At 37.7% G+C, this 72,089-nt stretch overlaps 4 protein-coding genes and 1 long non-coding RNA gene across 21 annotated transcripts; 3 read left to right on the forward strand and 2 right to left on the reverse strand.

The window, feature by feature from the left end:
• Nucleotides 1–1,818: 1,818 nt before the first annotated feature.
• On the forward strand, nucleotides 1,819–3,052 carry LOC144700815 (uncharacterized). Its single transcript, XM_078572363.1, has one exon. The coding sequence runs from the start codon at nucleotides 1,948–1,950 to the stop codon at nucleotides 2,758–2,760; it is 813 nt and encodes a 270-aa protein (XP_078428489.1). The 5' UTR covers nucleotides 1,819–1,947; the 3' UTR covers nucleotides 2,761–3,052.
• Nucleotides 3,053–3,593: 541 nt separating this feature from the next.
• TAF13 (TBP-associated factor 13) lies at nucleotides 3,594–6,214 on the forward strand. Its single transcript, XM_078572362.1, has 5 exons — nucleotides 3,594–3,870; nucleotides 3,972–4,009; nucleotides 5,172–5,231; nucleotides 5,734–5,808; nucleotides 5,936–6,214. Exons 1-5 carry the CDS (start codon nucleotides 3,768–3,770, stop codon nucleotides 6,047–6,049), a joined length of 390 nt encoding a protein of 129 aa, XP_078428488.1. The 5' UTR covers nucleotides 3,594–3,767; the 3' UTR covers nucleotides 6,050–6,214.
• Nucleotides 6,215–11,538: 5,324 nt separating this feature from the next.
• On the reverse strand, nucleotides 11,539–17,215 carry LOC144700816 (uncharacterized). 13 transcript variants are annotated; one of them, XR_013580865.1, is made up of 9 exons: nucleotides 17,007–17,215; nucleotides 16,819–16,923; nucleotides 16,377–16,514; nucleotides 15,847–16,024; nucleotides 15,650–15,740; nucleotides 14,890–15,031; nucleotides 12,896–14,623; nucleotides 12,541–12,789; nucleotides 11,539–11,818 (listed from the first exon to the last, which is right to left on the reverse strand). It is a non-coding gene; the product is annotated as an uncharacterized LOC144700816 (long non-coding RNA). The 13 variants fall into 13 exon arrangements; XR_013580861.1 differs by lacking the exon at nucleotides 12,896–14,623 and having other exon boundaries at nucleotides 12,541–12,762; XR_013580867.1 differs by lacking the exon at nucleotides 12,896–14,623 and having other exon boundaries at nucleotides 12,541–12,765.
• A 2,596-nt stretch (nucleotides 17,216–19,811) lies between these two features.
• On the forward strand, nucleotides 19,812–29,749 carry ATJ1 (DNAJ heat shock family protein). 5 transcript variants are annotated; one of them, XR_013580873.1, is made up of 19 exons: nucleotides 19,812–20,100; nucleotides 20,171–20,270; nucleotides 20,421–20,498; nucleotides 20,605–20,693; nucleotides 20,832–20,915; nucleotides 21,011–21,049; nucleotides 21,128–21,238; nucleotides 21,328–21,369; nucleotides 21,457–21,544; nucleotides 24,152–24,228; nucleotides 24,334–24,396; nucleotides 24,485–24,557; nucleotides 24,955–25,046; nucleotides 25,664–25,735; nucleotides 26,209–26,265; nucleotides 28,032–28,080; nucleotides 28,185–28,254; nucleotides 28,427–28,508; nucleotides 29,402–29,749. XR_013580873.1 is itself a non-coding variant. In XM_078572367.1 (19 exons), exons 1-19 carry the CDS (start codon nucleotides 20,023–20,025, stop codon nucleotides 29,427–29,429), a joined length of 1,377 nt encoding a protein of 458 aa, XP_078428493.1. In that variant the 5' UTR covers nucleotides 19,812–20,022; the 3' UTR covers nucleotides 29,430–29,749. The 5 variants fall into 5 exon arrangements, 3 of the variants coding, with proteins under 3 accessions (XP_078428493.1, XP_078428490.1, XP_078428491.1); XR_013580874.1 differs by having other exon boundaries at nucleotides 29,441–29,507; XM_078572367.1 differs by having other exon boundaries at nucleotides 28,422–28,508.
• Nucleotides 29,750–32,579: 2,830 nt separating this feature from the next.
• On the reverse strand, nucleotides 32,580–42,053 carry LOC144700819 (GTP-binding protein Era-like protein). Its single transcript, XM_078572368.1, has 10 exons — nucleotides 41,688–42,053; nucleotides 37,328–37,473; nucleotides 37,085–37,225; nucleotides 36,119–36,229; nucleotides 35,915–36,040; nucleotides 35,013–35,111; nucleotides 34,716–34,817; nucleotides 33,367–33,447; nucleotides 33,155–33,271; nucleotides 32,580–32,779 (listed from the first exon to the last, which is right to left on the reverse strand). The coding sequence occupies exons 1-9, from the start codon at nucleotides 42,031–42,033 to the stop codon at nucleotides 33,185–33,187; spliced, it is 1,239 nt and encodes a 412-aa protein (XP_078428494.1). The 5' UTR covers nucleotides 42,034–42,053; the 3' UTR covers nucleotides 32,580–32,779; nucleotides 33,155–33,184.
• Nucleotides 42,054–72,089: the final 30,036 nt, after the last annotated feature.

Raw genomic sequence — 72,089 nt, forward strand, 5'->3', positions numbered from 1 at the left:
TTACATGGTTCTCAATTTTTTTCCATGTCTAAGCTAGGGTTCAAGGTTTTATGCAAAGACCCAATGTTCACTAGAGACTATCACTCACTGAACCAAGGGAATACCAAAGTATTGCCATAAATTGAAGGAAATCCAGAACAAAGAACACCATAGTGAAGTTTGTGCAGGGATCAATCTGATGAAAAAATAGAATGAAACATAGCCAATGATAGGTCAATGCTTCTTCACTATCCTTAAAATTTATTTAAATACAAGTGTTCTCTCTTTAATTATGTCCCTCTTCAAGCCATCACTTAATAATTGGAAAGATGGCATCCTGCCTCCACGTTCACTATCATCCGTGACAACACATTGCAAGTTGTGGGCAAAAACAGGCACTAGCCTCCTCAATGTGACATTAAATTGGCATTAAAAGCACATTAATGTTTTGTTGAGACAAATACCAGTTCATATTTCTACTAGAAATGCCCATCTTACACTCAAGCAGCTTTTAATATGCAAGATCAAGCAACTTTTAATAGAGTATCTCGTGGGTTTGAAATGAGAAAATGGATTTATTAATTCCAAGTTTTTGGTTATTGGATGGAAAATGAGAAGATGGGTTTATGAGTTTAGGTGAATACCATATGAGAATACCCTTTGAAGGACAAAGTCAAGTGTTTTTTTTAGAATAACGTGTAAGGCACATAATATATTTAATGATAAAAAGAACATACTTATTCAAAGATGTTGGTAGTTGGATGGAAGATATGAAGAAGGACGCGCCCACAGGAATGATGTCTTCTATAACATAGTATCTTCCTTGTGTGGACAAAATCGGTCTAAGAATTTCATGTAATAAAAGGTACAAGAACTAAGTTTCTGCATGATTAAAATCCTCAATGAATTTCTGCAAATCTTTTTTTTTTAATATCAGTGGGTATTAATGGCTGTCTGCCCACTCCCCGTATCTTACCTTTCTTATTCCTCTTTTTGACCGCCACAGCTCTACTTGGAATAGATAATAAATAGAATAATAGACAATGAACTTTCCGATGTAATGGTTAGATAGGATACTCCCTTTTTTTCTCTCTTCGTTTGTGTCTTCATTGGAAAGAGGTGAGAGAGATAGACATGTATCTGGCATATGAGAACATAGATAGATGGATGGATAGATAGATATAGAGAGAGATAGAGCTAGGGATATAGATAGGGAGAGAGACAGATAGATATATGGTTATACAAAGAGATAGATAGAGAGATATATAGGGAGAGAGACAGATAGCGAGCAAGAGAGATAGATAAATAGTTATACGTAGGGATAGATAGGGAGAGAGACAGATAGCGAGCAAGAGAGATAGATAGGGAGAGAGAGATCTTGAGAGAAGACAGATATACAGATATAAAGAGAGAGAGATAGAAAGAGAGACAGATAGATTTACAAAAATATAGATAGAGAGATAGATTGGGATATATAGATAGAGAGATAACGGAGAGACAGATATAGATATAGATAGAGATAGAGATAGATGTAGATAGAGGGATAGAAAAAGATTTATATAGATATATAGATTGACAATAGAGAGAGAAGGATATATAGATAGATATAGATATGTAGATAGATAAATAGAGACAGATAGATGGATAGATAAAGATATATATATATATATATATATATATAGATAGAGAGGGGGATAGAGAGAGGGAAATATATAGAGAGATAGATAGATAGATAGATGGATGGACAGAATTACAGCCATTAATTCGTCATCTCTCGCTCTAGCTAACCATCTGACACCAGCAATGGGTTTTTGAGGGGTTTATATTCCAAGTCCCGTCCTCCCCATCCTTCCCCTCTGCAGTCCTCCCCCCCTTCCCAACCTAGAGAGAGAAACAGCATCCACCAAGAGAGAGAAAGGCACAGAGAAGAGAGAGAAAGCGCAGCGGCGCCGGCGAGGGCAAGGATTTATGTCGGCTGGTTCTTCCCCTCTCACTACACCCGAATTCCCCCTCCCTTTCTCTCTCTATCTCCTCCTTTCTCTCTCTATCTCCTCGGCGGCGATGCCGGCGAGGAAGATCCGAGTTCTCTGCTACGACCCCGACGCCACCGACGACTCCGGCGACGACGGCGGCGCCGCCAAGCGACTTATCAGCGAGATCCACGTGTCGGCCTCTCGTTGCCGCCGCCGCGCCGCCGCCCCGCCGCCAAACGCCGGGGCGTACGGCGGCGCCGCCAAAATCCGCGGCGTACGGCGGCGGCGCTGGGGCAAATGGGCGGCTGAGATTCGCGATCCAGTCCGCCGCGCCCGCCTCTGGCTCGGCACTTTCGACACCGCCGAGGAAGCCGCCGCCGCCTACCAGCGCGCCGCCGCCCGCATCACCGCCGCCAAACTCAGCGCCGCCGCTGACGTGGCCCCCCTCGCGCCGCCTTTCTCTCTCTCCTCCTCATCCTCCTCCCTCGCCGCCGCCGCTGACGTGGACTCCGACGCGCCGCCTTTTTCTCTCGCCTCTTCTTCTTCCTCCCTCGCCGCCGCCGCTGACGTGGACTCCGACGCGCCGCCTTTTTCTCTCGCCTCTTCTTCTTCCTCCCTCGCCGCCGCCGCTGACGTGGACTCCGACGTGCCGCCCTCGCCGGCGGTCGACGAGTTGGGGATCGGAATCGGCCTGGTCGACTCGTTCTTGGTGGGCGCAGAGTACGACTTCGTTGTCGGGCTTGGGCCCGTTAAGGACCTCAGTTTCGACGCCTTTGACCCGGCCTCCCTCGACTGGATCGACGTCTGATCCCAATCCGACGGCTCTCCTTCGCCCACCAGTTTTGCCCGATATTCTATTCGAATAATACCCAGCAAGATCAACTATTTCTCCCCCCACGGGAAACACACCTGCCGGGTTTTTGGCGAAAAAGTCTTTTCCCAAGAATTTTGCTCCTCGAGGACTTTTCTACATTTTGTAATATTTTTATGTTTTTTTGGCGCCATTTTTCCGACAGCTGGCGGAACATTCCTTCAAAGTCAGGGGTACGGACGGGGACAGATTCATAATTAAAATAGTTAAATGTTGAAGATCTTAAATCGTTGACTGGAGTCAACTTTATGTTATACTTTAAGAATTGGCCCGAAAAGATAGATATTTGTTTGTTTGGTTTTTTGAGGCATGACGTGGACGGCGGCGGCAGCATGTAATCCTCCACATCAGCGAGGGCGATCAAGTTGGGATTTGATCTTATCGCTGTCGTGTCAAATGACGTCATCTCGAGGATGGTTGGCCAATGGAGCTGAAATAAGTGACGTCATTGTGTCTGACCTGGTCTACTCTGTCGTCACGTGAGGACCGAGAGTAAGGTTCGTCATCCGTCGTTACTTGGCTTTCGTACCATCCCGTCATCGGAACCTGCTTAATTATAGTGTGTTTAATTGTCCCGCCGTCTGTTCTCTCATCGACCCTCCTTAATGAGATGTGTTTAATCGGTCCGTTTTACCCGTCTTCGGAACCGTTCCGTCATCCGTCCTCGTACTCTATTGGGCATGTATTCTTTTAATGGGCCGAATAAATTTGGGCCTCCAATGCCCAATTGATGGTTTCTTTCTCTCTTATATGTTCTTCATTTTATTCTAAATTTTCATCTTCTTCCAACTGTTTTGTAAATTGGGGCGATCGCGATTCGAGAGGGTTTGCTCGAAGAAGTAGGAATCGGTGACGATCGGACGCGAATCCAAGCGTATAATTGCGAATTGGTGCCTGAATTTCTAGTTTGGATGATGATCTAAGCGGATTGTCGCAAAGTAGGGATGCAGAATTCGTCGTCGTCGGCCGCGGCGAAGGCCAAGGCTGGATCCTCTCAGCCTTCTGAGACTACTTTCAAGCGCAAACGCGGGGTCTTCCAGAAAGATTGTGCGTAAGAAGATGTCATTGCGAGCATGCTTCGTGTTGTTTTTATTCCATTACTGCGAATGATGTCTCTTGTAATTTGACTGGAACATTTTTTATTTCAGTGCAGCATATGATGTATGGCTTTGGGGATGATCCCAATGTAAGTACTTTCTTCCACTGAGTTTATGAATGTGTAATTTCCCCTTTGTCTCCGCATATGTCTCTTGCGTAAATTCTTTTCTGTTGCATTTAATCGGCCTTTAAACTCAAAAGCGTGCTAGAAGAAACCCCACATTTGAAGGTTGGTTGTATGCTGATAAAGTACAATTGAAACAAATAATGATGATGATTATGCTGTCGATTGTCGTTTACAGTAATTTCGGCGGCTAGTTTTTAAGGATAGAAACAACTTCTAAGTCCCATTGAGATATGTAATTCTGCTATTATGTTATCTTCAATGTCACATAGTTTCATGGTTCCAACTAAACAAGTATTGATTGATTTAGGACTATGCTCTTGTCCCATGGCGTCTTGGAAAATAAATTTAGGATCTAAGCGGAAGAATAAAATGATGACTTACTTTATCACGATTCATAAGAATTTGAATGTGTGATCGTAGATCGTCGCCGTCCTCTTTCCCTTTTCGGAGTTTCTGATAATAATTTACATGATCTTCTCTTTGAAATTGGTAAACGAACTTCTAAAGGCATCAATGCATCGTGTACAAATCCTTGGGCATTAAATATTAATGTCATTAAAAAGAAACAAGAGCATTTTTTTGCACCATTTTTTGCCTGAACTCTTACTTCAGACTTTGAAGGATAATAAAGGTTCGATGAGGTGGTTATGTGTCCTTCTACTTTGTCTTCATTTTTTAGCCAAAATTTTTCTGTTCAAAGCAAGGAATTCTCGTTAATATTTCTTTTTTGCTACTTTTTTGCCAAAATATCTCCAATATTACTCGTATTTTATTTCTTCTTAAAAACATAGTCGTATTTTAAACCTACTTCTAGTAAGCCCGTCATGAGATTTCTTTTGTCTTTCAAGCACTTTTTCTGACTCTCAGGAATCAGATTTTAATGAACTCCATAAGAAGAATTTCGAAACAAGAAATTATCTTGGGTTGTCAAACTGAAGTTTGGATATAACTCTGGTTGGTAATGTTTGATTTGCTGATTGCCAAAAGCTTGATTTTCAACGGATAATGTTTTTTTGGCGTAGTGGAATGATGGGCCTTCTTTAAAAAGCTTTCTTTGATTGCTTTATTGTATTAATATTTTTTGTTTTTAAGAGAACCAGGTATAATTTTTTTTATTCTGTAGCCTCTTCCAGAGACTGTTGCCCTCGTTGAAGACATTGTTGTCGAATACGTTACTGACTTGGTAAGTGGTCGTGGTTTAAATTTTTTTATGCTTTAACACTCATGTTAGAAACTTCCAATGGGTCAACAAAATACAGTTGGATAAGAATTTCTGATCAGATTTCCAAGCTGATTAAAATTTAATCTTCGTTATCAATTTTCTTGCTTTTTCATCTTCATTTCATTGATACATGATGGCAAAAGTCCTAGTGACTAAATCAATCCCAACGTACATTGTGTCTCTAAGAACTTCTAGTTTTCAGTGTATTCCAGCTTTTAATTTGAGAAAAAGATTGAGATTAGTCATTAAAATGCAAATCAAATAACTTAAAAAGTCTCTTAAACAATTAATCATCGAACTCTGTTTACGTTTATTAAATACTACTTTCTATATCATTAAGGCTCCCTGTTCACGATCGTCCTGGTTATTTACTGATTTTAAAGTGAATCGGACAAGATTTTTAAAAAAATCGGGCCTATATTTTTCTCCTCGATCTAAATCATTTTAATAATTTCTTTCCCAGGCGCACAAAGCACAGGATATTGCATCCAAAAGAGGGAAACTTTTGACTGAAGATTTCTTATTTTTGATTCGTAAGGTAGGTGACAGCCCCGTGCTATCAAGTAGCAATAATTCCTCTGAAAACCATATCCTTGGCTAAAGTCCCTCTAGTTTAACTTAGGAAAATGAGTACTAATTTTCTTCCTTATCTCTAATCTGTGAAGGACTTGCCAAAGTTCCACCGGTGCACCGAACTGTTGTCCATGAATGAAGAGCTTAAGCAGGCCAGGAAAGCTTTTGAGATTGATGAGGATAAGCTCCTTCAGAATGAAGGCTGAACCATGGTCTTCTCCATTAGGTTTGAACAAGTTTATTCATTTTATGATATAGTAAATTTCTATTAAAAATATAGTTTCCAATTTTCAACTTAGGTGATATATTTATGAAAATGTTATGTTCTTTTACACGAAGAATGAAAGAACACCAGCTCTTTCAGACTGACCTTCCCCTACTTGTGACTAATTATTGGCCTCTTCCATGTGATGTTTTAATCATACTGTTGATTACAGAAGTACATTAAATTTAACCTTTTGCAAATTTAGTGTCTGTTGTTTGAACTATGGAATGAAGGATGGAATGTGAAGAGTACAACTTCATTTTTCCAGTTAGGTTTGTTTGATTTTTCACCTAGGTTCGTCTCATGATACAACAGTATCATGAAGTTAGTATGAGAAAAAGAACCAATTTATCACAGAATTATTGAGTTGATGGCAGAGATTCCCATGAATGCATCAATGCATGAGACTAGTCTAATCTTTATAACATATATTCGAAACTCGTGAATTTCGGGTCGGGTGCTTCTGTCCAGTTATGAAGTAAATGAAGGTAGTTGGGTAAAGAAAATTCCCTCCTTGGACGAGCACGGTGCTTAGTCAAGTAGAGCGGGGTTGATAGTCCAATAAAAAACAAATCAAGTACAACAAAATATGAGTTAGAAAGGTCAATCCCTTCCCACCCTTTTCTAGTAAAAATAAAACCTGGCCCGTCTGCTTCATAATAATCATATGAAGGTTAAGTCATGTTACCTAATTGTATCATAGATAATGCTTGTGCTAAATATTATAAGAAAATATTTGTGTGGTTATGTATTTGAAGTGCATGGTCTCTCAAGCAATACATCCATTGATTATGTTGCTGTTACTGCAAAATAATGAAAATTCTCTCATCAGCAAACATGTTTAAGAAATTTAATGTGTTACTATATATAATTTAATGTGTCATAAGATTCTCTCTAGGACACCTAGCATTTAGATCATTGCTCCAAACACATACTCAAAGATGTATTAAAAAATATATAATTTGCAGAAGTCATTCACTAAACATAGAAAAATGACACGTGGTAGTCTGGCAAGAGAGATTATATCTAGGTACATCATCACTCATCATATGAAGGTGATCTAATCAAAAACATAATCCCTGAAAATGAAACTTGAAAAGGAATTCCTCCAGAATTATTATTGGATTTTAATATTAATCAAGTTAAAGTATTTTTTGATGATATTTGTATTTATTTCAATAAGTATGGACTTATCAGATTTGTGTATTGGGACACAAAGCTGACTCGGCGCGCTAGCATATGGTGTTGTGAATTGTGGGAGTGAGGATGCATTATTAGAGGGTTGGTAATTAAATAAAAAAAACAACATTTATTAGTGCATAGTATGTTATTCCTCTGTAACAGAATCAATAAAAGCACCATTAAAAATGAATTCTATCATCGACAAATATAGAAATTAGGTATATCATGGAATTCATGATCACATGAGTCTACATGCTATATCTATAATAGCATCATTAAAAATGAATTCTATCATCAACAAATATAGAAATTAGGTATATCATCATAATTACATGAGTCTACATGCTATATCTATAAGAGTATCATTAAAAATGAATTCTAACATCAACAAATATAGAACTTAGATATAGCATGGAATTCATGATTACATGACTCTACATGCTATATCTACAATTTAATAATCTAAGGGAAAAAATCATACCAACATATTATTTCAAAAATGTGAACTTTTATGCAACTTTATTATAGATATGATATTAGTATTCATTATTGGCCTTCAGAATTAATTAACTATTTCACCATATAGATTAATTAATGTCGAATTGATTTAACCCAATCTATAGGTCGAGTCTCCAACACATGGGTTGCCAAACTACACGTCGTGTTCTAGAAGATACAAAGGAGTGTGTATCGACTCACTCATGGAACATGTTCATCATCGGTTATCGTGTATGTATAATCCCTCGTCCACTTGACACTCCTTGGATGACTTGGGTAATTTTCAAACCCTAATCGGTCATCCGAGTTAGTACTGATGCATCAGGAATCATCGGAGAACTCTTCTCAGATACTTCACAGCCTTGGCCAAGGACTTCATCGCATCGTCTTCTTTGAGCTTTCACTTCTTATACTGAGGGTGGATGATCCCATATTGACCACTCAATCATCTTCGTGAACTTCTTAATGCACCCGAACTAAGACCATTTGGAATCCCATGATTAGAGACTCGTTGGCCATAGTCAAAGTACAACCGTCCGTCCACAAGATGTCTTTGGTGTCTTAGGTCTAAGGACCACTTACACAGTCATGATGTGAATCAACCTGATTGATAGTTCAGTATAATACCATCGAGAGATTTGTACGGATCAAGTCAGTGAATTCTTATTACTAAAGAGTATCCGCTGTCTATCATTAGTGTCTCCACATTAATGGCTACGGGACCAACCATATTCATCATAAGAGTGAGGCTAGATAGTGTTATTCTATCTGAATACTTTGACATCCTTCTCGCGTATCCTTCGAATAGGAATGTTTAAAACACATGCTTAAAGACTAGTGATCTCCGTATTATGATCTCATCATAATTCACTAAGTATGATCATGTATTCATGGACTTCATTATGAGCATCACACGTGCACTATAATGAATATGTTTTATTAATGAAAATGGAACGAGATGTGGAATGTGTGATTGGCTTGCTGACCACATATATTTCCATCATGGCCTTTCATTTTTAAGTAAATAACTATATGAAGTTTTTTAGGAACAAAATAAAATATTTAACCAAAATATCAAAAAAATGAGAGTTTATTTGGAACTATCATACTTGGATGAACATACACTTGATTAAATGTGAGAGTTAAAGATGATAATCATGAATGTTTAGGTTGGGTTTCACATGGAGAATTTTGATTGTCTGATGGTCAATCACTTATCATTCTTAACATTAACATATGTTTCCTCAAAATTCCTCACAAGTAAAATTAATCAAGATAAAGATCTCATCAAATTTTAAAAAAAATAATAATTGAATGAGGACAATACAAAATTAATCAAAACAGAGTCATGTTAAAGGGTGCCATCGCAATCAATCCATTTCTTGGGTTTCTTAAAAAACCATGGGTGGCTATTACTGATTATGTATCCTTATTGGTCCTTTATCGATATTTAACCATTGATGTTGCATTATTCATTGAGGTTTATTCACACAAAAATCAAATAAAATCTCATCATACCAAATGAGAAGAAATAGTAGATTTTTTCAAGATTGAAGCATAAATCATTGGCTCATCTACTTTTCCAAACTAATTTAAAATATGAGTTAATATATGATGATGAGATGAATAAGAAAACCAGAGAAACGATGGATCAAACGATTAGCCTCATACGAAAAAAAAATTAAACCCCAAAAACTTGGTTGAAAAAGGCTAAAAAACTGTTTTTGAAGAAATTGAAGAAGAATTCACATAAAAAGAGATGAAAATAGCATTCACTGGGCATAAGCACATAGGAACATTCATTTTTTGCATTATTTTGCCTATATGTGAGTCAGAATTTATGAACTGAATTGAGAAGAAATGTAATAAAGAATGATAAATTGAAGGACGGATATAGGGCATTCAAATCACAAATAAAAGAGGGAGACTAATAAACTGAAATTTTGGGAGATTAAGATGCCTTAATCACTGTCATTGTACAATTCAGATTATGCAATTCCATTTATAAATTTACCCCAATACTTATATGTATAGTGTGAATATCAGGGATCGTCCAAGAGAGGCTAAGTAAATGAGATTTTCAATCTGATTAGTGGATTTTAAGCTGAATTTGGGAGAGGAATATAGAGGAGATAATAGGATGAGTGACTCCTATCTGGATTTCTTGATCTTGTCAAGAAGATCAAAAGCCTTAGATAGGAGAAAAGAAATGAGGATTGTATTTGTGATATATCTATTTAGGCTTCTTGATCTTGAAATCAAGATCGAGAAATCAGAAATAGAGTAGGGAATAAGATAATGTACGTGGGAATGAGAATCTATATACGAGTTGATTCAATTTTCTCAAGAGTTTTTAGGAGCTGTCTAATTTTTAAACTAGAAGGAAATGAATTCTATCTAATTTTTAGTTAATTTTTATTTTCAGGGCTCAATAGTCATCTCAAGCAAAATAAGATTTGATTCCTAGAAAGGGCCAGAATATTCTGCCCAAACAAAGGTGATTTAGAAGAATACAATCTAGAAATCAAGACCAGAAAATGCAATGAAAATAAACTCTGAATCTTTTTTGATCCAAGAACTTCCTCCTATGTCTGCTCATCTGTGGATGGAAGACTCTAGAATGGTAGCAAAGAAAATAAAAAAGGGTTTAAGTACCTTGGGTGAAAGGCTAAAGTCACTTCCCCTTTTGCCCTTGGTCGTCCCTTCATTACAAGAGTTCTAGAGATTTTCTGGTAATTTCCACCGTTGGATTGAAATTAGATGAAGTGAACAACCCATAATCAAAATTTGAGCGTGATCCAACGGTGGAGTTGCGAGAATATGCATTTAGATCACTTTAATACCCCAAGATAACAGATATTTATATCATTTTGCCACTGAATTTGTGTGTTATTAGAGACTAAAAAGTATTATGGAAGATTCTTAGAAAGATTTTAAAAACTAAACATAGGGTAGTTTATTATGGAAGAATTTTTAAATAAAATAATGCATCACACTTTTTGGGGGTTTTCTTCATTAGAGAGACCAACGTAATGACAAAGCAAAAAAATTCAGTAATGGCACCTTTCTGACTTCCAATTAGACATGGTCGTTCTGTTCTGTTCTCTTTATTCGCACAAAAAATTCGCACAAAAGAACCGCACAAGGGTCTGTTCTTTGTTCTGTTCGTTTAATGAGCGAAAATAAGAACGCACAATTCGCACATTCGCACAAAATTCTCACATCCGCACAAAATTCGCACATCCGCACAAAATTCGCACATTCGCACAAAATTCGCACGAACCGCACAAAATTCGCACAAATCTTTGGAAAATTTGAATAATTTGGTTGCAAATAGCATTAAACAGTGTCGGTTAATATTCTGACTTAATAATATCCTAGTTGATATGTTATCATCCAGATGAACAGTTTTAATATAAAATTAATTAAAATTTTTATTGGAAGAGGTCTCATTTTAGTGGTAGAAGACTACTTGATAATGTAGTGTATAATTTTTGTTTAGATACGTTGAGGGTTATCAGTTATGGAACAAAAATTAAGAAAAGTGAGGGGCAACTAACCCCACTAAAATTAAAGTATGAGGCAGTCGTTTAATTGTTAGAATTAATTGTGGGCTTCTTATGGTTTAATTTTTTAGAGTTATTGAGTTCTACAAGTTGGTTTAATAAAGGGGTAGCTTTTTCCGAATTAAGTTCTACAAGTTGGAATGCTACGTATGGGAAAATTAGAAGCAACCGGAAGGATTGAGAATAAAACTCTTGCCGCAAAATGTCTAATATGGGAAAATGACAAGGATCCACTTTCAACAAAAGACAGTAGGAGTTCAAAGCAAAAAGAGAAATGGAACGCCATCTACAAAAACTGTTCTAGCTCCCCACCGAATTCATCCTCAGGTACTGTAGCAGCTTGGTCAAGCTCGTCCAACTTTCCGCCCACCTCTCTTGCTGCATCCCATTCACCCTTGCGCACACCTCGTCTCCTCTCAAAGCTATTACCCGTGCTTCCCCAAACGTCATTGTCTTCGACTCCTCTGTAGATATAGAGTAAAAACTAGAAGATCGCATATACAAAAAGATGCAAATGATAAAACATATGCATTTTAGGAGAGAGGGGGAGTGTGAGTTGAAGAGTGAGGAAGGAGGGGAGGGTGAGTGAGAGAGAGAGAGAGAGCAATGGATAGATAATTTAAGGTGGGAGCGATATGGAGAGGGGAGAGTGAGTGAACGAGAGAAGGAGTGGGAGAGTGGAAGCATAAGGAAGAGTGTGAAAACAAAAAAAATGGAGAAGTAGAGAGAGTGGGAGATGACGAGAGAGAGTTCCAATGAGATGGAGAGATGGAGAGTAAGAGAGAAGGAGATTGAAAGGGAGAGGGAGGGGGTGAGCGGAAGAGTGAAGTGGTGGTAGAGGATGAGTGAGCGAGACGAAGTCAAAATTAGAGGGGGAGAACTGAGAGCAATAGCTAGATAATTTAAAGAGAGAGAGATATGGAGAGGGGAGAGTGGGTGGGCGAGAGAGAGAGTGACAATGAGATGGAGAGACGGAGAGTAAGAGAGAAGGAGATTGAAATATCAGATGTAGGGTGTGAGTGAAAGAGTGAAGAGGTGGGAGACGGTGAGTGAGAGAGACGAAGTCCAAAGTAGAGGGGGAGAACTGAGAGCGATTGATAAATAATTTAAGGAGATAGATATGGAAAGGGGAGGGAGAGTGTGAGTGGAAGATAAAAGGAGAGGGAGAGAGTGGACAAGTTCGTACCTCGCTATTGCAAAGTTGTCGGTGCATTCAGACGAATGTTAAGTGGCCCATCATCTTCGTCGTCGTCTTCGTCCTCATCTGTTCGCAGGTCGCCGTTGCTGTACCAGCTCTTCAACATCATTAAGACTTCGACGCTCTCTGCCGTTAGCCTTGATCGCCTGTAGTTGATTACTCAATGGCCCTCTGAGAATAGGCGCTCGCACGCGGCACTCGTTGCTTGAACTGCTAGGAATTCTCTCGCCACCATCGCTAACGCGGGGTAAGAAAGTTGACATGTTCCGTGGATAAAATTATTTATAAATTCAATAAGTGCAGCATGAGAGGTTTAATAAAAGGAATGCAAATTGTATGAGACCTGTTGTCTTCCACCAATGCAATACCGCCGTACCGAATGCTGGGGGGGCCGTTGCGTATACGTCAAGCTCCGCGATTGGGTCGACTCTTTGTGGTAGCTCAGACATATCGAGTATTTCTTCAAGTTCCATTTGTATGAAATTACTCGTCGCTGTTAGAGCACTTGGTTTGGTGCGTTGTCTGTCGAGGTTCTGCGATACTGAATGTGTCTCCATGATACTACGGACGGTGGAGAGAACCTCATTCTTAGCTTGTGGATCCACCAATCGAAGCTTCATAGATGGATCGATACGCCCACCCTGATTCGCTCGAGATGTCTCATCAATCCCTTAATTATGACTATAGCCTCATTAGACGTTGGTGCCTTGCTTCGGATAGCAACGGAAGTACCAAGCTGGAGTGGTTTGAGTAAATCGACAAATTTTTGCACTAGATCCCATTCTGCGTCAAATAAGGCTTGTTTTTGAAGAGCGGTGGACATCATCATATTGATCACAGTTTTCTTCTCAATGCACCCCCAAAGCATTTTATAAGTGGAACACCACATTGTAGGACAGTCTATCAGGATCCTCCTCGCGTTAGACAAATTTAATTGTCTACAGTACGCAAAGTACTTCGCCTCCTGCCTCGTCGATCCTCGTATAGCAATCACCACCTCCCTTAGCCGTCGAACAACACCCCCCAAGGAAATAAAAGGAGGCTCATGTTCCTCTATATCCATCACATCTTCAAGGCTTGTGAGATCTTCTTCGTCAATGAAACTTGACTCGGGGGCATCATCGATGACATTGAGGGCCTTCAATCCAGCCTGCATAACTAGATTGATGACGTGTGCAATACATAGGACATGCCTCTTTGCGGTGAAACGGGCATTCACTGGCCGCAACTCCCGTTCCAATATCGCCATCATTGTCGTGTTGTTCGAAGCGTTGTCCGTCGTAATAGCACAGAGCTTCTCACTCAGCTTAAATTCTGCCAAAACCTCCAGGACAATCTCGCTCAAGCACTCCCCAGTGTGGGATCCCTCCAACTGGCGTATAGCGAGGACACATTCACACATTTTCCAATCTGTGTCTATCCAGTGAATGGTGAGTCCAATAAATGATATTGGATTCGCAGAAGTCCAACAGTCCAACGTGATGGACACTCCATCAACAGTCTACAGTTGGTCACGAATACCGCTCTTCAACTCTTCATAAATCTTAAACGCTTTTTCTTTCACAGCTCTGGTCGATGGAATGGAAATCTCCTCTTGTGCGATGAATCGAAGCAATCGGATAAAATATTTCTTACATACTATGTTCCACGGTGAGGCGGATTGACAGATGAAGCATACAAGCTCTTCTTTTGTCGCCTCAATCGAGCGGCCACTGAAGTACATTTTTTCACTACCTTGACGATCGAAGATGTTGGCCACCGATGGTTGATTAGATGAGCTGCATTCTTGAGCCTTTAGCTCGTTATATTCCTTACGGTGCACATTTTTCAAATGACGCCATAGGACGTACTGTAGCTATATTTGTTTTGCTCTATAGACACTGCACGACCCCGATTTCGGGTCGCACAAATATTGCATGTGAACACCTTCGGCGCGACCGATGTGAAGTGCACGCGCGCAACGCATTCGTTCTTTCTCTTTCTCTTCTGCCTGCCCTGGTGAACACTCCCTTCGGATGAAGAAGAGTTTTCCTGTGAACCAGAAGCATGCGCTAGGGGTTCCCTAGTCATCCTAGAGTACAAATGGAAATGTACATTACTCAAAAAATTAATCCAATACCAAACTAAATTCTGACCTTTTTATGTGCACTAATAAATCACATATATTCAATCAGTTTCATAAATAGGAGAGTGAGAAAATTATGACTACTACAAAGCAAGAAAGTAGATTCGTACAGCATACGGGTACATAATAGAGAAATAACATGTAATGTATGCCAATTAACTGAAAATTGAAAATTCTACATATCGTGTCCCATTCATCATACAAGTACGCACCTTTTTAGATGCGTCGAAGAGAAACTCAGGAATTATTCAATAAGCCGATAAGTTCTCCGAACGTTATGGAGAGTACGAAGAGGCGCGCTTATAGCTGTGTACGTGAAGCCTTAGAAGTGCGCAGAATACCAGTGATGACTGCCTGCTGAAATAAAATTGAATTAAGATTACTGGGGACATAGGGACAGAAAAATTGAGCTCCAGAGATTGACAGAATTAGGTAGGCGAGTAGAGAGTGAATTAGAGATAGAGAAGGAGACACGCATAGAGAATGCGAGAATCAGAAAAATAAGTAGTACCGATTAGGGGCTAACAACCCAAATCAACTCAGCAGATCACCAAAAAACCAAATCTGGACATACAACAGGAGCCATAGAAAGCAAGGAAGCACAATCGATGGAGAAAAGGCAGCGATTTCATCAAACCAAAATGAAACAATAAGCCACACCTCAGTTTAAATTAAAAAACAAACCCCCCAAAATGAAATTTTAATTTGGTAGAAAATGCGCTACAGGAGTTAAAAACGAGCATGTAAGAGACCAATTTCTTTACAACAATGAGATAGTCTCTTGCTAAATTTTATTTCTGACTTGTTTCAGACTTGTACAAACATCACAAAGTTTTATTTCTGTATTTAATAGTGATGTCATTAACTAAACCAAGTTTTCCTCGATTTAGACCTATTAGTTTGACAGGTTAATATCTATTGCCATCTATTATCTTCCAATCTTCGTGAGGAAGGACAATGCGCGCGGCTTACCTGTAAAATGGTGTATAAGGATGTCAAGATATCCCTTCTCTCTGTGTACCAAAGGCCAGCAGCAAGACGGTAGATCTCCAAGGGTTCCCGCCTGTATAAGACCCACTGAATGTTAGGGAAAACATATAACGCAATGTATGTTGTGCGGACTCGCCATCGAATTGACCTAAATGCATAGAAAAATAAGCACGAATCACCTCTTGGTTAGCAGCGCACAGCAGTCTGACGCATTCAATTTCGTTCAAGTTGAGATCATCACTCAGTTTTATGGCCTGAGAACCCCATTATTGCGGCATTGACACAGTTATTCGAGTATAAACCCGTTGAGCCAAAGTTCACTTGCGTCCTGTCCGACTTCACTTAAATACGAATCCCCTTTCAATAATAAATTCAGATTCAAACAAAGAATCAGAAAACGCAAAAAAGCAGTAAGTAACGGGACAGATGTACTTACTAATACTAAAACTCAGAATCAAATGACGTTGCAAGAACACAAATTAAAAACCAGTAAATACTAAAACTCACAAAACGCTTCTACTTTGCAGCGCTTGAAAAAGCACCATTTTAAAGAACTAAAACAATATAACTTTTATTGAAAATGAGCGTCATTTAATAAAAAAGTAGGGATCATTTATTCACATAGACCACACGTCAAGCGGGAAAAAACAAGCAAACGTATATTTTAAAGGAGTTTCTATTTTTTTCTAAAGCTCATTGCGATGGTTACCTTCAAGAGAAAACAGAATGGAAATTCTTTGGGCAGCTCTTGAATGGCGTTTTTTGAAAGGTCGAGTTTCAGAATCTCGCCCTTTTCCCAGACATAAGCTGGAACATCACTCGGGCCCAGTCCACTGAGCGAAAGCTCCTGATAAAAAAATTTGAAAAATAAGCATTGGCAAAACGAAGGCAGCAACTTCTTTTCTCAAGGCCACGGCTTTAATTTTTCAAATGCTCAAATCATTCGACAAATAACTCGATTCAATACTTGGATTAAATTCTTAACCAACTCGATTGGACAAATAACTCGATTCCACAATACTTGGATTCAATATAGCTGTTGGATTTGACAATACTTGGATTCAAGACATCTCTCAATACTTGGATTCAACAATACTTGGATTCAAGACATCTCTCAATACTTGGATTCGACAAATAACTCGATTCAATACTTGGACTCAATATAGCCGTTGTATGAGAGATCCTTGATGTTAGTGACGCCCTTGCAACCAATGATGTTATACTTTCGGCCGCAGACGTTGACCCAGAGGCGGAGTCTGTAGAAGCGTTCCAAAACTTCAACATCAGAAGAGAGAAAACATACAAACCAAATTACTCAGGCTGGGAGGAGAAAAAATACCTCGACACGCCGCAGGATGAGAAGAGATCCGTCCTGGCCGTCGTCCACACTCGAGAGAGATGGACAGAGCGATACACCGAGACTGAGAAGCTGAGGATGAGAAGGAAAAGAATCGGCAAACCGGGTCTTCGACTGATCGACTCTGACTAAGAATGAGAGTTTCTGAGAACTGAGAGAGAGAGAGAGCGAGGGCGGGAGAAAAGTGAGAACTGAGAAGTGAAAAGTTTTGAAGCGCTTTTTTTTTTCTAAAAACCTTTAAAAAAATTCGCACAAATCGCACAAAGAGAACCGCACAGCCGTCTGTGCGATGTTCTGTTCTTTTTTACAATTGTTCTGTTCGGAAATCCGAACAGAACGCGCGATTCGCACCAATTCGCACGAAGCGAACAGAACGACCATGTCTACTTCCAAGTCATAGTCAACAAATATTGAAAGCAATTGGAGATAAGACTTGATAAGCTACATCAATCATATTCCTAATTTATTTCTAGTAATGCCACTTTTCTGAATCCCAAATCAATAGTTTAAGACTCGATAAATGCATAGTCAACAATTAATGGAAGTAATTGGAGATAAAACTTGATATTCTACGTCAATCATATCTTGAATTCATTTCTAGTAATGCCACTTTTCTGACTCATAACCCAATAACTGATGACTCAAAGCATATTCAACAAATAATGCAAGTAATTGGAGATAAAAGTAGATATTCTACATCAATCATATCCTGAATTTATTTCTAGGACTCAAACCATAGTTAACCATCGATGCAAGTAACTGGAAATAAGACTTGATATTCTACATCAATCATATCCATATTTTATTTTCAGTAATGCCACTTTTCTGACCTCCAAACCAATATTTGATGGCTCGATCAATGCTGATGGGGGACCATCAGGCCTTAAGGAGTTATCTTTCTGTTTTTGTTTATGTTTGTTTGTTTTCTGTTTTTTTTTTGTTGTTCGTTTCATCTTCCATAACTGATTTGGCTCCCTCCTTCCCTATAAAAGGAAGGTTACCCCATGTATGAAAGGGACCGGAATTGAAATCGAAATTGAAAGCTTTGCAAAATGTAGCCCCTTTGTTCCTATAAGTTTTTAGGCATTTTGAGAGATTTTAGTGTATTTTTGGAAGTTTGGCGAAATTACAGGATTGCCCTCAAGAAGAGATCGTTAGGGCATCTTTCCCATTCTCGTCGCCGGAACTCCGCCGCCAACTTCGTGCGTCGCCTTCCCATCCATACCGTGCACGTTTTAGATTTCTTTACCCGCGCCTACCTGCGCCACCATAGCTACCAGTGCTGTACGCGCCTTAGAGTCCACTAGAGTCCGTCGTCGCCGATACTCACGTCCGTAGCCAGTTACAGCCCTCTTAGTTACAGCCTTCGTAGTTAGTTAGAGCCTTCGTAGTTCGACGATAGAATGTAGAGGCAGCCGCCTTATGCCGCTGCACCGTCCGTAGTCACTTACCCGTCACTCCGATCTCCTAGAGAAGCTTCAGGGGGAGACGATCGTTGGATGACACGACGCCGCTAGTTTACCGCTGCAAGTACATGAACGCAGTAGGGTATACAGCCGCCGCTCCACACCGGCGACGCCTAACTTTGCCGCTCGATAGCAGAACGAACACGGGCCCACTCCGCAACCACTATCGAAGCGTCCGCCCCGTGTTGTCGCTCCGCCGCTCCGCCCTCCATTCCTTGTGGTGTTAACACGAGCCGCTCGATCCCGGCAGGCCGTGTTACATCAAATGCATAGTCTACAATTAATGGAAGTAATTGGAGATAAAACTTGATATTCTACATCAATCATATCTTGAATTTATATCTAGTAATGCCACATCTCTGACTCCTAACCCAATATTTGATGATTCAAAGCATAGTCAACAAATAGTGCAAGTAATTGGAAATAAAACTTGATATTCTACATCAATCATATCCCGAACTTATTTCTAGTAACACCACTTTTCTGACCTCCAAACCAATAGTTGATGACGCAAACCATACGTAACCATCAATGCAAGTAATTGGAGATAAGACATGATAAGCTACATCAATCCTATTCATAATTTATTTTTAGTAATGCCACTTTTCTGACTCCAAAACCAATATTTGATGATTCAAAGCATTGTCAACAATTAATGGAAGTAATTGGAGATTAAACTTGATATTCTACGTCAATCACATCCGGAATTTATTTCTCGTAATGCCATTTTTTCTGACTCTCAAACCAATATTTGATGACTGGAAGCAAAGTCAACAATTTATGGAAGTAATTGGAGATAAAACTTGATATTCTACATCAATCATATCCATAATTTATTTCTAGTAATGCCACTTTTCTGACCTTCAAACAATATTTGATGACTCGATCAATGCATAGTCAACAATTAATGGAAGTAATTGGAGATAAGATTTGATAATCTACCTCCATCATATCCAGAATTTATTTCCAGTAACACTCCCAAACCAATGTTTGATTACTGGAAGCATTGTCAACTATTAATGCAAGTAATTGGCGATAAAACTTGATATTCTACAATAATCTTATGCATACTTTATTTCCAGTAATGCCAATTTTCTGACCTCCAAACAATATTTGATGACTAGATCAATGCATAGTCAACAATTAATTGAAGTAATTGGAGATAAGATTTGATAATCTACATCAATCATTTCTATAATTTCTTCCTGGGAAAATATACAAGCGGTCACTAATATTTATTCAAATATTTATTCCTGGGAAAATACACTCTTTTGTTATACAAATATGGGAAAGAGCATGCGCTACATAAAGAGGAAACCCACCAAAATTTTTATTCTTCCCTTTTTCTTCCTAACAAAAAATGTGTTGCGATCTGTTCAACACCCTTCACTGTAAGATCGCCTCCAAGTTCATGATTTCTTCCAACAATCAAGAACATGGGTCTCTTATGAGATCACGTTAGCGCTTTGCACCCTTCATCTCTTCTTCGAATTTGATTATTGGGGCTTGCCGGGCGATTTTTCTTGTTCTTTATGGGGAGATTGCGCAGTTTGCGTGATGGGTTTTTTTCCCTTGGCTGTTGCTCTCGCATTCTCTCCCGAGCTTCGGTGGTGAGTGTTTGATTTTGCCCTTTAACAAAAAATCTTTCTTTCTCCGACGGTTTTTTTTTCTTTTCTCTAGTTTCCGGCATTTACGAGCGACGGATTGCCTGCTGTTGATTCAAAGCTCCAGGAAGGGATTCAGATTCTAGTCAGAGCTTTTTCTCACCGACGAATTCATCGTAATTACTCCTCTATCTTTCTCCACCTTTCGATTATTAAGAGAGTTTGAAGTTCATTTCTTTGTTTAATCTCATTCTCTTAATTAGGAATATAGTGCTATTTTCTCTTTTTGAAGCTCATTTTAATTCATGTGAATTATCTTGTTCTAGCTATAAATTGTGTAAGACATCAGGATTTCTCTCGGCCTGGAGCAACATTTCTGACCAAGAGGCATTTTCGCGCGACTGGTATGCGTTTTTTCTGTAAATTATGTATATAATGTTTCTGTTTGAGATTAATTGCTGATCATCGTGGACCTGAGGATTGAATTGTGTAATGTTGTGTTTCATACAGGGGTGCTTCTCGCTGGATCTGACTACTATGAAATTCTGGGAGTTCCGAGAGATGCCAGTCAAGATGATATCAAGAAAGCTTTCCATGCGGTGAATTATTTGCTTTAATTACAAAATTTTCATTGATCAAGCTGATTTATAGGAAGGATTTTCCTACGCAGTTTTCTTTTTGAGGAAAATTATTTTCCTACTTATCTTAGTGTTGCGCCTGAGAGGTGTTCTTGACAGCTAGCAAAGAAATTTCATCCTGATGCAAATAAGCACAATCCCTCAGCAAAGAGAAAATTTCAGGAGTTGAGAGAAGCCTATGAGGTAAAAGATATGAATACTTAGATGGATCCAGTATTTTTTCTTATTCAAAATCTGTTATTCTGTTAACTTTGTGCACTCTGAAACATGCATTCTAGACTCTGCGAGATAAGGATAAAAGAGCCAAATATGATACGGTAAATATTCTTTCTTGGTTCGTTTTTTTGAGTAGTAAATAAAGTATGGCTCTTATTTAAATGACGTTTTAAGTGTAGGAATTTTCCAGCGGGACACGGCAGGAGAGATACAACTTTTATAGTTCCAGTGAATTCAACAGCCAAAGCCGTGGCCCTTTCTCGGACACATTTTACAACATTTTTTCAGAGGTATTTATGTTTTATTCAGCTGGAGTTATTTCACATAGGTGAGTTGTAGCTATTTAGGGAAAAAATCTGAGCTTTCATGTATTTGGCAGATATTTGAAGACGATAGAAAAGCATCTGCTGCTGATGTTCAGGTTTCGTTAGATTATTTTATCTTGATTTTGATTGAATCATAATGAAGTTATCGACTTCTGAACCATCCTTCCTAAATTAAATTCAAGGTGGAGTTGTTACTGTCTTTTTCTGAAGCTGCCAAAGGCTGCACAAAAAGTATCTCTTTTACTGCTGGTGTACCGTGTGATTCCTGCAGTAAGTAACATCGAATTTAACTCAATTTTTTGTTTATGTGACTTCAATGCACCAGGTTAAATTGAAGTAGCGAATCAGATAAAATAATAAGAGATGTTGCTTGGATATATCTCTTGTTTGAACAAACCATTGAGATTAATCAAGTTCTCAGTTTGCCGCAGTGTGTTAGTCCAACATTCCAATATATTTATATATTTTTTGAAAAATGGATTAAAAGGCGATCACCGGAAGAAGCAGAATTCCAATATTTTTTAGTTGTAGGGTTTTTTTTTTAATTTCATTTCTTAGGATTCCTATCCCTATATTAGTGCAAGGAAACCTCCAGTCTGTTGAGTTTAGTTCTATTCTCTTTGGCCCACTCCCTGGACGGCAGGGTTCCTCATGTTTCCCTGCTCTCTCTCTCTCTCGCACTTATTATCTCCTCCAAATGGAATTCTACACAAGACAGGATAATAGTTTATTGCAATAATTTTGAATAAGGACCCAGTGAAGAAATGAATGCGATACAGCACTCAAGGGTAGTATGGACATTGAGGTAATCTAGGTTTTATGGGGGCGTACGACCCACATTAAGCTTTTCAAGAAAGGAGAGAAGACAACGAAGTTGGTATTCTCTTATCGTCTTCGTTAATTGTAGTGTTTGTTTCCTCTTCCACTCTTCATCTCTCTCTTCTCTTTCTCCTTGTCTTTCATTCTAGATACAATGCAGGAGCTTGTCAGAAAACTGTCAAAATGTTCATGGAGAACCAACTAATCAGGGTCCCCTATTGATGATGGAGCATCTAAATGTTATTAAAATGAAACTTTCGTAGCTTACGTTCTCTGTTTAATCTTTTAGTGCTATTTGTTCGTCTAAATTCTGCACACTCTCAATTGAAAAGTTAGTACAGATGGAACCAATAATGTCTGGCATCCATGAGAAACTATCATTTTATCAGCTTAGGGTAACTTTGTCCTCACAGTCATCGAGAAAAAAAGGTTTTGTTAGCCAGGGACTAGCGTCTCTCTTTAATCGTTCTAACTCTCTGTAGGTCGCCCACGTGTTAAATGTGGGCCAGCCCTTTCTTTTATTTCTTTTAAACTTTCTTTATGTGAGTGTGTGGCACATGACTTATAATTTGCCCACCATGATGTCTTTTTGTCACTCTTTACATTGGAGAATAGGTGACCTAAGATTAGTGGGCCACTTGTAATACGATATGTTGCTATGATATATCTCTTGTTTGAACAAACCATTCAGATTCATTATGTTCTGAGTTTGTCAGAAGGTGGTAGTCCAGAGTTCCAATATGTTTTTTGGAAGAAAAGAGGGAAGATCCCCTGAGAATGGTGATCAACCCAAATTCACTCCCTTCAAAACCAGTATGAAATATCGGTGTAGCAGAATATCGGATAGCCCATTCCGAGATCCGGTTCAGCATCCATCCCGATATCGTCAGCCGATATTGGGCTTGGGACGGGCAAACACTTGTGGGAGCAACTTCCTCACCTATGTACAGACAGAACACACTGCAGATGTGTCTGGGAGCATGTGCTTCTGGAGGCGAGTTATGACACGAATCTCCCCATTTCATTTTTTGCCTCCCATGGTTTATCATTCGGATCGTATCAAACGGTTTCTGAAAGACATGAAGGTTTTTGCACAAAATGGAATGAAAATGCTCTGTGATCACTAGTCCACAATTGTCATGGCCACAGTCCGATTCAGCATAACCAAACCAAACCTGTGGAGATTGATGGGGACTTTACTGAGGAAAATATTAATGCAGGCATTATTCATTCATCATTTGTGGGGTCTTTGGAGCAGACAGTAGATATCTTAACCGACGTCTGTATGTGTTATATGTTGCCCAACCCCTTATTTTATATCTTTTATCTTTTCTTTTTATGAGTGAGCCAGGTGATTTATAACTTATAAGTGTCCCACTTTACTTCTCTTTTAGTCACTTATTCTGAGGTAGAATAATGACTTAAAATTAGTGAGCCTGGCTTACTAACTTGTAATGCTGGTATTCAAACCAGCTCCAACTCAAAAATAACACGTGTGATGGTCTGTTCTTTTTGAAACCCTTAACGTCCTCATAGGTCTGGTGGTGCTGGGTAATTTTTGACTGGTTTCTGTGAGGTGATAATGGTGGTGACAATTCAGTCACTGTCATCGTCCTATGTCCGCAAGTTGTGGACAGTTACGATCACGACTTGGCATGGTTCTCTTCTTTATCTTTTTTGATGACTAGGGGTGATGATGGGTTGTTATCATCCTCATCATTCGTCTGTGGCTAGATGATGATATCAATGATGATTTTGTTGTGACATAGGAAAAGGATGATGAGTTGTCCTAATCGTCCCTCATAGATGACAGACTAGTTGTTGGCAAACCCTATTTGTCCATGTGGAGATTTAGTTCATTTAGTGTTCAAATGTCAGATTTTTATTTTAAATGTTTCTTCTGTGGCACATCCTTTTCGCTGTTTGAAGCCTCTCTTTCTCTCTGCGTTTCTTCCCTTGTCATCATCTCCATCTTTTGAGTACGATATTTATTCCTTGACTCATTTTTTTTCTGAAATGCCTTTTTTTTACCATCCATTGTTTTTGGGCCTTTATGAGAACTTTTTCCAGGTGGTAGGGGACATCCAAAAAATGCTCAGCTCAGAGTTTGTACAGTTTGCGGGGGCACTGGGAGGGTGAGATTGACACTTGTAACATCATTCATTTGTAGAAGAAGTTTTACTGCTTTTTTTCTGCGAAGGAGATTTTCTTTGGTTATTGAATGCTCACATTCTCATCAGGTAACGGTGATTCCATTTACTTCGAGATGTAGTTCATGCAAAGGACTTGGACGTATTATCAAGGTCTGGATGTATGGAAATTTTGATAATGCTAATGAGACGCATTGATTATTTTGATGATGATGATAATGTAAATATTTGCAATTTTCAGGACCACTGTAACATGTGTTATGGATCAGGAGTAGTAAAGCAGACAAAAAGTGTTGATGTTTCTATCCCAGCAGGTAGGGAGACAACAATTGATGTATAATTTGATGTTATGAAAGAATTGAACTTCTATAATAGGGAAGATCTCCTGTTAGCTCAGTCGTACTTGAAAGAGCAAACCTTAAGAGTATTTTTTTTTTTTTGAAAAATGAGAGGGAGATCTCCTGAGATCAATGATCCTCCTGATATGATTGATGTATCAGATACGGAAGCCTCATCTTAGTTATTTACATAAATAGATGTAAATAAAGTAAATAACTGTCAAAGTAGTCAAGGAATAATCTTAGATAAGATTCTTCTTCGGAGTTGTTTCCTTCAGGCAGCCCCAGTACCAAGATGTTGCCTGACTCAATTTCTTAGGATATATTATCATCAGTATCATTGCTGGTATCATTGATTTATTCCTTTCTATAGGTGTGGATTCAGGGGATACCATCCGAGTTCTGAAGGCAGGGAACAGTGGTGGACCTGGTGTGCAGCCAGGAAACTTGTTCATTAGGCTTAAAGTATGAATACAACCATTTTTTTGTTATTATTCTGTGTGAATCAAGTCTAGAATTCGTGAGCTTTGAAGATTCCTTAGAAGCCTATTATGTAAGAAAATTTTGCTGAAACGCTGATCCAATGGGGAAACTAAATCATCCAACCTTATGTTACATCCTTAATCTAATGTTCTAGATCCTTTCTGCTGTCTGTTGAAACTAATTCGTCCTAATGTTAAGGTAATTGAATGACTATTTTCTCCATTTCAAGCTGCAGGTACAATTTCTATTTTGTATTGTTTTTGTTTTGAGTGAATTTAAGTCTAGAGCTCTTGAGCTCTCGATATTTTTCAGAAGCCTACGATCTATTTCTAGTTTGCTGACATCTTTTTCCAATGATGAAACTAAATCATTCAGCTTTACATGAGGCTACTAATGTTCTAGATTCTTAATACTATCTCCTAAGAACTGTTTCATTCAAATCTTGGGAGTAATTGAGTAACTTTTTCTTGATTTCAAAATGCCGTTACAATCACTCTTCTGACTGGTTGTCAAAAAACATCTTCTCCCAGTGGCAAATTCTGTAATTTGTCTTCCCATATAATGTCTTTGCTTACATATATCCTTTTGCTTTTGTCTAGGTTGATAAAGATCCAATCTTTTCAAGGGATGGTGCTGATATTTTTGTAGACTCAAAAATCAGCTTTACGCAGGCAAGAATATTCATCCTGTTTGTTGTATAATTGTATGATAACAATGATATGAAAATTAATCAGGATTAAATTATCATGCACCGGCTTACTTACCTCTTCCCAAAAATTCGCCTTATCAGAAGGCAATGATTATTCCTTGGCGAGTTGATCGGAAAATAGACATAACTTTGCCCTTAAGGATTTACGTTGCATTTGCTCACCTCAAATACTATTGTAAGAGGATTGTAAGCGTACATTTTATTCCTTCACTAATTGGCACTTGCTTCTATTTATTAAAAACATATCCCAAAAGTTATTTCAAGACTGTGGGATAAAATATCCCTTATGACCATTTTTTTAGCTTCCTGCGTGTTGGGTCCACTGCTTCGATTTTCATTTATTAAAATCCATACGGGACACCTTTTAGACTTGTGCATTTTTCTTGCTTTATCTTCAAAATCCTGGTTCATTTGTCAACGGAAAAAATTCTTCAGGCCATACTTGGAGGGACTGTTGAAGTTCCCACTCTAATGGGGAAGACGGAATTGAAGGTATGTCACCTACCACTGCTTGTCTTACCTTGTGTTGTGCGTTTCTATTGAGTACTCAATTATATTCATCGAAAAAAATCCCGGTAAGAAACATGACATATTCTTATTTTAAATAATATGATCATTCATGGAAACAATAGTAACTGTGATAATGGTAATCCGAGGAGAGATAAAGTAGAGAGAGAGAGAGAGTGCATAAGATTGGGGCAAGAAAAGATGTCTATTACTGCATCATAGTTCCCCTTATATACAGAATTAATCCAGGGCAAAAAGCCCTTTCAGACAGAGTTACTTGTTTTACAAGTAATTCCTTGTTAAACAAGTAACCCTCCAACGGTTACTTTTGAAAAGTGACCATTGGAGGGTCCAACGGCTAGTTAAAAAACTAGCCGTTGGAGGCTGGGCCTGTCCAGAACAGGCCCAGAATATATCAGGCCCTGATTGGGCCTGATATTCAGTGGGCCCTTAGTGGGCCCATAGTGGGCGTGTAATGAGCCCTTAGTGGGCCATTACTGGGCTGCTAATGGGCCTTGCAGAGGTCCATTAGCAGCATCCTAAGGTCATTAGTTCTTTTATTAAATATCCTAACAGTTCTATTACAATTACATGGCCTTAGGCCCATGGTTAGTGCATTAATCCTTAACAGTAACAAACCCTAGGTTTATGAGTCAGATATTCCTGGCTGACCATGAGGCAGTAATATCTGATTGTTTATTGAGCAAGGCAGGGAGACAAGAAGTTCACGTTGTCAATAACAATAGAATCGGGGAGTCAATCTAAGGAAGTATTGGGATCCAAGAAATCAATGGATTGGGTCAATTATCGTTCCATCCCTCAGAAAATCGTTACAAAGAGCTAAACAATCTTGTTATGAATTGAAAATAATTAGATTTATGCTGCGGGAACTAGTTCGAATCCATCGTGATAGTTGCAAGATGGTAGAGACATCAGAACTAGTTGTAGCACATATGCATGATTTTGATTTTTTGAAGTTAGGCTGATAGGTTTGTTGGCTAATCTACATAATTCATTTTTATCGCGAATTTTTTATTTCTCATGTTTTAATTATCTCTAAATATATTTGTGAATTCTGCTCCTCTTCAGTGCCTCCAGCCTTTCCCTAGTCCAATAAGGGTTTAGAAACGGAAACCTCAATCAGATTCGTGGCAGGAGCTGGTTTGAATACCAGTTTACATTTAAGTGGGCCAAGGCCCGATAAACTCAAGTAACTCATTCCTCACGTAGAAATTAGTAATTAAAAATACATAACGTGGGCCAGTTACATTACATGACGCATTTACAATATAAACATAAATAAAAATGCATATGCCTCTCAGAATGTGCGGTCCGCTAACATAACTGGTAATTTACTTGTCGTGACTGGTGCCAATATTTGTCAGATTTAACAGATCGTTGTGGAATTTGATAATCATTGTGGGATTGAATAATCTTTGAACCTACATTCAAGAACCAAATAAGATGTCGATCCACAACCACTGTCTGACAAGCCTCACATATCTTTTGTTGGCCATTCCATAGTCGATCCCTTCTTCTAGATTGATTTCTCCTCTACCTCCTTTCCATTATACGAACCTACATTAGAGCCTCTACTGGAAAGGGAAGAGTCTTAATTGTTGATTTCTGAAACTTCATTTTGTATCAAAATCTCTTATTTTATGAGTTTGCTCTCTCTGATCCTATATTTTCAAATTTTTTTTTTATTAATTTGATGACAAACGGGGCCTATAATCGTGTTTTGTCCACAGATACCGAAAGGAGTCCAGCCGGGGCAGCTATTAGTCCTCAGAGGGAGAGGTTTGTGCACCATATGGGCGATTATTTTACTTTACTTGGTAAAGTTTTATCTCCATTAACAAGGCCCATTGTTTATGGCCTGCTCGTCCTTAACTTTTCTCCAGGTTTGCCACAAAGTCTTGGCCTTGCAGACCGTGGTGACCAGTATGTGCGCTTCTGTATACATTTTCCCCTGTAAGATATCTTCTGTCCATGGCATTATATTCTTAAAATTTTATTGACATTGCCACCGTCTTTTTTCCGATTGAAATCATATGAGAACTGTAAATTCAAATGCTCAGATACAGTAGGGTACGACCGTCCAGACAGCGTTGATTTGTTGCTTTTTGTGCGGTTTTTAGATCAGTGAGTGATCGCCAGAAAGAGCTGCTGGAAGAGTTTGCCAAGGAGGAAGAGATTCTTGAGCGACAAGAATTTGAAACAAAATGGTTAGTACACGTATAATTCTGCTTCTAGTTAAAAAGATGACAAAATCATTAATCTCATCCAATGATATACACCATATTCTTTTTTTCGAAATATATATATACCATATTCTTGACGACAGAGTAATTTTTGGAACTATTATAAACGCAAAATAAAGGATTTTTTATTTTTTCAAAATAAAAGATTTGACATTATTAAATCGAAAATCGTGGCTGGTATTTAACAAAAAAAAAATTACATCGAAAATCTCTGGGGGGGTATGTTGATTTGATGCTGTTACGATGGTGAAATATATGGCATCGGAAAAAGCACGAAAAACTGCCATTCATTTAGAAGATAGAGATAAAGAGAAGGAAAATCATGTACAACTAAGGTAATCAAAGCAGGGTGTAATGACTAGATAATAATTCGATGTTGTCTATGGAATAATTTTTAAGCTGCTTCGATTCTTTGGTCGTTGCATGACAATTTTTTTCTGAAACCGACCTCAAACGAATGAAGCTCCCAGATAATAACTTCTGCACGTCATTACTAAGGGACAACCATTGATTCAAGTAGGGGACATGATGGCATGCATTTATTTTTTATGAAAGTTATCATGGATTTCATTTATTTGCATTCACCATCCATATTTTCCCCCAGTTCAAATTCCTTAATTTCATTTAGATTAACTAGATTTTATTTTGACTAAACTTCTCATTTACATGTTGAAAGTATAAATTTATCATCAGAGAGGTCCCCACTATGTATTTTCGTTGGTCTTCAAAATCTTTCACTTTGAGTTTTTCTAACATAGACTAGACTTTATTGATGATCATTTATTGATCATGCTACCTACTAGTTCTATTATGTTGTTGGGCAAGAACGTGATGATGATTTTCGGAATGACCAACAGGCTTGATGAGCGGCTGTCTACTGGTTGAACTTATTACAGGTGGCACCCATTGTTCTACCACCGCTGGGATAGGCACCTACTCTTCTTTATGGCCATCACAATCCTGATCCTAGTGATTCAGAACCTGCCCTGATCAGAGATAATGGGCATTGGAAAGAAGATTTATGAGCCTCAGAAGATCAAGTGGATCTATTCTAATGTGAATGTTGTTATATCATCCATCAACTCCATGGTGATATCAGCCTGTTGATTGTAAATATCTTGGCATGGCATCAATTGTATATACAAATCAATGGGTTCATTCTTTTTGGTTTGGGCCAATTATAAAAACCTCTGATGTTTTGGGCATGTTGAAGAAATGGAATGCTAGACGCATTATCCTTAGTTGATATGCTTCAGGGAAGGAGTGTGGTCATACTCTCATAAATCACTGTACAACTTAAAGCTTTACTGTTGTTTCTGAGACTGGAGACTTGGATAAAACTTCAGAGTTACTCTGTGGTTTCTTGCTGTCCTTGAGTTTGGAGATGCCAGGGAGAATAATATGATATATACTTTTGTGGAAATTTTTGACACCTGAAAAACAGTTAAAATGATGTTAACTGTCGACAAAATGGTAACTGCATGGATGATGACATCCCTGAATATTTAACTATCAACAAAATATTTTTTATGTTGAATAGTTATCTCTCATTTAGGGTTGTTCTCACAGTAGTGACTCAGATTGTCTTTTATAATTTCTGTATGATCTATAGAATGTAAACAAAGAAACAGAAGTTCAATATAAATTCCTTGGCTAGTAGTACATAGGAAATAAATAGTATAAATTATTGCCAAAAAGGTATTATTTCACCAAAGATTTCAAGTTACCAATTGTGCAATCAGATATTCTAAACACATTTCAATAAAAAATAAGATTTTTAGAGCTTTTCATCCAAATATCAGAGTGAATATCAATGTCTTTGTCTAACATTAAGAATAAATTTTATTTTATTTTATAGCTAGTGTAAACTATATGTTCAATTTAAATATGTTTGGTTTAACCAGAGGATTTAAAGTGGCCCTAACATAAAATAATAAACACTGATAAATAAATTTAACATATTTAATACTGATATTTATGTGATGATATTCAACTTATAAATATGTTCAAATAGAGTTATTAAGAATCGTTGAATTCTTATACAATATGGATTTATCCATGTTACGGATGAACAAGAAATATTTAATATTTAGTTGAAAATAAACCTATAAGAGATAAAAAATGAAAACAAGAAGATAAAAAAAGTTATTGCTACCTCCCAAACCTCCCCCTCCCCAATAGTATTAATCCCAACTTAAAGTATTTTTTTAAAAAAATAATCCCAATTTGAAGTCCTGCAATACGCTGTGAAAGGAAGTTTTTCATATCATCTCGTTTGGATACTTTATCTAACGATGTACATTCATTTCCAACTTATTGCACTTGTATGAAATTTTTGTGTATTCGAATTTTTCACGGACGTCATTTCCTCAGTTACAAATAAATAAGTGACGCACCAGAATAGGTAAATTTACTAGGGACTATATTGGAGAGAATTTAACCATTATTTCAAATGACTGAATTATCTGGGATAATATATTAAATATCTTACAGCACACATTAAGAAAAATCTTAATTGAAACTATTCACGACTAAGATAGTGAATGTTATTAGATCTGAAACTCAACATTTTTACTTTCGAGTCTTTCGTTGATTTTTGTTTAAAGAGTAGGGATGAAGTACCAGATTGATATATTATAGGAATATCTTCATTAATATTTTTTCTAACTAAGCGTTAAATTCCCTTTCCTCATAGACTATTTCAGTTTCATCTCATTATTTCGAATTTATCGACCCATATTTTTACTTGTATTTCATATTCTTACAATTGTTAATGCATGAAAAAAATCTACATTCCAAAGTCTAGAATATCATCGTTGATGCATGAATTAGCAAATGAATATTTTATGAAGTCAGCGTATGAAGTAGGTGATGACTAACAGTAATAATATGCTCATAGAATTTTAATTTAAAATTTAATAATTCTTAATTTATCTATGATTATATCCATCCCCCTTTTCAAGATATTCTCAGGTCCTGAGTGTGATTTTAACGGTTCTAGCTGGTTATATTTATTGCTAAATTGTTTTGAATATCTATGGGAGTTTGCTCAAGGCATTAATTTGAGCAGTATGAATTGATGAAAAAAGTGATTGATTAAATCTAACGTATTGCATTTTTATTCTTAATGGTTACTAAGATAATTCTATAAAATTTTAATCATTGAACTCTCGGTAAGAATTTTAAGTGCTAAGAACAGAAACTGTAATTCTTCTACCCAGTGTAAGAACAGTCTTATCATTTAAATAAATTTAGAAAATACCATTGATTGGGAATCATTTATCACATAACTTCACTCTTAAAATGGGCAAAGAGTATAACCCTTGTTATGAAGAAATTTACTGATCCTCCAAGATCAGTAAGTCAAGAACAATAATGGCCCTAAATCTCTCATCAATATCCAGTATGCTTAGAAAAGATTTAAGTATCTTTCAACAAAATTTACCTTTTATCTTTCTTAATTGGAAACTTTAATTTAATAAGGAAATAAGTTCCAGTTCCTTATACCAAATAAAGCCCAATTTAACATAAAAATAAGCTTATTTCACACTCTAAACAGCATGAAATGTCCTCCATTTGTTTTTCATGTCTGAGGCATAACATAATACATTTATTACCTACATGACTGTAATCATAATCTAAGATACAAGATAAGACCATGTCTCATTGATAGATATCGCAGTTTTCTATGTGTAACAAAGTTCTCTTCATCAAATCAATTTCAAAGAGTCAAAAATCAAAAATCCTTGCTTCCACAATTACTTCTACTAGTTTCGAAGAGATATTCGAACTTCAACTTAATGAAATTTATATGAGCTAATTTAATGATTAATCACTCATGTGTATTAGCATGGTTTTTTCTTGAGAGTGTGGATAATTGGGGCTTTCTTCAGGCTTCCAATCCAAGGAAATGAAGGCATAAACTAATTTTAAATAGTTACGCTTGAAATAGAAAACAACATGCCTCAATAAATACCCAGCTATTACTTAACCATTATTTCAAATTATAGGCAATGATCAGAAAGGAATAAGTCATCAAACAAAATCATAGGCAATGACATAATTGAATTCAATGCCAAAGATTCTTTACCTTCCGCCGAAAATAAACCCATACAGCTACAGTGATGCTGGATAAACCCCAACATTGATTTGAGAATTGAGAAGATGAATACCCAGTCTATTCACTGCTAGGCAGTGAAAATTTCCAGCGGTAATTAATTCTTCTAAGCACTAACCTGTGGACAAAGGTTCAATGTTCTAAGCTCAAAAACAAATAATCTTTTTTTTCTAAGAAAAAGAGGGAAGATTACCCAAAATTTATAATATATAATCAACGGCATTAACACAAAATCAAGGGAATGAGAAGTAACGAGAGGGGACAAAAACTATTTTCCATCTATGTTAGGCACTGGCTTCTATTCTTCATTATCCTATCTAAGTTTTAGAATGTAATTCTATTCTTTCATCATTTCTTTTTTGGAAAGCAGAAAAGATGATGAGATCTGGATTAAAAATTATTTTCCATCCAAGTTAAGGACTGGTATATATTTTTATTGTGACATCTGCTCATTATTTCTTTTATGGATAGAAAAGATGGTGGTGAAACTCACCAAGCACGAATATTATGAGTAGAAAACTCATCACCGAGCTTGGATTTGTCCACCATATCCATAGTGTTTCAAGAGTCCCTCGTCCTGGCGCCAGTTCTCCTTCACCTTGACGTCAACCTGCCGCACAAGTAGGCAGTTCATAAAGTCAATAAGCGTTTTTATGTAATTTTATGAAGAGTTGAATATTTGACGATAAATAATAATGCTTGAACCTCGAGGTAGACTTTCTTCTGCAAGAAATCCTCAATATCTAGCCTTGCGGCTGTAGCCAAAAGCTTGAGTGCCTTTCCTTCCTGATCAAGAAAACAAAAGTCAGATCATCAACAATTGAATTAAGAAAATTTTTGGAGTTAGGGTCTACTTTTTGCAGTTCAGGGTATTGGGTAAGTAGTTTAGGTTTCAGGGTTGGTTCTTGGGGTACAATTTTGGGTATCGAGATAAATTTTTGGAGTTCAGGATATTGGAATAAGGGTTTTGGGTCCCTGTTATATGGATTGGGCTTAAGATATCCTCAATTAGAGCATATCGATGAATTGGCAAAGGAAGATGCCTCCAAGATCTTTGAGCTTCTCAAAAGAACTCAAGAATTTGCAGAAATAGCAGAGTGTTCTTCCAAAATTGCAGAAGGTATGTGATCCGATGATGTCAAGAGGCGTAATGGAGAGCAAGATGAAGAATGGGAGAAGAACAGGTGGAAATGAAAAGAGTTTTAGATGGAACGACAAGTCCAATCGGTCTTCCAGCCTTCTGGAATGGAGAATCTCCGAGCTCCAGCCCGAGGTCGTCCTCCCCTTCAACTAACTTCAAGAAGAGCTCTATTCATCTGTTGTCTATTTCAGATCCTGCCCATCCCTCTCTCACACGTGGGTTGGAGAGCCAGGCGTGAAATGTTGCTTTTTCTTCCTCCTTTGCAAATATGTCAGACCGAGTTCCCTATCAACTTAGGGCTTGGGTTTTACTTATGCAATGCAGGCAAAGGGTTTAGGTTTAGCGCTTGGGTACTTAATGAAATTCAAGGCATAGGGTTTAGGGCTTCACGTGAGTATTTGATTTGGGCTTGAGGCTTGAGAACATTTTAGAAATTGGTAGCATGTGGTTTTGGGTTGAGGGTCAGGGGCATTGGATGGACAGAATATCAAAGTATCAAAAATAAGTGTGTTTTAGCACCTCTCTACCGGTTTTTGTTAAAACTTTCAAAACAGGGGTAAAAATGTGGATAAATTATTCAAAAGCGAGGTAATAGATATTTTGGAGTGATGAATGTTTCGCAAATTATTTCCAACCAGAGTTAATGAGTGTTCAAGAATATCAATATTTTGTAAAATCTTTCAACAGTGAGGCAATGAAGGTTTAAGAACGATGGATATTTCTAAAAGCTTTAAAGAGCGATGTAAAAAGGTTTAAGAAAGGCCCACGAAAAAAAAATATATATATATAAAAAAAGCGATGGATGTTTGCATAAAAATATTTCAAGGTAGAGTTAATAAAGGCCCAGAAAGATGAATATTTCGTAATATCTTTAAAATAATATGTAATGCAAGTTTATGAGAGATGAATTTACTTTTCCGATGAGGATGATCTTCTGGGAGTTCTTCTCCACCACAATCTCCACCACCACATAATCCTTAGAGGTGGGTCTGCTGATATAGTTGACCACGTTGACCTACCAAAATAATCTCGAGGTGGTAAATATATTCGGAATGATAACCATTAATCAGGATAGGAAAATATATTTCTGAAGTAGATGATAAAGATTGGCCTATATCCTAATTTGTTATTACATTATCATCTGATAAGGCACAAGGAATTGTACCTAGCATTTCTATAAACAAAAAAAGAATTCATAGAACAGAGGTACCTGGCACGCATAAGGCACTTCGTTTCTGTACTGCATAAATATCTTCTCTCTGACGATCTCGGCTACAAAAAATCTCTCAGGGTGCTCGCTTGTGATGTCCTGAAAATCAAACTCAGGACAGCTGAATTCTCTTAATAAGAAAACCTAGTTATTACCTTGAAATTGTAAATCAAAATTGTAATCTACCTGCATCATTGAAGAGCGAAGGACATCACCATGTTCATTTTTGTTGAGAATATCGATAGAAATAGGCGGATCAATACAGGTGAGAGGAAGAAGAGTACAAATCGATACAGGATGATTTTGGAAGATGGAGAAAATACGATGAAAAAGGGTAGAGAGATGCAGGGCCATAGAAGTGGAAAGAGATTAAAAATTCAAGAAGCACTTGGTTTGTCTACTCTTCTATGGGTAAGCAAACCTTCACACATGTCCCACAAAAATCCAAATAGAGAAAAAAAGAACAAAACTCTCTTAGTTTTAACAGTTTCACTCGTGGATAAACAATAGATGACCCATGAAGTTAAAGAAAGCATGATGGTATAACATAAGTCTTTACACGCCCAAATAAACCATGCAACATAATCCAGCATCATATCTTGATTTATCAAAAGCTAGTAATTCAAAAAATAAAAGTCCTTTGATAAGAATTTAGGATACTTTATTTTAAAAAAGTTATGGAGGTCCATTGATGAAATTAGCGCCTTTCTCTATCGACGGCATAAAGTCAACTCTCCGTGAAACTGGTGGGAAAAATTAATATGATCTGCTGATTAATAGAGTGCCATGGATAAAGGATAAGATGGAATTAAATACGTGTAATCTAGAACAAATTAAGGTATATATGTTCCGTTGAAATATTAATTAGAAACAAATTTCTCATACATAATTGTCACACAAACCTTAGGATAATAGGCAGGTCCTAGAGGCAGTTTAGAGAGAATCCAATCTTTGATATCGTCGATTCCATGGCCGAACTTGGCGCTGACAGGTATAATATCATCGACATCTGTGAATTTCTCGTACCACTGCAAGAAATACGATCTTTAAAGGAAAAAAATTGCCTCTAAATGGGAAAATAAATTGATGGAAGATAGTAAGGCAACCTGGATTTTTTTTGCTATCTCCCCAGGTTTTATTAGGTCTTTCTTATTCAAAACCAATAAAACTGGAAGATCATTCCTGAGATTTGCAACACCTTCAAACACCTCATCAATCTGGCCACAATGAGAGGAAAAAGAAAGCAGAGTAACCAAACGTTGTCCACTAATGCTAAGCAACAAACCAGGACTTACCAAACAAAGCGAAGGAGGGAAAATAGCACCACACGTGCGAACTGACCGTCACGTGGGAATAACAGAATAAGAGCGGGAAGGCGAGAAGAATCAATATAACAGAAAAGGGCGAGCTAAGGAAGAGGCATCGAGAAGTTATTTTGGAAAGCTCAGAGCGACTGGAGATTCTCCCGCGCAGGCTGTTGGCCAATTCTGACGACAGTGTCAACTTCCTTCTTCCTTCCAGGGAGTTCTTTCATTCTATTGTTCCCCATTTGATTTCCAGAGAAACACTGTATCTTGTTTCTGGTTGTTGGTCGCTTGCGGATCTTGGGTTATTGTTCCATTTCTTGTCGAAAGGATTTAGCGGAACGATCAGTCAATCTAATTCTCATCGTGAATCGATAGCATTATCTCTATTGCAATAAGTTCAGCAGTAATAGTGATCTCGCTACTTGGATCTCTATATATCTGATATTTGGTGAGAAGGTAGTATCAGTATCTTAACAACTAAAGACACTCATGAAAGAAGACTAATTTGTCCACTCATCAGCCTATCTTGAGGGATTTGATTCAGCTTCCAAACGAAAGGCCAAACTCAAAACATATCTGAAAACTTGAATTACTAATGCAAAAAAAAACGAATATTTGGTTGTCTCATCATTGTCATCCTGGCTGAGCCGAAAGACAATGAAGATGATGACTATTTCATTTAATTTTTTTCCCAAAAATTGGTAAATATAATTTTTTCAACAATATGTAATAATTAAGATGAAAAAAATATTTCAAGAGGCACACCTTTTGGGGTTCCTTACAAGCATCAACGACCACGAGAGCACAATCTGCGTTTATAGCAGCATTGTGCACATTCTTCATCATCATTGAGTCCAACTTATGCATCTTCCTCTCTATGACCCCCGGGGTATCATAAAGTATCATCTATAATAAGATACAAAAAATAGGCGTATAAAAGATAATTGTGGTTTGAAGAAGCACCTGTGAGGCCTTCAAATAGCTCAATCAGACGGAGAAAAAAGTTACCTGATATTCAGGAGCAGAACATATGCCAAGAATCCGATGGCGTGTAGTCTGAGGCTTGTCTGTAACAATTGATAGCTTCTGGCCGATCATTTGATTAGACAGTGTGCTTTTTCCTACATTCGGCTTGCCTAATACAGCGACATAACCTATTGACACCACAACCAAAAAAAAATTAGTCGATAATATTTCAACGAGCTTTACAGGAACTAACCCTAGCATTAAGGAAACTTGGTCTTCACCGTATCAATTTGCAAATGAATGGTGGACCTGTCATCAGAATTCACTCTGGAAAGGGACTGACATGTCCACATGAACCAGAAAATTTCTATGTCCACATGAAAATTTATTCAACAATAAGTCAGGTTATTGTTTTTGAATTCCCTAGATTTGTTGGTTTAAAAAACGGATTTATACAAATACTCTATTATCCAATTATTTGATACAAATTAGATATAGGCATTGCAATAAAAGAGTAAAGTATAGATGATTCCCTGCGAAAGATGAGTATATGATGATCTTGATTATAGTTTCTTGTCCGTTTATTTTAATTAATTCGCAAGAAAACGGACCATATTTTCCCAGTGCGCAGAAAATTAGATAAAAACATATCAAAGCCTGTGATGTTTCTGATAGAGACAAGTCAACATCGCACCAGTGGAAAAACTGAACAGTGTTAGAATTCAACTTGCTTTAAAAGCTAGCATTAAATATAAGATCCAACAGCTTCAGGTCAGAAGTACAAATCAACCTGGAGATCTAGAAGAAGAAAATATATATGACCCTTCTTCCTGCCTATTATTCAGTCCATCAAGGGAAGGTGCGTAAGCCAAAAAAGACACCTTAGTACATGTCGATGACACACATGTCACAGCATTCTTCAGCTGGTATCTAATTAACAAATTTGACATTAAGTCCTCGGATGATTGATGTACTTCTTGGGAATTGAAGTGGCCCATTCTACAAAGGTATCTGGTTTGCAGCACAAGCACATCGATGACCAGTTCAAGGAAACATGAAAATTGGGATGTAAACCAGCAGTCAGCCCAACAGATGCAAATGTTAAACTGGGGTCATGTGAGGACAATTATCCCATTGATGAAAATTCTCATAATATTTTGATTGGAAAATTATTTTACTCGAACCACACAAGACCAGATATAATCTTTGCAGAGCGTGCTCCGAGTCAATAGATGTGTGTTCCAAAGGAAACTGTTGACTGAAGAAGTATATGTCTTTCATATTGCTATTTTATATCTTTAATGCTGCAAATAGGCTTCATGCTATAATTGGCCCATATGTTCTTTCCCTAAGCTGTTGTAAGTACGTCAAATTTATAAGTGCCCCATGTAACAGTCGATTTGTTTCTGACCTGAAGTAATAAAAGACAGTGAAGTCCACAATCCTCTTTTCATATTGGCAGGTATTCAAACCGCCTTGGGCAGAATAGAAGGCCTTTCTGGTTCATTCAAAACCATAGCCTCCACAGGAGCTTCACTGTCAGAAAAGGAGAGGAGTGTTAGGGATGAGGGAAACAAACATTCTTCTTACATGGTAGGGGAGCAGATTTCATTAAGTGTTGGACTCTGCTCTCCCTGCATTCTCCGCGGTCAAGGTTAGTTTTGGTCCTTCAGTTCTTGTTGGATTTCTCTGGATCTTCCATATAGTATATTCACATCATGGAAAAGAATAAGGAGGGAGTTCAATCAGCAGAACAGTAGCCACAAATGAAGGCATTTCCTGAAAATTGAACCTCAGTTTGATGGGTTTAATATTTACAAATGGAGCAAGCTTGTGGAGCTGTCAATTGAAGGAAGGTTCCTGGAAGATCATTTCAGCGAGAATCCACTCAAAAAAGGACGATCCACACATAAGACGTGGCGTGCAGAGGAGGCACCCATTCACAGTGGATTCTTGGCAGTACGGTCCCAGAGATGAGGTTGAATTCCTTATGTATGGATAGAAGATTCATATGAATCATAAGAAAGTTACGCTATTTTGAACAGAAGAAGTCAAGTTACAGCGAATGAAGAAAAAAGAAACCCGGAAACGATCGTTCCCGTTAAGTTCTTTGCTTCTTATATTCAAGGTTTTTTTTTTTTTTTTTTTTTTGAAGAAAATAGGGCAGACCACCCGAAACCGGTGGCCCACCTGACACTGTTAAAAAAACAAAGTCATGTACACATCATTTACAGTTATGACCGCACATCTTGCTTTTATCCCCCTAGCCCCCAAAAAGATATTAGCGCCTCAACGTCAAATATGGCACTCTCGACTGAAGCCTTTCCTCCCTTGAACACCACATCGTTTCAGTGAAACCATACCGCCCACAGTATTGCGAGAATTCTCCCCCACTCCATTCTGCTCTGGTATCCACCCGTCATGACTGATGCCCAAAAATCGTCGTCCGAGGAGATATTCACCCCTGAAATCTGTTGCGAGGCCCACACTCCTTGAGCGAGGTGACATGTGAAGAAAAGGTGTGAGCAGTCTTCCTCGCCCCTAGCGCACAAGGGGCAGTCGACGGGCTCCGCTGGTGCCCACCTCCGCCGATAGACCCGTGTGACGAGTTTCCGACTCCTCAACAACCAGCCGAAAATTCTCACTTTAAGAGGAATCTTTAGTTTCAGCATTATGTGACATGCCTGCCTGACTTCTGGGTCATCTCTCACCACCCCTCGAATCTTCAAGTATGCATCCTTCACCGAGAAAGGTGGCCCCCGCCATACCCATCCGTCTCGATAATCTGCTAATGGGCTGAGAGGTAGGTGGATCTCCTGCATTCCCAACAACTCCTCAAACCGAAGGTCTGATAATATCTCAGAGAGGGTTGGGACCCAAGCCCTGTCCCAACATTCGCTGACTGGGGCAGTTGGGTTCCTTGTTAGAGAAAATAGTCTGGGAAACTTCAACTTCAAGGGACCTATAGTCAAGGTTGTTTTCAAGTGTTTGAATTGAAGCAGCGGTTTTTTAATATGGTTGGGATTGTTTTCTTGCACTTTTTCTGTTACTTTGGATATCCAAAGGCGTGAGTTTATGAGCAGGGGGGGCCTCAGGAGCGAAGCGATGACGCTTAGGTGCAACGGAGCAAGAAAATAGGAAGAAGGAAAAGGGAGGCCATCCGGTCTAGTTCGAATAGGAGGGGGGCTTTGTTCTTGATCCCGCCTGCTTGCAGAAATGAATGGATCAGAGGGTTTTCTTTACACTTTTCCCCTTGCAGAAATGAATGGATCAGAGGGTTTTCTTTACACTTAGCCCCTTTTGCTCGTCGCTCCTTTGCTCCGCTCCCACTCGCAAACTCGCACCTTTGTTCTTTCTTGCAGAACCAAATCCTTCTGCTCCTTGTGAAGGACTTGTGGGAGGAGATTCAAAAAGACAATGCAAAACATAATAATGATTGGAAAATATATCTCCTTAATGCGAAGTTGGCTGAAGCCAATCAGGGAGAAAATTCAGTAATAGTGTATGCTTGTTGATCGAAGGAAATATGGAAGGAAAAGGATTATTTTTGGTCAATTGAGGATTCTCACTCTGCAGAGAGAGTGTATACTTTGAAGCAGATGCTTTCTCTTTTCTCATGGACCTCAATCCTGACTATGAGAGTGCAAGGAGTCAGATACTCAATGGGGAGGTGATACCAGACCTGGAGTGAGCTAATGGCATAGTGGTTGACGAGGAGACTTGCCTTAGGGTTAGTTCTCAACCACAGAAGTCAATTCAGGCGGCATTAACGGCAAAAACGGTTGAACCAACAATGCAACAAGGCGCCCACATGAAGATTGTCCCTTGGAAACTATGAGGTGGTGATCTGAGGAATGAACTATGCAGCAATTATTTCAAGAAAAAAGAGACAAACCAAAGAAACTTGTTGGAAGATGACGTACGAGAATCAGCAGTCAAAGAATGTGTATGTGGCCATCTCATTCGGGGCCATATGGGGGACATGACCATTGGATGTAAAATACAATTGGATAGGTTCATTTTTATTGGCATTAGAAACACATTATACTATGGCGATGATTAGCAGGTACCATCCAACTGAGTCAAATCCAACCGTAAACTAAACAATGAATGAATTGTCAAATTCAACCACTATCTCTTTTCAACAAAAGTAGATGAAGACGAGTTTGAAGCATGGATTTTCGAACAGCCCAATAATCAATTGGATCGTAAGTTTCACTCGGAAAAACCAGAAACTAATTCAGACAAGGATAAGCCATTCATTCAGCATGCGGCCTTCAATACTCAGCGACATCATCAATAAGGGAAGAGGCCAATCCCAAAATCAGAACAAAGATCTCGCAAGAAACCCATCCAAAAAATTGTAAATTAAATCATGGAAATGAGAAAAAGGCATGAGTACCACTCCGGTGAGTCCCATCGGGGGCATCGAGCTCCTCCATCTCGTACTCGTCGAGCAGCGCGATGCTCCGGTCAGGCTTCTCGCTCAGAGAAAGGAAACCGGCGGTGAACGAAGATGAAGAAGAGGAAGACGTGGCTTCTTCGCCACTACTCGTCGAACTCGCATCCACTTCCATCTCCACCTCGCTGCGCAAGGCCTTCGATCTGCCGCCATAGACTCTCAAATTGGAATTCGACGGAGCTCCGATGAGAATCTGGCGACGGAATCCGCTTCCAAAATTGGAAATCCTTCTCTCCCGCGACGCCGATGGCAGCGCTGCGGGAATTCGCAGGCCGCTCAGCTCCATCTCGAGCTTCCCTCCCGCTCAAGAACAAGATTATCTCGAAAGTCCCAGTATTTATAGTTTTCACATATTCCGGATTAAAATTAAATTAGTCTTCCCATCCTCAAAATTAAATTAAAAACTTAGGTTAGTGTATCTCTTTGATAGGTGAGGGGATGCAAAAAAATCAAGGCCTAGTTTGTTTAAATTAAGAACTTAGATAATTATTTAACCAGATTCGATCGAAAGGCGTGGCCAATCACGAGGTAAATCCGTGTTTTTATCTTTACCAGTTGAGGGGATTTTTACATAGATAAGTGAATGGTGATAAAAGCATGTCTAGTTTATTCTCATGCTTAAACATTAAGATAAAATCAATGTATAGTCTATCCAATTTAAGACCTAGGATTATTGTATAACTTTGCAAGGTGAGGGGATCTTAAGATAGACAAGTGAATGGTGATAAATCCAACGTCTAGCTTATTTTCTTGTGAATTTAAAAATTAAGATAAAATTAATGTCTAGTCTATCTAAATTAAGAACTAGGATTATTGTATATCTTTGCAAGGTGAGGGGATCTTATGATAGATAAGTGAATGGTGATAAATCCAACGTCTAGCTTATTTTCATCTGAATTTAAAAATTAAGATAAAATCAATGTCTAGTGTATCTAAATTAAGAACTAGGATTACTTTATATTCTTTGCTAGGTGAGGGGATTTTAACATAGATAAGTGAATGGTGATAAAATCAATGTCTAGTTTATTCAAATAAAAAACTTAGATAGTGTATATCTTTACTAAGCGAGAGGATTACAACATAGCTAACTGGATGATGATAAAAATCAATGTCTAGTATAACTAAGCTAAAAACTTAGATAGTGTATACCTCTGCTAGGTTAGGTGATTCTAAGACAGATAAGTGAATGATGATAAAATCAGTGTCTACTCAATTCAAATAAAGAAACATAGATAGTGCATATATTTGAGAAGCGAGGAAATTAAAACATAAATAAGTAAATGATGATAAAAATCAATGTCTAGTTTATTATTGCTAAAAACTTAGATATTGTATATCTATACTAAGTGAGGGGATTATGAAATAGATAAATGAATGCTTATATCATAAATGTCTAGTCTTTTATATTAAAAACTTAGATACTATCTCTTTACCAAGTATGAAGTTTTAAACTAAATGAGTGATGATAAATCAATGTCGTGTCTATTAAAGCTAAAAATTTAGATAGTGTATATATATGCTAGGTGAGGAGGTTTTAACATAGGTATGTGAAGGATGAGAAAATCATTGTCTAGTCTATTCAAATAAAAACCTAGGTAGTGTATATCTTTTTTAAGTGAGTGGACTTTAACTTATATAAGCGAATAATTATAAAAAATCAATGTCTAGTCTATTTAAGTTATAAACTTAGTGGAAATCTAAGTTAATGGTGATAAGAACAGTGTCGAGTCTATTTGTATAAAAGTCTTAGATAATGACTATCTTTGCAAAGTGAGGGGACTTTAGCATAGATATGTGAATGATGATAAAACTAAATGTATAGTGTATAAGAGTATGAGCTTAAAATTTTAGATAAATTTATACTTGGATCCTCAAAAACTATACTTGAGGAATGCCACATGCTTAAAGAGCATGTGAAAGCAAGATTTATGTAGGCATAATCATTAGGAGAGCATTGGAAATATGATGAATGATGGTTAGCACTTGGAAAACATTGAAGTAATTATTGCGCATTTAAAGGATGGACAGTTTTTCAAATTGTGAAAATTTCATATCTGAATAAGTCATAGAAGGCAGATTTTTCATAATAGATTTGTTTGGGGAAGATGTTCCAAAGAATCAGATAGGCTTAGAAGTATATGTAGTAACATGAGCCATCTGATTCCATACTTAGATATATTGAGGGTATATGAGGGAGTGTATTGTAAGTAAAAGGTATATTTGATCATAATTTAAGTCTATTTTACCATGTTTATGAAAATTATACTAATATCTGTCTTGATGAAGATTTAAAATACAGAGATATTTGACAAGGACAAAGGTGATGCAATCTGTGTTTTTACCTTCAAGATATATGTTATATTCAGTATATCGCTTCACAATCAATTTGGGATAGTGGATGAAAGCACCAAGTTCCCAACAGTTTGATCCAGAAGTTGGCTCGATGAAGGAAGTAATCTTGAGAAGTCTTGATGGATATTATGTGGTCAGCATGACATTCATACTTACTTGACATGTTTAATTTCATTGAAATTAATATTTTTTCATTATTATTCTTGTGAGATGTTTATAATCAATTCGTAGAATAGATGAAATTAATGAGATAATTATAATGATATCATTTTATAGTGATCACTATTATTTAAATATGTGTGCTAAAATTCCTATTCAATGCATACTCAAGAAAGACATCAATCTATTCAGAACAAACAATTGCTCATGTGGCCATTAATGTGGAGACTCTAAGGAAAGACAATGTGTACGCTTTAGCAAAATAGTTCATTAAATTCTACTGTATGAATTCTTGAATCATATCAAACTTAAATGTCAATTAGGTTTATTCATGTCACAACCATATTAGTGGTCTGTTGACCTGAGACACCAAGGTCATCTTATGCATGGATGGCTATATTTTGACAAAGAAGTACAAGTTTCTAATTACGGGGTTCAAATAAGCATTATCTCAGAATAATAATAAGTACATGAAGGTGATTGAGTTCTTACCATGGGATCGCCTGCCCTTGGATATTTCAGGATATTGACTCCAAGAAGAGGTTTTGTTCAATCCCAAGCTAAGGTAGTAGGGAATTGGAGAAGAAGTCCTCCCATAAGAACAAGATGATACTAACTAAAATGACAGTTTAGGGTTTGACATTCAAACCATAACCTAAGTCATTTGGGAGTTTTGGGCGAAAGAAAGATAGTACATACTTGATAATTGATGATTGTAAACACTCAATGAGAGTATTTAATTACTACTTTGTATCTTTTAGAGCACAGGATGTAGCTTAGTTCCCCTTGGACTGGAAACTTAACCTATTCAATAGGTTAAATTGATCCTTTTTTAATTAATATATATGTAAATATAATTAATTAAGAAGATTAGAAAATGAGTTATATTAGAGCATTAAAGTAATTTAGTATAGTGACACTAAGGCATATAGGGTAATACACATAATATCAATGGATGTTGATGGATATACAAAGACAAATTTGTTTATGAAAATACCAAAAATAGATTTAAATAGTGAATTCCTCTATTTTAAGTACCCATGCTGATAACAACAAATTATATCAATAAAAGTAAACTTTTATACTTCATTTTTACCACTTACTTTTATATTTTTCACACGAATTATTCACCATTTAAGGATAAAAGGAGAAAGTTATGATTTATTTTCTAAGATCAGTTTTTATGTATCTTATTGTTTTTTGAGACTAACCCCACTTGACTCCTTCGAGTCAAGTGGATTCCTCACATCTTCTTAGAGTTTTTATTTGAAATACAGGACTTAGGTAAATAAAATAGTGAATTTAGAATACAAACCGGAGGAAAGGAAAAACCCAAGACATTTCTTAGATAATAAGAATAAGCCCAATACATAAGAAGCCCATTCAAACCTCCTTAAGAACAATGTCAACTAAATACAAGAATTGTGCAACTAACCCACATTTTAAATTTAAAAAGCCTTTTTTTCAAATATGAGATGGAGGGAATTTTGAACCATGTTATAAATCATGTAATCCAAGCACTCCACAACCGTGGAATTAAATCTAATGGCGGGAGAATTAGGGTACTTCTATTTAATCTCTTCTCCCCTCTCTTTCTATCTCATCTTGGATTTCTGCTCCCAACTTGTTGTTGGAGACCTAGTGCATCTTATTACTCTGATCCATTCCTTTCTAGAAGATTGTGGAAGAAAGAGTTTGAGGGTGATCAAGGTTCTTGGAGAAACAACACCACTTGTCCCTTGGGGGAAGTGACAACAAGGTTCATATAATCTCCTGAATGTTTGCTTTTAACTTTCTCACCATTTTCTGTGTGTAAATATTCCATAGGATATCCTATACTTCAAGCTTTCCAATACATCTGACGACACTAAATATTCCTCCTTAAGAAAACGTTACAGCATTTTTCATCCACTACTCTCTTCTGTCGCAATTCATAGCGGATGGGCAGCCTAAGGCTCTATATGTCCTTAAAATTAATTTCTTTCCCTTAAAAATTCCATAAATATTTTTAAACATCATAATAAATCATTATAACTTATTATAAATAAAATAAATATTTATTCATTCATTAAAAAAAGTTTTGACTAATTTTCCATCATTTTTTTGATTTTCTCTTTAGAGAATAGTTAAAAATCTAGAAAAATATAAAATAACCTAAAAATTATTTTAAAATATATTTGAATTGAACTTTACTCTCTCATTACCTGATCCTTGTGGATTAGACCCCTACCCTATTTTAAATGAGAAAAATTAATAAATATTGTTGCATAAATCAAAGCCTTAAAACAATTTAGTTAACCGAAATTCTGGTATATCACATGCCAACCACTGAGGTGCCTATCCCTTGGCTTATTTTCATGTTAAGCGACTACCTTTTCAAATGTAACTCAATAGTGGGAAGATATATAACATATTCAAGGAGAGTTGGAGGAGAAGAGGAGATCCATCATGACATCGATCACATAGATACATCTAGATGCTAGACACTTGAACAACTTGACAAAACTCTTCCAACATCTTCAAGACTAAAATTAGTTACACAGAAAGTGATAATATCATCTTTGAATTTCTAGTTCAATCCGAGATTATTTACATTGATTCAACTGCATTTACTATGTTAATGATGAAATATACCCAAGGAAAATCCAACACGCCCCCCTTGAGCAACATACCAGAAAGGTTATAACATAAAATATTCTCATCCAAGTCAGCATAAAGGAACGCATTGAACATATGTAGTTGATTTAGAGATCAACCATGATTGACTACCATAGATTGGGGTCAAATGGAGTTTAATGTGAACATCTAAAGAGAACATTCTGTATGTAATTAATACAGTAAGCTTGAGAGAGTTTGTGAGCAGCCAACTAAGCTATGTGATGGGCTACTATACCATCAGGGTTTTATTTGATATTAAATTACCATTTTCATGTAAGAATCTTGCAATCAGTTAGATAAAGCATAAGCTGCCTTGCTACTCGATATCCATGGCTAATTCCTATTAAGATACTTGAAGATATTCAAGATACATACAAAGTGAAAAGAATGATATGGAGATTCACGAAGGTTAGTAAATCAACATAACAAAGTGAAAATGCATGAAAAATGGGGTGAAGAAAAATGATAAAATGAGAAACAAAGTGGTGAGCATAACTATGTTTACGTTTGTGCATGGTAATTGGACAATGGAGATGAGGAGGAGGCCCCAACTTTAATGAAAAATAAGAAGAAGAGATGGTCGGGCTTCAAGCTGACTGGCCTGAAGTCTGTGTCATGTCAGGCCATTTTGAGTAAACATACATGATCTCAGCTCTCCAATCTCTTTTCGGATTATTGGACAGTGAGATTTTATTCATAATATTTAATTTTCTTCTTTATTTTTCAGGCCTTCTGATTGGTTGTAGTGAATGACGAGGAGGAAGGGACCACTGAACTGATGCATCACGAGGGCCAATAAATGATAGGGAATGCTGACGAGGTAATGAGGGGTGCACTATTTAAGATGAGTCCATGGCTGCCATTATTATCACAGCCGTCAACCCATTGTAATAAAGATCAAATGGTTGGGGGGCAAAGATGTTCTTTGCCACCCCAAACCTTGTCCTCGTTGGCTGGCCGATGGTGCCTGACAACAGGGGGGACCATAATGTATGGAATGGCTCGGAAAAGCCGTTGAATTGGGAGAGAATGAATGAAGGGTTGAGAGAGAATCTCTCTCTACCCCATAGAGATTATTTTTTAGGCTGAATGAAGAGTTGAGAGAGAAGCGCACAACGAAGTCAGGCGGTGGCGATCGGTGCCCCACTCTTTGCTCTTCAAATCGGGGTGAATCTGTTAGGATCTCTGCTTAATCTACTACAGAACTAGTTCATGAACAGCGTTGATTTTATTAACATCTATTAGAGTAGAAGAGAAGCTTGATTTCATCAAATTTTCATGAATTAGTTTTACTATAGCAATTCATTGAGCACCAAGTGTGCATGCAAAAATATCATTGATTTATCTAAGTTCCTTACCTATTTTTGGTTATGAAAAATACATAATAACTTTATTTGTGTCTTTCGGCCTCACTGAGGCATTCTAAAGAACACATTTAGGGTGTCAATAGAAACACCCTATTTCCTTTAGATTTTCTGCCATGAAATATATAATATAAATATATCTATAACCATATAATAAATACTACACCTATAGAAGTCATTTTATACTACTATAATCAAATTATTAATCATATATATTTATTATTAATCACTCTTATTAGTCTCTCTATCATCTCTTAATCTCTCTCTTTATCTAGCTAATTAATTATATTCTAGAGCAGATAATCTTTATCCTCTTACCTACTCCCTTAAGCTTAAACTCTTAGGATAAATAAGTATGTCTCTATCCCATTAATCTACTTCTTAATAAATATATAATTCCTTACTTTCATATCATCAGTAACACCCCCCCCCTTTCATTCATCTTCCTAATTCTTATCAAACTGAAGACTTTTCTCAAGTAACTTTTTACATCTAGATAAAATCATAATATCAATTATCATTATCTCTTTCTCCTACTAATAGTATTTCATTATTGTTTCTACCTCACTAATCTTCTATCTTTCTTCCACTACCTACATTAGCATCACCTATAACTATAATACAATTAATCCATTTCAAAAATCTTACCTCTTTATTATTTATAGTATCTATAAAGGATTTAAATAACATCTGATATCATCTCTCTCTCATATCTAATTCTCTCATCCATTTAATATCTCCTCCACTTACTATATTCACTATCCTTATTATTTTTACTTCTTCTTAAAACTATAACTAGATTCACCTCTAAAGGCTAGTCCCTGTGGAGATGACCTTGCTCCTAATTTACATATGAGTGAGTTTCTATTATTAATTAATTTATTTGATTTTAGGAAAATTAAAATTACAACAACACTATAATTATCTACGCGATTTGCCTTCACCTTCCACCCTTGGTATAAGAGGAGAAAACTCCAGGAAGACGATGCAGTGAAGTCCTCAATGAAGGCAGGGAAATAATAGAGAAGATTCTCTAATGATTTCTGCACTAACTTGGATAAATGATTAGGGTTTCAAAGTTTACATACCCTAAGGCTTCCTTCGAGCATCAAGTGGATAAGTGACTATATGTCCAAGGTAACTGATGATAAACAAGTTCCATGAGTGAATCGATACACACTCCTTTGTATCTTCTAGAGTGCAAGGTGTAGCTTGGCACCCCCACATGTTGGAGACTCAACCTATTGATTGGGTTAAATTGATCCAACATTAATTAATCTATATGATGTTGTAATTAATTAATATGGAAGGCCCATAAAGTTTATTGGGCTATAGAGTCATTAACTAGACCAACACATGAGTCTAGAGGGTCACACAACAAATGGTATTTTTGACGTCAGAACATATACTTAAGTTTTGAGGGTTTTTATGAAAAATGCCCACTTAGTATAAATAGGGGAAGGACCTGAATGAAATTCATCCAGGCCAAAATTGTTCAGGGGCCTTCCCCTTATTCTCCCTTCTTCCAATAGCTCCTCTACATTCTAGATGCGATCGGGACGACGTAACAACAACGATGAAAATTGAATGGAGATTGCAAAGGTGAAGGAGGAGATTTGATGTGTTGAGGATCATGCCAATATGTCTAGAGGCTGCACTCATGAGCAGCTTGACTCATCTAACTCAAAGATCCAAGAAATCACATTTATGATCCATGCACATGCAATTTGTTTCGTGGTTTAATGATGCTATCATGATTCCTTTAAAGTCTTCCGCTACGAATTGTTATACATTTTTGATCTAGTGCAAGGCCTCCAGATCCCAATAGTGGTGTCAGTCATAAGTTCATATATCCCACAATCGTTCTCACACACCAAAATAATCCAAACTCTAGTGCAAAAATCTTGCAAAATGAACTGAAAGGGAAAAGAATAACCACACAATTAGTAGCATGAGTGAGAGTGCTAATGGATAAAGAGTAGTGAAAAACAGGTAACCATCATAAATCCATGATCCTTAATGGGATACGAATAACTATCCATAACGTCATAACTAGAGATGGTGGTGAAGGGGCCAAAGAGGCATTATGAAGACCCACATAAGAGGGGCCAGTAGATATCATGGTTTAGGCCCACTCAACTTTCCCAAGGTACTTCAAAAAGTTGTCATAGGGGTGAGTTGTCTTCCATCCTTTAGGGCATGGGGAAATTTGTTCTTGTTGTTACCTGAATGTGTGCCATAACTCCCAAAACGTTTGGAGCCGTGGCCACCATGAGGTGCTGATACATCCATGAAAAAGGAGCAACGGTGGCAGCACTATTTATAGGGAGGACGGAAGAGAAAAGAAAAGTAATGAAAGGCATTTGATCTTTGAAAAGTTATTGGCTGCATTTGGTATTCCTACCACATGTTTGCAAATGGTTTGAGTGTTCATGAACCATTCTCGATGAGTTTTTGTGTTGCATGTTATCTGCTCATGGTTTTTTACAAATACTCAAATGTTCACAAATGAACAAAACTTTTTTCCCAGGCATAGCTCCGTAACAGAAGCATCATAAAAAATCCATCACATAGCACCAGGTCTAGCCACCCAACAGCCACAACAATTACCGCACAACGGACTTTCAAGACAAACCTTTTGAACACAAGTCGTAGTTGTAGACCTCCAATGGGGCGAAATCTCGACACTCCAGGGGTCCCTCGTGTGGGGGGGGGGGCCCAGAGGTTTATTTCTTAATTAAAGGTTATTCTGATTTGGGAAATTATTTTCTTCCAAAATAGGAGTTTATTTAATTTATTTTCTCCTTTTCCCACCTTTAATCTTGATTTTTCTCCCTCCTTGAGTGTTCTTTCAGCTAATAAAGGCCATTTCAGCACTTCGAGAAGGATGAACAAGGAGAGAGACATAGATTCACCACATAGAAGAAGACGAAGCAAGATGGATTTGGAGTTTCAACGGACCCTTTCAATTTTCACATTTGGGTGAATTCAACCCTGCTTACTTTAGTATTTATTTTCTTATTACTTTCTACTTAAGTTATGTTATTCCATTTTCCTCTCTCAAGTAATTGTTTGTATCTTTGATGTTAAAAGAAAAAAACACACATTTTAACCCTATCTAGATTTGGAGTTTCAACGGACCCTTTCAATTTTAACATTTGGGTGAATTCAACCCTGCTTAGTTTAGTATTTATTTTCTTATTACTTTCCACTTAAGTTATTTTATTCCATTTCCCTCTCTCAAGTAATTGATTGTATCCTTGATGTTAAAAGAAAAAAAACACACATTTTAACCCTATCTTGAACTTCCTAAAAACAGAGATTGAAGTGCTCAAGACAAAGATTACAACAATTAAGCGACAACTACAAAGCACTAGGACAGATGCGGGGGAGAGCGTAAGATTAGGCTTAGTGAACAACTAAAGGATGCCATGAGACGACAAGAGATTTATTGTCTCTAGAAATCACGTATCCAATGGCTTTGAGAGGGTGACAGAAACACAAGTTTCTTTCATGCCTTGATTTGACATAGAGCTTGACCTAATTGTATGACCCTATTAAGGGGCTATAATCAGAAACCTGACCAGTTAGCAACAATTGGGTCACTTACTTTAGTACCCTCACCTCATAACTGATAGAGGTGGACAAGGATCTACTATCCTCCATCCCACACTAGGTGACCGACTAGGAAAATGCCATACTGATGACCCTTCCAATGCACATAGAAATCAAGGAGGTGGTCTTCTTCTTTAATAGAAACAAGGCCTTGGGCCTGATGGGTTTTCAATAGAATTCTACATAACTTTCTGGGATATCATAAGCACAGACTTCGTGCACACTATCAAGGAGAACTTCACACGTAAAGTCTTTCCTAGAAGTTGGAAATTGTGCTTTCCCAAAAGTGGATGATCTAGTTTCTTTTAGAGACTTTTGCTCCATTAGTCTTTGTAATGTATGCTAAAAGTTATATCCAAAATCGTTACCAATCTACTAGGGAACTTACTTGATAGGCTCATATCTCTAGAATAGTGTGGTTTTGTCAAGGGTTTATAGATCCACAATAGTATTATGCTAGTTCATGATTTAGCATAGTTAGTGGACACTCATATTTGGGGTTCAAAATTCATCATCGAACTCGACATGGAGAAGGCTTTTGATAGGATCTGGAAGAATTTTCTTACCATAATGTTATGCCGCTTTGATTTCACCTATGCATTCATCGATATCTTTGATGCTTGTATTAGAGATAATCACTTTTCTCTCTTGGAGGACGAAAACTCCACTTGTTTCTTCATTTCCACGCAAGGTCTATAGCAAGGTGACCCTATCTCACCCACCCTTTTCATATGGAAGGAGGTCTTTAGCCGATCACTCACACAAGCAATCGCCCATGGATTCATCCAACCGTATTTTTTTGAAAAGGGGTTGTTCAATCATCTCACATTCTCTATTTGCAGATGATGCTATTCTTTTCCTTAATGGATCTAAAAAATCAATTAAGGGGCTTATGAGTGTACACAGTGCTACAGTGTGTACGAACAAACTTCTGAACAGCTCCTCAATGCCTCAAAGAGTAGCTTTATGGTTGGCCCATCCACCATCGTAAAGCGCTCACATATCATGCGACAATATACATGATACTCACAAGAATGCCTTCCATTCATCTATCTCGGATGCCCCATCTTTCTCGGCTCAACATGAAATCTTTATTTTGATGCCTTGTCGGCTAATCTGAGAAAGAAACTAGATGGATGGAAACTTCACTTTCTACCGCCTAAAGGGTGCATCCAACTAATTTGACACGTCCTCATGAGCATTTTGCTGCATATCCTATTGGTACACTCGTTTGTGGAGCATCTATGCAGGCGTTTCCTATGGTCAGGTCACCTCGAAGGAAGCCATAGATGCCACTGGATTTACTAGCAGAAAGTGTGTTGGCTGAAAGTATGTTCACTTAAAGTATGTTGCCAATGGCAGAAAGTATCACTAGGGATCAGGAGCCCTAAGAATTTCCAAGACATGCTTCAAACAAAGATTGTGTGGAGTATCCAAATCACGAGCTTCCAGTTGGGCAACTTCATGTCGTCCAAGTACGATGAGTAGGCTAGTAGGTGACAGACTTGGCAGCAACATTGGCTAGAGATATCCAATGTGACCCACTGGCACATCAGCCATGCACGATTAGTATAACACGACATGACGAACTCATCCACTAGGGTAACACCACAAGGGTAACACCACAAGGGTTAGATGTGATGATAGGCGATAGTAGAATGATTTAATCGATTAAAATTCAACAAAGAATACTCAAAAGAAGCCGACTAGATCACTAGGACCAGTATGGTGACACGAGAGGACTAGTGTTGAGCATGCTCCCAATGGCCCAATGGATCCGCTCAAACACCCAATGTAGTGGGGAAGGCAATAACTACTCGTAGGCGTTACAAACCTTCATTGTTAACACTCCCAATCCTACACCAAAGAAAGAAAATTCTCGAATACCACTCTGGGTTATCCTTAAGATACTAAGATCCAACGAAGAGCAACAAGAACGACATTGGAGCAGATAATAATCCTGAGATAAAGGGGAAGGTAAAATAATGTGATATGTTGGCAGCGGCTCTAACCGTATGTAAGGGATCACTGAGTTCTCTAGAATGTATCAATGATTGAAGGCCGTCCATTGATTGAATATGTGATTCATGAGATGCACGGCCAAGTAGGAGCACTAGAAATGTTTCCAACAATGTCTCATCCAAGTGGTTGAAAGAAAAATGCAGGTCAATGGCCGTAGAAATTCACCGTTAGGCAAGAACCAGAGTGGGTAAACTATGACTGAAGGTGATGAAGTGATGAATAGAAGCCCACGGTCAAACGCTCTTGTTCGGTGGACCAGGAATTAGGAGGATCGGGCCGTAACAATTATTTCCAACAGATTAGCTTAGCTACGTTCGATTATGGATTGACGCAACTATGTGCACCGCCTGAGATCCAAGTTTTCAAACAGCCTTGCAGAGCAATCCACGGTCAACCGATTCCGATGAAGGGCAGAGGAACTGCAGAGGAAGAGATCCAAGGGTGTTCGCCATTGAGAAACTCATGACTAGTCAAACCAGCCTTGCAATCGATCGATGAAGCGGCTAGAGATGACTAATTATCGATACGGTCACGAATGGTAGAGAGGGCGTGGCTCTTTGATCGTGAGGATATCGGGCTCAGCAATACACAACTAGAATCTCGTCCTAGATGGTTGTGTCAGCAGTTAACAACAGATGTCGATCAGTCCAAAGAGAGAGAAGTCTCTTGGAGGAATGATAAGCCGTCGAGACGATGAAGAAACCTCCGGGTTGAGTGTCGAGCATCCTTAGCGGTGGACAAAGAGGGACAATGGTCTCTCCCGATTCTGAGAATCGGTAGAAGTCAGCGGAGACAATCGTGGAGTAATACAATGCTGGAATCGTCCATGATGAGGTTGTCCTTGACTTCTCCTCGGCCTGAAAGACAGTAATGGAAAGTTGTGGACAATAACATCGACTCCTCTAATGGTGGTTTTCTACAACCGGAGATGATATACAAAATGTGTTCTCTTCTTTAGGTTACCATGTTCTGCCCTAGATCTCCATGCAAGAGAGAATTGAGACCTCAATGAAAACTGAAGGAAGCATCAATTACACCATGAAGTCTTTAAATCAATCTACAAACCTGAGTTGATTTGCAAGACTTTTGGCAATTGATCTCCAGATCAAGCTACGGGAACTCCACGTACAGATCTTGAAAAATATGAAAAATAGAGGTGGGATCCATAAGATAGAAGAGAGAAAAAATGATGATAATTTGGCTTCACAATGCAGTCCAATCCCCCTATTAGAGTATACCCTACTTTGTATATAAGGATGGTTGCCCTAATGGGCCATTGGAGAATGATCCATTGAGAGACACTCCCCTAATGGACCAAATTAAAAAAAAATACATAATAAAACAAGGACTAGGCCGAAATAGATGGCCCATAAACTGTTCATAAACAACAAAGAAATGCATAAATAAACATACTACCAGATCGATCGGCATGATTTGTACTTGAAGGTCGGGTCCTTCGTGTTTGCTCGGGCATCACATCGCGGCTGTTGGCGAGCTTGAGCAGGAGCTTCCTGATAATCCTCCATCATACCTGGCTTGCCGATACACCCTTAGCCCACCACCCTCACTTTGTCCATCTTTGACCACGGTTGACTGTAGCACAGTTGCAAACGGGGAACACTCGAATCCTTTGGGAGCAGCATGGTCTCTCGTTAAATGCCTTACCACAGGGTATGGCTAGTGTCAAAAGGCCCCCTCCAATCAATCTATTTGGACACTCAAAATTGATGAGAATTTCTCTTGTCGGTCCTTTTGGGACCACTTTTGAGAGAGATTCCCTATACAGACTTGGGGTTGCCGCATATGGCATTCGACAATTCTCACTCACTTCTCATTCTTCCTTTGGAGGCTCATTCACTATGGCCTCCCTACCAATGATTGGGTGACCTGTATTGGTCACTCAGTCAGTCCGCGCTGCCATTGTTGCCCTGTCCCTCCTCAAGTAGAGACTACCAAATACTTTTTCTTCCATATTAAGATTGCTACAAAATGTTGGAGCCAATTTACTCGTCATTGGCATCTCCTCATGCCCCCACACTCCTCTAACACTGATAGAGTGTTTTGACAATATCTTTATAGTGTTTACATGCTCTAAGTGGAGCCCCTATCTACACATGAACATAGCTTGCTTGCTATCAAAGATATGGAAAGGGTAAAATTCTTCTTGTTCTGCAAGGTCTCCCATGTGAGCACATGATGTAATGAGACACATCAAGAAATGGTTATGGTGCACGCACAACCTTGTACACCCATTGCTCGGAGCTCCTTATGATGTAACACAATGCACGTCGGGATTGAACGGCTTGTGTTACACCACAGGGAGGGCGATGACAATCATGTCATGTAGTGGAGATGATTAATGTGGATGAAATACAAGTAATGATGATGCAATGGTGAAATCACTGAGAAGTACAAATCTGGCATCGACAGACACCAATGACCATTAGGCTATGATAAGTGCAACCTGGGAATGCCACTAGGCTCTCAATGATCCAGATGTCGGGTTGAAGGCTGATGGTGTGAGCCGATTACTGCCGCTTTTTCGCACCCTTTCAACGATCTCAACCAAGGATGTACCAAGTGAAATCCTAATCCTCAAAAAAATGAATCATATCTATCACTAATCTATCCCCGACGGTGGAGAACACGCGCGGAGGCAATGAAGGAAATAATATAATGCTGAGAGGGAATTGATGATCGTACCAGGAACCGTAGGCCTGAACAGTGTCAGATTCAGCAATAGTGGAAGGCGAGCAACACGTAGGCGCAATGACAAAACAGATAGGTGCGGCGGCACAAGTAGGCCCGGTGGCGCTAATAGGCGCGACGGCTCAAGTACACGCGAGAACGCAAGTAGGTTACCATGCACAGAGATGGGCGTGTCGACCGCAAGTTCGGTGGTAGTGGTCGCGGCTAGTGTAGATCCATATGTTTGAGAAATCTGCGGCTCGGTTGTTGGCCAACGACTGCGACAGGCTGCTATACCGGTCGTCAGAGTTGGTGCGTCAGCAATGGACTGCGGTGATCGCTAGGACTACTGTGAAGGCCGCAGCGGGCTGTGGGGTGATAACATGCATCTTTAGTGCCTTATATTATTATATTTATGTGTATTTATGCATTAAATTACTCATATTTGCATGTTATCAAGCTTAAAATGATTAAATCTATTTTTAGAACAAATTTCTGAAATTTTTCTATATTTTAGGATATTTCTAATAGTATATTCTAAAAGAATATAATTTTTGAGAAAGAATATGATTTTTATGGAATTTTTGGATATTAAATTTGAAAAGATATGATTTTTCTGATTCAAAAAATATATTTATACGTATTTTTGGGCTTTTATTTGATTTAATATGAAATTTTAAGTATTTTGGTTTTTTTTATGGCATAGTGTGACGTGGCGTGCGGATGCGCCGCCACATCAGCATTGAGAAAGAGATTTTTTCTTTGTTTTTTGTCCTTTTGACATGTACATGTGGCACGGAATATGAAAAGTCGCAGAATACGAAAAGCCACGGAATACGAAAAGCCATGGAATATGAAAAGCCACGGAATACAAAAAGGCATGGAATATGAAAAGCCACGGAATACGAAAAGCCACAGAATACCAAGTGCTTTGACTTCTTAACAAGCACAAACTGATGACATTGATGAAGAGAGAGAAGAAATTAAAGGCTAGGATTGCTTCAACTTCCAATGGCCATAACTTTTCATCTTCCCCTCCTCTTTCTCTCCATACCCTCTAATCTATAAATAGAGGCCTGGATCATTGTAAAAACCATCTTGAACTTGCTTCCCACTTTTGTGGGCTGATTGAAAGAGAGTGAGTTTTGAGATCCATCAAGAGTGTTCTTGGTGTCTTGGGTGTGTGGAAGAGACAAAAGAGAAGAGGGGGAGCTTACCGGCACTCGCAAATCGCCGTGATCCTGGCGGAACGTAAGGATCTAAGGTAAGTGCCTTACATTGTTTCTCTCCCAACATCATCGTTATCATAGTTATAGTTTTTTTTTTATCAACGTTTCATTTATCACTTCACTCACTTACGTCCCCACTCTCTCATCTCTCCATCCTTGCCATCGTACCATTCCATATCCAACCACTATCCTCGTTCATACCGTAGTTCATTATCGTGTCTGTCACAATCACTTACTCTTTTATTTAAGTTAAATTAACATATAAATTAAGTACTTCTTAATCGATATCACTCGCTCATATCCTTGAATTGTGTTTTTGTCGATTGCTCATTGATCATCACTAGTTTAAGAAAGTAATTCCTTAATCATCGTTCCCTGTGGAGACGATCCGTACTCATCACTAACTACGTATTTTCAAGTACGGTCAAATATATTTTATTGAATAATCACAATCACCAACGACGAATTTTAACCCTAAAATTGAGATTATCATGGGGCCGCTAGGGTTGTGGCGACCGTGGGTTCTTGCGGCGGCATCTGCTGCATTGGCTTTGACGGCTCTGGCAGTCGCAGGCTGCTGTAGTGGCCGTCGGTCGCGGGCAATTGCGGTTGACGCGCGGGCTGCGGCTTGCAGCCATGACTACGGCAAGCGGCTCTGGCCATTGTTGCGGTTGTGGCAGCGGTTGCTGGCGAAAGGCCGCGTTGAACGACACGCCTGGTAGCGGCGGCCCCACAGGTGATCTAGGGGAAGACGATTGTAGGTGGGAAGGCTGCGGGAGATAGCAATCGAAGCTCCGGCAAAGGCAATGACGACGGGAGTTTCTGGCGAAGACGTCAGTGGTTTTGGAAAAACTCTTAGCCTTTTTTCTCTCTCCTAACTGTACAGTGTTATTTGTGTAAATATGATAAAAATTGAAAATCAGTAAAAATCCTTAAAAATCATATTTTTTTCGATCTTTTTTCTCTTTCCTCTTCCCATGGGCGAGCCCCACCTTTTACAGGGGCAAATATGGGCTTCCCGTTTAAAAATAAAGGGGGGAAGTCCCAATTAAGAGTAATTGGGGCCCCCCTAATAGAAGAGAGAAACACAATAGCATGCCCACACATGGGCTCACACACGCACAAATGTGTAGGTTCATACAACGGTCTAAACACGTGCAAACAAACAGAAAATAGACACATACACAGGTAACATACAAGGCCTACTAAACAAAGAAAACATAAGGAAAGATAACATCAAACCTTTGCGGCCGTTGACGAGGCCGAGGACTCCGAAGATGGGTCTCACACATGAGCCATTGCTCAATGAAGTGGTTTGATGGGGCCTTCGAAGCAGGATGGTACCCCATCACTTTAGTTACATGCCATTTTCTTTGCACTTGGGGCATCCTGGTAGACTTAACCCCCATCACCACTCCACTATATATTGTCAATTAGCACCCAACACCAATTGGCATTCCAAAGCTCACTGTGGATGGTGTGGCCAGAGGAAACCTGGTACCAATTGATGGGGGGGGTGTGGTATTCTATGAGATCACACATGGAGTATCTTTTTTGCTTTTTCATCTTTCTATGGAGTCCAAAAAAACACAACAGCCAAGGCTATGGTGATAAGTGATGGTTTGCTCCTCTACAAATAGTGCAACCTCCACCATATCATCATATAATCTAACTCATAATTGTTGCTCAACATGCTCAGTGTAGGCTCATGCTCACAGAAACGACTCTAGAGTGTATGTCAAGATTTAATGCGGTGTCACCCCCATGTGTCCAACATTTGCCACTAGTTGCGTGAGGGGAACCAGACTATAGATGCCCTTGCCAACTATGTGGTATGCTCCTCCAACCCCTACCTCTTCATCACTTGGCTGGACCTCCCCTATAAGGCTCGTGATTGTTATTGCACTTAGAACCTCGACTTGCCTGCTCTCCGCACATGTCACCTCTTGTCGAAGGCTAGCTCTTGAGAGTGGCATATCGCATGGAGTACTAGTGGTGGGAGTGCGTGACCTCCGGCCACATTGATGTCCCTTAGCGCAACTCCATGCGCATATTTGAAGATGGCACGAGGACCTTCATACTCCATGTAGTACCAACCCTGAGGGACACACACACGATGTGGAAGCATGCGACCTTCTCAAGGAGCAACCTCGATATCATCTTTTATATCTTTTTCCTTTTTTATGATGGGTGTGGGCAAGTAGGGTATGTGTGTAATTGGGACATTTACACTCGCTCCACGCTTATAAATGCTTATAAACACTCCACTTAATATATAAAACACCTTTGGATGGCGTTCGGGCACGCCTACATCAGTCTATGGGCACAACTTATGGGTTGTGATGGACATATATGTGGCTGGCAAGCCAATCACACATTCCACATCTCATTCCCTGTTCATTAATTTAATATACTCATTATAATGCACATGTGATGCTTATAATGAAGTCCACAAATACATGATCAGACTTAGTGAATTATGATGTGATCGTAATACATAGATCACTAGTCTTTAAGCATGTGTTCTAAACATTCCTATTCGAAGGACTTTCCAGAAGGACATCAAAGTATCATGATAGAATAGCACTACCTATCCTTACTCATATCATGAGTATGGCCAGTCCCATAGCCATTAATGTGGAGACATTGAGGATAGATAGTGGGTGCTCTTTATTGAAATGAGTTTACTGTATTGATCAATATAAATCCCTTAATGATATTATATTATAGTGTCAATCAGGTTGATTCACGTCATGGTCATCTAAGTGGTCCTTAGACTTGAGATACCAAAGACGTTTGCGGACAAACGATTGTACTTTTGACTATAGCCAACAAGTCTCTAATCATGGGATTCTAAACGGTCTTAGTTCGGGTGCATCAAGAAGTTCACGAAGATGATTGACTGGTCAAGATGGGATCGTCCACCCTCGGTATAAGAGGTGAAAACTCAAGGAGGATGATGCGATGAAGTCCGTGGCCAAGGCAGTGAAATATCAAAGAAGAACTCTCCAAATGAATTCCAAATGCATCAGTACTAACTTGGATGACCGATTAGGGTTTGACAGTTGACCATACCCTAAGTCATCTAATGAGCGTCAAGTGGATGAGGGATTTATATGTACACGGTAACTGATGACGAACAGGTTCCATGAGTGAGTAGATACATACTCCTTTGTATCTTCTAGAGCACGAGGTGTAGCTTGACATCCCACGTGTTGGAGACTCGACCTCTCGATTGGGCTAAATCGATATGACATTAATTGATCTATAGTTAATTAATTTGGAAGACCAATAAATGTTATTGGGCCACTAGAGTCGTTAATTAGACTGATACATGGGCCTAGAGGGTCACATGCAAATGGTCTTTTGGACATCATAAGTTATACTTAAGTTTTGGGGATTTTTATAAAAAATACTCACGTAGTATAAATAGGGGAAGGCCCTGAAAAAAATTCACCCAATCAAAATTATTCAGGGCCTTTCCCTTCTTCTCCCTTCTCCCCACATCCCCTCTACATTTCCGATGCGATTGAGACTGTGTAAAGACAACGAAGGAAGTTTAATGGGGATCAACAACGAGGAGGAGATGCAACGTGTTGAGGACCGTGTGGATACATCTAGATGCTGCACATTTGAGCAGAAAAAAATCGTCTGGCTCCTGGATCTAAGAAATCACGGATGTGATCCATGCAAAGGTACTTCGTTTAATGGTTTTATCAATGTCGTACGATTTCACAAAAGTCTTCCTCTACGTATCATTTTGATTTCTTCATCCATGTCAAGGCTTCTAAAACAAGCAGGTTGGTCGCACCCAGCACTGTGGTTTTTTTGCCAAAAAAAGATTCTAAAAACAAGTAATGACAGAGCTTTTTAGTTTCAAGTTGGGAAGGTCAAGAAGGAATTAATTCAATTTATTCTCGTCATCACCGCTCTTCAAAAATACATAAAAATATGAAATAGGAAAAAAACAAATCATACTCATTTTTTTTGGAACTCTTGACTTCGCCTTTCATCTGTAACAACTAAAAAATCTCCCAATGTCATTTTATTTCTAGAGGACATTACTAATATATAACTCTAAAATTTTGCACCAATAAGTAAAGTGTAATGTTCTTTTTAAGAGAAAATTTTCGGTTTGATTTTTCATAAAATTGCCATTATTTTTATTTGTTAACTATGCATCATTCTGAAATTATGTACTGTAGTTAAGTTGGTTTGGATATTTAAGTTGATTATTCCAATTTGTGATTCAAAAGTCTGTACATATGTTCACTTATATAAAATTTCTTTGAATCACCTACCTTATATTCTTTTAATTTCTTTTCAACTCGTTCTCTTCTATCTGTCTCTTTGTTTTGTTTCTTCTTTCATCCTTACTACCGTATTCTCTTTATATTCTATTAAAAAGGACAAAAATCCATTCCTCATTGTAGAGGTTACAGTTTTCTTCTGTACTTTTCTGTTTCCTTTCAAAATCTACTAGTAGAAAACAAAAAAATAAAAAGGTCAAACAAATTAGTCTTATCTTCCATTCACCCTCCTCCTTTCTCTTGTTTTCTTCTCCTTGTTGCACTCACCAAGTTAAGTCATCTACCTCAAAAAAGTATATGACTCTCTATCTGTTTCCTTTCATTGTAAGTTATTTTTTTATCAATACCTATTGACCTAAAAAATGTATTTAAAAACTCTAAGACCCACTGCTTCTGGAGACGATCTTACTCCCCAAACATTAAATGGAAAATTGGCATACGATACATATATACATAATAAAACATATTCTGATAAAAGGTTTCGACTTAGAATGAACTTTGAACCCATATGACCATTTATAAAACTTATTAAAGGTTGGTCTTCCTAACATTTCATAAAGAAGAAAAAAATAGTAAAATTCAGCAAGACACAAACAAGAATTCAAGTTCAAACATCATATTCTAGCTTATTTCCAGAAGCTTGTGAAGATAAAGCAAGATCTTTTTACTCCAATAATGGATCAGATGTATCAATGGATTCACCTGTGTAGGAATAACATATATTTAATGTATCAAATCTGTAATAGGATATAATTTTTCTTGATTTCTATGAATTCAGTTATATTAATTTTTTAATATAACTTATCAGAGATTTAAAAATGGTTTAAAAGAAAATTTCTATGATCTATACCTGTTGAGGTAACATATCCTTACACAGAGAGAAGAAATATATTATTTTGTGCTGAAATCATTTCCATGTTTATAATGACAAAAAAATTTCAAGGCCATTGAAAATCATTCCAATGAAAATCTTAGGAAATGTACATCAAAATGTTATAAACGTGTAAATATAGTTATAATTTTATTATTCTTCTCTCTAATGGAATATCTGAACAAAGCTAGTTTACTCTTCATGTCCATGAAGATAGTCAGTAGAAACTTGGTCTCTTCTCCTCAATTTGGAATGCCTTGATCAATAATAAACATATGAAATTATGAACAAAATAATTTGTGGATTTAATATAACACTTCCATGCATTTAATTTCAAGTTAGGTAATCGATTCTATTAAATTAATAAACCTCTCATAAATATTCATTAAAATTTAATCAAAGCCATTTGATCAACTCCATTGACTTTTTCATTTTGACTTTACACTGAGGATAAAATAATTTTCATATTATTTTAAAATTCGCATTGCTTTGATTTATTTCTCTTAAAATTCAAAGTCTCTCAATGCATCTATGAGTAGTTTTGATGACAAAATTTATGTGATTAAGTATAATGAATAATTATGCTCCAGTCAAAGGTAAAATTTTATTTTATAATAAAATTTAAATAATATGATAAATATAATTTTATTCTATTTAATTTTTTATAATTGAGTTTTACTTAATAATGCCTGCCATTAGGGATGGCCAGATTATATTACATGATGAAAAGCTTATGCATGCAATAACATATGGTGGTGTCTTGAGATCTTGATAAAGGTTTTGTAACATTTCTCCATATTCCGCACTATAAATAGTTATTAAAAATACCAACTAAGAAGCCTTGCTTGAATAATGTAGTACAACACCCACCATAAAATTTGGTGACAAAACGTGGATGGTGACATTGTTTCATAGCTCATCGAGTGATTATTTTTTATATTATCATTTATTTGAAAATGTCATTGAAAGGTGGCTATACATAATGGTGCAACCACCTATGATACATATAAAAGGTCAAGTAACCCTTGCATCTTATTTCTTTTTTATCTTATCATCTCCCTCTTGATGAAGGAACTGACCCATAACTCTTTCCTGATAGATACTATTTTACCATGTTTCGGCTTCCTCCTAGCTCCACCAATTGATTTAGATATCTATGTCCATCCAACTATCTAGCTTTTTTCCCTCTCATTTGTTAAAGCATATATCTCCATGGACATCTTATTTTGCAAGGAATACTTGGTTTTTGTTGAAAGCATGCAATTCAATTTTTATAATGTGTTTCTTATCAAGTATAATATTCAAGGGAAACTGGAAGCTGTAAACAGTTATTTCACCATCCAATTCGAACTCCTAGGCAAAAATATAAAGGAGTCTCACCAATTTCCTATATAGAGTATGCTAAAGGAAAATAATACTTTCACAGATATCTCCGTTTGCAAGGGTTATTTGATTTTTTTGGAAAACATTCAATTATATTTTTTCTAACTTGTTTTTTTATAGAGTAAATTATAAAAAGGAAACTGGAAACAGTTCTTGGACTATTCCAACTCCTAAGAAATGTCGAAAGGAGTCTCACCAATATCCTATGTAAAGTATGTGAATAGAAAAGAACATTTCGATGTGATATTTATCAATCCTGAGGCAATCGATTGAAGCAAAATATGTTTGGGTATTTTATAAATTTTTTTTATCTTCTAGGAATATGATTTTATAGAATGATTTCAAAAATATCTATAGAAATTCATAATTGAAAATACTAATTGACTTTGATTAAAATATCTTAGTCAACGCTTTGGGAGCATTAGTTGATGGTTGATACTGGTGGAATGAGTAGATTATAGTAGATTAATGAAAAATTATTGCTGATTGTGATGGAAATTGTGGCAAATATGTGCATTGTGTGCAGTAGAGTGGGGGAAAGTGATATGGATTTTGATGGCAAGGAAGATGAGGCGAGTACATACCGGAGATAAATGGAGTTTGGTGAAGGGATGTCATATGGTGGAAACACTGAATATCAACAATCCTCACTTAGTAAAAAGGACAGAAATGTGAGTCTTAAAAAGACAAAAATCACATTAATCTTGTCGTCACATGCTTAACAGGGCCCTGTAGTGATTTTTCTTCATTTTTCCTCATTTGAATGCCACTCCTTTAATCCTTCACTCTAGGAACGCAAAAATGGACCCCAACAAGATTTTGAATGAGCAAATCATTTCATTAATTAAAATTAGGATCAAGATCCAATGAGGATGTGGGTTCTATTTATATATCCACGATAGTAACATGATAGAGAAAATAAAAGGGAACTACCTTCAAAATTCAGCCCCAAATGTCTTCTAGGTTGGTAAATATAATCAATGAATTTGGAGAAATATAAGACATATCATTTCCTCTCTCTTTTAATTTTCTCTGTCCTCCAATTTTTATGGAGAATTCATATCACGGAAGAAAATTATCTGAAGAAGTGAGAAACTAAAAAAATCATTACAAATATTTAAATAAATTCACATTTAGATTTTATGACATATAAATTATTTTCAATATGAATATTTATTTTACAGACTGTCATAAATTAACCCAAAAATCTAGAAAATCATATAAAAATTTCATATTTATTTAGATCTATTGTAACCATATATGAATTAAATATTATAATAAATCTCCGAAAACATTAATTCAGATATATTGATTCCATATATGATTTTGAAAATATAATAAACCCCAATAAATATTTCAATAAATCTAAATAAATAATTGAGAAATTATTTTGTTTAACAAATAAATTTTACAAAATTATTTGAAAAGAACATATGTTCAAGAAAAATCTGAAATTCATTCCAAAAGTTCAATAAATCATTTAAGCTCTAATAACATGTATTTAACATTATTTAAAAGAAAATAGTCATTTTAAGCTTTAATACATGAACTAACTACTAGAAATAGCATTAAATATATGATTATCAACCATGATGTTGAAAGTCTCTACTATAGTAAAAAAGGAACCTCTCATGTATATAGATTGAAATATCCAAACTTGTCTAGCCTTCAATAACATAATTTAAATATTCTTATTCAAAGGATATTAATGAAGGATAATGAGCATAGGGATAAAACACCATAAGCTAGTCTGAATCATATAATGGGTATGACCGATTCCATAAACCTTAGTGTGGAGACTCCAAGGATATATAGTGGGTGATGGTTAGTGTAAGGTGTTCATTCAATTCGTCCATATGAATCCCCCAATTATATTATACCAAAATGTCAATCAGGTTGACTCCTTTTATGGTTGTGCCATTGATCCTTACACTTGAGTCACCAAATATTTAAAAATATGTAATTATGACCTATTCATGGAATTAAAAACTATCTAATCTCAGTTTCACCAAGAAGTTCACAAAGTAGATTGAGTGTTAAAGATGGGATCTTTCATATTCGGTATAAGAGGACACAACTCAAGGAAGATGACATAATGAACTCATAGACCTAGGTAATATAAAATCGAAGAAAAACTTTCCGATGATTTCTCAACACATTGTTACTGACTCTAATAACTGATTAACATTTTATAGTTTACCATACCCTCAGTCATCCAAAGAGTATCAATCATATGCTAAACTATCCAACACAGTAATTGATGACAGAGGTTCCCGGTTTGAGTCAATACACTCTTTTGTATCTTCTCGAGCATGAGGTGCAGCTTGGAACTTCATTGGCTGGAAACTTAACCTATCGATTAGGTTAAATCAATCTGTGATTAATGAATACATGTGTTGATTGACATTATTAAGTTAGAAGGGAAATAAAGCCTATTGGGACCTGAAATAAAGAAAATAAAAAAAATGATCAACATTTTAAATAACATGTAAATTAGATGATATTTTTAGCAAAACTCTGGCGTCTCGCGGATAATCACAAATATCATGATATTTCATTAACTTCATATATTTTCATGAGCTTATTGTTATTGAAATAGTCATAAATGCATGCTAATAAATATTAAAGTAATAAATTGCATTTTTGGATGAATTTATGACTCATCACAAATAATGTTATTTTTATAATATTGGCTGAAATTTATTTCATATAAATCATTATAAAATTAGAAAATTAAATAAGATTTTTTTTCCATTGTCTTGTATTTTTGTGGAGTTTTATGTCATAAATTCATAAAAAATAATTCTATAGGTTAAAATATGCCTTATAGATTTATTTTAATAATTTTGGGGTTTACTATAGTTTTATAATTTTATTCTGAAATATTATAATTATTTTGACAATGATTTTGTAAACAAAACAAACTTACAAGTCATAACACACACACTTATGCACAAAAATGTATTTACTATTAAAGGAGTTTTTTTGCTTTTACAGTCTTTCTAATATTTTGTACAACATTGGAAATTTGCCATATGGATTAAGGATGATAGATAAAATCATACAGTCGAGAATGTGTCAACTTAAAATTGCATTATCTAACAACTAAGGAGTTTCTTGCAGAAAATTTTTTTATCTTCATTTCTCTCGCCTCTGTCAATAGAACCCCATTTTGTAGACGTGCACCCTTGAATTTAGTTTGTTATTAGGATTAACAGAGTAATTTGCACATTCAAAATGATGTTTGGGTCAATTCTTGCATTTCAGGAATGAATGACTAGGAATAATGTCTTGATCAATAATACTACTTACGACACCACCACCAACTTTACCACTTCCCCGACATCCACTTCTATCTCTATCGCTACCCACGATGATAAATCCCCATCGCTTCTCCGCTCTAGTAATTGTCACAACGTATCCATAGTCATCATTAAAATTTTCAATTGTAAACGTCCATTCTGCTCAATCTACTCACCCTTATTCCTATCATCTGGTGCTACCAAGTGTTGGTTTATAGAGACCTTGACATGGATGAAGAAATAAAAATGATCCGCAGCAGATGGCTTAAGAAAAATCGTACAACATCGATAAAACCATAAACCGAAGTACCTTTTCATGGATCACATCCGTGATTTCTTGGATCCGGATGCAAGACAAGTCAAGCTGCTCAAATGTCCAGCCTCTAGATGTATCCACGCAGTCCTTGACACATCGAATCTCCTTCTCATAGTTGAGGCCCGTTCAACCTCCTTCGCCGTCTTTACACAGTCCCGATTGCATCGGGAGTGGAGAGGGGATGTGGGGAGAAGGGAGAAGAAGGGGAAGGCCCTGAATAATTCTGGACTGGGTGAATTTTGTTCACGGCCTTCTGATATCGGACGTCGTCAACAATTTTGTCCGACGGGTAAAATCTCTAAGTGAATGCAACTACGTGACGCAAATGACCTAGGTGAAGTGTACATGCAAGGGGCCGACAAGCGGGATTTCACCAAATTCTGAGCTCCGGAGCGGATGGCCGATGGTGATGAGGGTGACGTTCTAACCTTCGTTGGAGCGACGAAGACGATTACAACGCCGAACGGAACAAGTCCATAGGGGTTCGCACGTATCGGACGGGCTTAGTCCGTGCCTAGGAAGACGCTCAACTTCGTAGTTTTCTCGATAATTTTCTCTCACCTAATCTAGCCCGAGCGTGGTGGAGTGCAGTCGAAAATATACTGAAAGATGTAATTGATGAGCAAGGGGAACGACGTACCTCGTAGCGGCGGCATTCATCGTCGATGTCTTTGTCACTGCATGGGCAATGCAAGTAGGAGTGGTGGAGATGGATTTGGAGAAGGGGGTCGACGTGATTTGAGACAGGGTCTGACGGGCGAAGAGTTGGACTTGTGCAGATGGAGTCAAACAATCGTCACGTTTGGCACCAAACAACATGACGAAGGAGTGCGAATAAATGCACCGATGACGGCTGAAAGGTGGTGTGCTGAACGGTAGTTCCGTGTGACTAGTGGCGAGTGCGACTGTTGAGAAGATAGAAAGTTCAGCTGGCGTGAAGCGGGTCGACACGAGACACCAGCTGCTCTGACAGTTGACCCGTCGAAGGGTCGTTGTTGATATAGCGATGATCTTCCGAGTGAGGAGTCAACTAGTCGAGGGTTTGCAACGTCCCCAACAATGATTCTGTGATGATTCTCAGCCTCGTGGGAATCCTACGAGGAGAAGAGCGTGCTCTGTAGGCAGGGCACCGTCGCACACAGTAATCACATCCACGACGATCTTCGTGTGGAAATGTTCACCGTGGGATGACTGATGCGTCTCAATCTCTCATGCGGTCGTGACCGATCGATGGGCCCTGGCAAATCAGGCGACGGTTGTGGGAACTGCTTTGGCGCTTGAGAATCTCCAACGTGTTGCTATTATGGCGACATATGTGACACTCAATTGGCAAAGGCCGAGTCTCGTATGTATGCGGAATCGAGCGTGGTTTTGACCGAAAGATGCTATCAGTCCAGACCGCTCGACAGTTGTCGTTCGTGCAGTCAATCGGTACGAACCACGCCACGAGAATAGCACAGTGACAACGGTGATTCTCACGAGACGGGATGATAGTCCAACGACCAAATAACAAACAGGCTGGCTCAAAGGTGGTGCACAGGTTGACTGGCAGACCTAGGCACGCGGGCCACGCTTAGAGAGAGGCTGGAGAGAGACACGATAGCAACTCTGGTGTGGCTAATGCCCGCGTTGACCAGCAGCAAACAGCGACACGGACAGTACTCCTGCAGACGTTCTGTGAGCGATGATGCAGACAGTACTCTTGACACTTGACGGTGTTCCTTTCTTCCTCTCTTTGTTCTCCTCTTCCTTTCCTTCCTCTTCTCTTCTTCTTCACCTTCCACTTCTTCTCTCAAGATAAGACCTGGATGTGGGGATAACTACAAACACAAACTCCAGATCTAGAGAAGAACGTGGGGCCATCATGGCCTTATATAGGGCCATGATGAGCCCCTTACAAAGGGTCCAAAAGGGGAGTCCAATAAGGGACCCCCCCTTTTAAAAGACGACTAAATGACATAGGGAATGAAATGACTCGAAAAACAAAAATGACCACAAAAACTAATACGGACGAAGAAGAAAACATAACGATGCGAATGTGGACGTGCTCTACCCGGGGTAATTAAACCCGGGGGTCTTCAAGAAGGCTTTGGCGTGCCAGTCCGGCTAGACATGGACTGGTGAGGATGCTGATGATGGAGATGATGGCTATGCTGATGATTCATTGGCGTCGTCTAGATGCGCTCCATCACCTTCCCCTATTTATACTACGTGAGTATTTTTTATAAAAATCCCCAAAACTTAAGTATAACTTATGATGTCCAAAAGACCATTTGCATGTGACCCTCTAGGCCCATGTATCAGTCTAATTAACGACTCTAGTGGCCCAATAACATTTATTGGTCTTCCAAATTAATTAACTATAACATTATATAGATCAATTAATGTCATATCAATTTAGCCCAATCGAGGGGTCGAGTCTCCAACACGTGGGGTGTCAAGCTACACCTCGCGCTCTAGAAGATACAAAGGAGTATGTATCTACTCACTCATGGAACCTGTTCGTCATCAATTACCGTGTACATACAAATCCCTCATCCACTTGACGCTCCTTGGATGACTTAGGGTATGGTCAACTGTCAAACCCTAATCGGTCATCCAAGTTAGTACTGATGCATTTAGAATTCATATGGAGAGTTCTTCTTTGATATTTCACTGCCTTGGCCACGGACTTCATCGCATCATCCTCCTTGAGTTTTCACCTCTTATACCAAGGGTAGACGATCCCATCTTGACCAGTCAATCATCTTTGTGAACTTCTTGATGCACTCGAACTAAGACTGTTTAGAATCCCATGATTAGAGACTTGTTGGCTATAGTCAAAGTACAATCGTTTGTCCGCAAGATGTCTTTGGTGTCTCAAGTCTAAGGACCACTTAGACGACCGTGATGTGAATCAACCTGATTGACACTTTAATATAATATTATTAAGGGATTTATACTGATCAATTCAGTAAACTCATTTCAATAAAGAGCACCCACTATCTATCCTCAATGTCTCCACATTAATGCCTGCAAGACTGGCCATACTCATGATATGAGTAAGGATAGGTGCTAGTCTATCTTGATACTTCGTTGTCCTTCTGGAATATCCTTCGAATAGGAATGTTTTGAACACATGCTTAAAGACTAGTGATCTCCGCATTAGGATCTCATCATAATTCACTAAGCCCGATCATGTATTCATGGAATTCATTATAAGCATCACGTGTGCATTATAATGAGTATGTTAAATTAATGAACATGGCATAAGATGTGGAATGTATGATTGACTTGCCGGCAACATATATTTCCATCACCAAGGGCCCTGGTCAAAGTAACCTACTTAAATCAACTTATTATTTCCCATTAGAAAATTCAATTGACTCACAATTATTCTTAAAATTTGAAGTAAATGAGATATAGTTTCTTAGTTCCACTACTTTAATTTTTTCAATTAGAGTTAATTCGTGAAACATATTGAAAAACCTCAAACATAGAGTCTAAAGTTAAAATTTACTCATTTAATACTTTCCCCTTCGGACCATTGAAGGACAAAACCAACTCAAAATTTTCATTTGTCAGCCCTATCCCAATCAAAACATGGAATCTTAGAGATATAAGTGGGAATACTTGGTTCAAGGAAACAACAATCAAATGGGCGCAAATTTCCTTAAAAACATTATCATACTTCTTAACATATTTTGGCATAGTTTCTAAAATATTATTTCTATGACTTAATGTTTCTCTTATTTTGAAAGTACAATTCACGGACGCTAAATTTATGATTTTTGGTGAACATTGTCATTTCAATTGATTTCCATATGGATTGGTCCTGTTGGAAACTTAAAATTTAGCATAATGAAAATTACCCATTGAAAGATACTCATAGAATCTAAGGATATTCTGTACTATAGAAAGTCAATTGCGAGTAAAATAAAATGATTTAGTATATATTACCATCATAATTACAAAGATAGTAAAATTTAAAGCACTTTTAATGGGTCCAATAGTTATTTTCTACCATGAATAATAAGGACACAAATATCAAGATATATTACCTAATTTTAAGAATGTCAGACTGTGTGGGAAGA

The sequence above is a fragment of the Wolffia australiana genome, chromosome 3 (assembly GCF_029677425.1).
Source record: "Wolffia australiana isolate 7733 chromosome 3, ASM2967742v1".
Lineage (NCBI taxonomy): Eukaryota > Viridiplantae > Streptophyta > Magnoliopsida > Alismatales > Araceae > Wolffia > Wolffia australiana.

What these genes read in the sequence shown, in the direction of transcription:
- LOC144700815 (XM_078572363.1), top strand. Translation starts at nt 1,948, where the DNA reads ATGTCGGCTGGTTCTTCCCCTCTCACTACACCCGAATTCCCCCTCCCT.
- TAF13 (XM_078572362.1), top strand. Translation starts at nt 3,768, where the DNA reads ATGCAGAATTCGTCGTCGTCGGCCGCGGCGAAGGCCAAGGCTGGATCC. An exon ending in CGGGGTCTTCCAGAAAGATT is followed by an intron (nt 3,871 to 3,971) that starts GTGCGTAAGAAG and finishes TTTTTATTTCAG; the next exon opens with TGCAGCATATGATGTATGGC. An exon ending in TCTTATTTTTGATTCGTAAG is followed by an intron (nt 5,809 to 5,935) that starts GTAGGTGACAGC and finishes TAATCTGTGAAG; the next exon opens with GACTTGCCAAAGTTCCACCG.
- ATJ1 (XM_078572364.1), top strand. Translation starts at nt 20,023, where the DNA reads ATGGGGAGATTGCGCAGTTTGCGTGATGGGTTTTTTTCCCTTGGCTGT. An exon ending in AGTTGAGAGAAGCCTATGAG is followed by an intron (nt 20,916 to 21,010) that starts GTAAAAGATATG and finishes CATGCATTCTAG; the next exon opens with ACTCTGCGAGATAAGGATAA. An exon ending in CAAAAATCAGCTTTACGCAG is followed by an intron (nt 25,736 to 26,208) that starts GCAAGAATATTC and finishes AAAATTCTTCAG; the next exon opens with GCCATACTTGGAGGGACTGT.
- LOC144700819 (XM_078572368.1), bottom strand. Translation starts at nt 42,033, where the DNA reads ATGGAGCTGAGCGGCCTGCGAATTCCCGCAGCGCTGCCATCGGCGTCG. An exon ending in CGATGGGACTCACCGGAGTG is followed by an intron (nt 37,474 to 41,687) that starts GTACTCATGCCT and finishes TGGTGTCAATAG; the next exon opens with GTTATGTCGCTGTATTAGGC. An exon ending in GTTCTGCTCCTGAATATCAG is followed by an intron (nt 37,226 to 37,327) that starts GTAACTTTTTTC and finishes ATCTTATTATAG; the next exon opens with ATGATACTTTATGATACCCC.